The sequence below is a fragment of the Drosophila takahashii genome, unplaced genomic scaffold (assembly GCF_030179915.1).
Source record: "Drosophila takahashii strain IR98-3 E-12201 unplaced genomic scaffold, DtakHiC1v2 scaffold_19, whole genome shotgun sequence".
Classification (NCBI taxonomy): domain Eukaryota; kingdom Metazoa; phylum Arthropoda; class Insecta; order Diptera; family Drosophilidae; genus Drosophila; species Drosophila takahashii.
In genome coordinates, this window is record NW_027221688.1 from 1 (window position 1) to 51,948 (window position 51,948).

Genomic DNA, 51,948 nt, shown 5'->3' on the forward strand with positions numbered 1-51,948 from the left:
GGTGGCAAACGGAATTAAATAATTCGATATTTAGACGTCGTGGCCAAAAACTACTATAGGATGGTCAGTGGTTGTCCACCAATTAATTATTGAACAAACCATATGAATATCATATGCTGTTGTCAATATAATGTATATCAATAATAAAAAAAATAAGGATGGTACAGTAAGTAGTCCATCTACTATTGAACAAAATATATTATAATATATACTTTTGTTATCAATAGAACAACATATATTAAAATCAAAATATTATCCGTATAAATTTGTTTCTTAAATGAAATTAAGACTTGGCTACGCGGTTAATATTATAAACCCATGATAATAAGGTGAAACAGAGGTCAAGTTTCTATTATATATAGAATAACAAATTGTTTCCGACTTTTATCGTTAATCTTTGGTGGCAGGTATATATGATAATTTATATTAAATTATTATATCCCCTGTCGTTTGGGCACAGAGTATCGCTTGCCGGTACAATGTGTTTACAAAAAGCATTATAATAAAATATAATTGCAATATTAGTGATCAAAATAATTTCATATGCGCTCGGTTTTATATCATATATTACCAGAGAGTTATATGGAAAAGATAAATTTTAAATTTATCATCAAAATGCAAATGATTTAACTCAATATTATATTGGTTAAACAAAAAATTGTACATGTGTGGATACAATAATTATGTATGTTGAACAAAAATGATATTTTAGAATGAAATATGTATATATAATATAATAAAAACTTATAGAAAGAACAATATATATTGAAAATTGTGTTATAAAAAAGTTGTACTTTTTCTTTAACATCAATTATAAACTTGTTATATTAGTGGCGAAAACAAGTAAAATTAAAGAACGTATACGAATGCCATATAAAAATGGCCGTATTCGAATTAAAATAGAATTATTTCACAAAGCAAAAAAAAAATATTGAATTAAAATCAATATTTAAGAAAAACCGAACATATAAAATGGAAATAAAATCTATTATATTTATATTACTAATTTCTATTCAAAAAATATGAATGAAATATGAACGAAAACATTATTCTGGTTGATCCTGCCAGTAGTTATATGCTTGTCTCAAAGATTAAGCCATGCATGTCTAAGTACACACGAATTAAAGTGAAACCGCAAAAGGCTCATTATATCAGTTATGGTTCCTTAGATCGTTAACAGTTACTTGGATAACTGTGGTAATTCTAGAGCTAATACATGCAATTAAAACATGAACCTTATGGGACATGTGCTTTTATTAGGCTAAAACCAAGCGATCGCAAGATCGTTATATTGGTTGAACTCTAGATAACATGCAGATCGTATGGTCTTGTACCGACGACAGATCTTTCAAATGTCTGCCCTATCAACTTTTGATGGTAGTATCTAGGACTACCATGGTTGCAACGGGTAACGGGGAATCAGGGTTCGATTCCGGAGAGGGAGCCTGAGAAACGGCTACCACATCTAAGGAAGGCAGCAGGCGCGTAAATTACCCACTCCCAGCTCGGGGAGGTAGTGACGAAAAATAACAATACAGGACTCATATCCGAGGCCCTGTAATTGGAATGAGTACACTTTAAATCCTTTAACAAGGACCAATTGGAGGGCAAGTCTGGTGCCAGCAGCCGCGGTAATTCCAGCTCCAATAGCGTATATTAAAGTTGTTGCGGTTAAAACGTTCGTAGTTGAACTTGTGCTTCATACGGGTAGTACAACTTACAATTGTGGTTAGTACTATACCTTTATGTATGTAAGCGTATTACCGGTGGAGTTCTTATATGTGTTTAAATACTTGTATTTTTTCATATGTTCCTCCTATTTAAAAACCTGCATTAGTGCTCTTAAACGAGTGTTATTGTGGGCCGGTACAATTACTTTGAACAAATTAGAGTGCTTAAAGCAGGCTTCAAATGCCTGAATATTCTGTGCATGGGATAATGAAATAAGACCTCTGTTCTGCTTTCATTGGTTTTCAGATCAAGAGGTAATGATTAATAGAAGCAGTTTGGGGGCATTAGTATTACGACGCGAGAGGTGAAATTCTTGGACCGTCGTAAGACTAACTTAAGCGAAAGCATTTGCCAAAGATGTTTTCATTAATCAAGAACGAAAGTTAGAGGTTCGAAGGCGATCAGATACCGCCCTAGTTCTAACCATAAACGATGCCAGCTAGCAATTGGGTGTAGCTACTTTTATGGCTCTCTCAGTCGCTTCCCGGGAAACCAAAGCTTTTGGGCTCCGGGGGAAGTATGGTTGCAAAGCTGAAACTTAAAGGAATTGACGGAAGGGCACCACCAGGAGTGGAGCCTGCGGCTTAATTTGACTCAACACGGGAAAACTTACCAGGTCCGAACATAAGTGTGTAAGACAGATTGATAGCTCTTTCTCGAATCTATGGGTGGTGGTGCATGGCCGTTCTTAGTTCGTGGAGTGATTTGTCTGGTTAATTCCGATAACGAACGAGACTCAAATATATTAAATAGATATCTTCAGGATTATGGTGTTGAAGCTTATATAGCCTTCATTCATGGTGGCAGTAAAATGTTTATTGTGTTTGAATGTGTTTATATAAGTGGAGCCGTACCTGTTGGTTTGTCCCATTATAAGGACACTAGCTTCTTAAATGGACAAATTGCGTCTAGCAATAATGAGATTGAGCAATAACAGGTCTGTGATGCCCTTAGATGTCCTGGGCTGCACGCGCGCTACAATGAAAGTATCAACGTGTATTTCCTAGACCGAGAGGTCCGGGTAAACCGCTGAACCACTTTCATGCTTGGGATTGTGAACTGAAACTGTTCACATGAACTTGGAATTCCCAGTAAGTGTGAGTCATTAACTCGCATTGATTACGTCCCTGCCCTTTGTACACACCGCCCGTCGCTACTACCGATTGAATTATTTAGTGAGGTCTCCGGACGTGATCACTGTGACGCCTTGTGTGTTACGGTTGTTTCGCAAAAGTTGACCGAACTTGATTATTTAGAGGAAGTAAAAGTCGTAACAAGGTTTCCGTAGGTGAACCTGCGGAAGGATCATTATTGTATAATATCCTTACCGTTAATAAAAAAATTTGTTAATACAAATTTAATACAAATTACCAATATATATATATATATACATAATAATTATAATAAAAATTATAGCAAAAATATGATCTTAAAAGTAAAAGATCAAATAAATATCGAACAAGCAAATCGAAATAATGTAATAATATAATATTATTATTACAAATAAATTAAATAGAAACAAACATAAAATTCGAACAAGCAAATCGAATTATTAATATAATAAAATATATTTTATATATTTATTATAAACTTTTGTGTGTATATGGACCATAATATACACGCGTTGCGAGATGTATTGGCCAACTAATTTGATGATGATCATACATTGGATAATGCAACAACCTAAAATATACAATGTTGTACCTGGTTTCAGGTTAATGTTTTATATAAAATTATCAATATATATTAACAAACAAATGCCATTACAAATAATACTTTGATATATATTGTTTATATAAAACTAAGACATTTCGCAGCATTTATTTTAGGTATATAAATACATTTATTGAAGGAATTGATATATGCCAGTAAAATGGTGTATTTTTAATTTCTTTCAATAAAAACATATTTGACCAAATTTAAAACCAATATTATAAAACTCTAAGCGGTGGATCACTCGGCTCATGGGTCGATGAAGAACGCAGCAAACTGTGCGTCATCGTGTGAACTGCAGGACACATGAACATCGACATTTTGAACGCATATCGCAGTCCATGCTGTTATGTACTTTAATTAATTTTATAGTGCTGCTTGGACTACATATGGTTGAGGGTTGTAAGACTATGCTAATTAAGTTGTTTATACAAATTTTATAATAAAATTTTATAAGCATATGGTATATTATTGGATAAAAATAATTTAATTATTTTATTCATAATATTAACAAATATATGAAAAACATTATCTCACAATAGTAATTAAACTTTTAGAAAAACGAAGAGGAATATTTTCTTTTTCAATCAAATAATACTGAGAAATGTCTAGCATAAAATATTATCTAGAATTGTCTCTTATTAATGATTTGAAATATGAAAAACGTTGACAATATTATTATTCTTCGTTAATTCGTTACAAATAAATGCCATTAATATATATATACGTCAGCTTTAAACGAATTTAATAAAATGTTTTATCATTATATATAAAGAATTAATTGCAAATAAAAGTTATATACAACCTCAACTCATATGGGACTACCCCCTGAATTTAAGCATATTAATTAGGGGAGGAAAAGAAACTAACAAGGATTTTCTTAGTAGCGGCGAGCGAAAAGAAATCAGTTCAGCACTAAGTCACTTTGTCTATATGGCAAATGTGAGATGCAGTGTATGGAGCGTCAATATTCTAGTATGAGAAATTAACGATTTAAGTCCTTCTTAAATGAGGCCATTTACCCATAGAGGGTGCCAGGCCCGTATAACGTTAATGATTACTAGATGATGTTTCCAAAGAGTCGTGTTGCTTGATAGTGCAGCACTAAGTGGGTGGTAAACTCCATCTAAAACTAAATATAACCATGAGACCGATAGTAAACAAGTACCGTGAGGGAAAGTTGAAAAGAACTCTGAATAGAGAGTTAAACAGTACGTGAAACTGCTTAGAGGTTAAGCCCGATGAACCTGAATATCCGTTATGGAAAATTCATCATTAAAATTGTAATATTTAAACAATATTATGATAATAGTGTGCATTTTTTCCATATAAGGACATTGTAATCTATTAGCATACCAAATTTATCATAAAATATAACTTATAGTTTATTCAAATTAAATTGCTTGCATTTTAACACAGAATAAATGTTATTAATTTGATAAAGTGCTGATTTATATGAATACAGTGCGTTAATTTTTCGGAATTATATAATGGCATGATTATCATTGATTTTTGTGTTTATTATATGCACTTGTAGGATTAACAATGCGAAAGATTCAGGATACCTTCGGGACCCGTCTTGAAACACGGACCAAGGAGTCTAACATATGTGCAAGTTATTGGGATATAAACCTAATAGCGTAATTAACTTGACTAATAATGGGATTAGTTTTTTAACTATTTATAGCTAATTAACACAATCCCGGGGCGTTCTATATAGTTATGTATAATGATATTTATATTATTTATGCCTCTAACTGGAACGTACCTTGAGCATATATGCTGTGACCCGAAAGATGGTGAACTATACTTGATCAGGTTGAAGTCAGGGGAAACCCTGATGGAAGACCGAAACAGTTCTGACGTGCAAATCGATTGTCAGAATTGAGTATAGGGGCGAAAGACCAATCGAACCATCTAGTAGCTGGTTCCTTCCGAAGTTTCCCTCAGGATAGCTGGTGCATTTTAATATTATATAAAATAATCTTATCTGGTAAAGCGAATGATTAGAGGCCTTAGGGTCGAAACGATCTTAACCTATTCTCAAACTTTAAATGGGTAAGAACCTTAACTTTCTTGATATGAAGTTTAAGGTTATGATATAATGTGCCCAGTGGGCCACTTTTGGTAAGCAGAACTGGCGCTGTGGGATGAACCAAACGTAATGTTACGGTGCCCAAATTAACAACTCATGCAGATACCATGAAAGGCGTTGGTTGCTTAAAACAGCAGGACGGTGATCATGGAAGTCGAAATCCGCTAAGGAGTGTGTAACAACTCACCTGCCGAAGCAACTAGCCCTTAAAATGGATGGCGCTTAAGTTGTATACCTATACATTACCGCTAAAGTAGATGATTTATATTACTTGTGATATAAATTTTGAAACTTTAGTGAGTAGGAAGGTACAATGGTATGCGTAGAAGTGTTTGGCGTAAGCCTGCATGGAGCTGCCATTGGTACAGATCTTGGTGGTAGTAGCAAATAATCGAATGAGACCTTGGAGGACTGAAGTGGAGAAGGGTTTCGTGTGAACAGTGGTTGATCACGAGTTAGTCGGTCCTAAGTTCAAGGCGAAAGCCGAAAATTTTCAAGTAAAACCAAAAACGCAATATATACAAATCAAGCTAATATAATATACTTGAATAATTTTGAACGAAAGGGAATACGGTTCCAATTCCGTAACCTGTTGAGTATCCGTTTGTTATTAAATATGGGCCTCGTGCTCATCCTGGCAACAGGAACGACCATAAAGAAGCCGTCGAGAGATATCGGAAGAGTTTTCTTTTCTGTTTTATAGCCGTACTACCATGGAAGTCTTTCGCAGAGAGATATGGTAGATGGGCTAGAAGAGCATGACATATACTGTTGTGTCGATATTTTCTCCTCGGACCTTGAAAATTTATGGTGGGGACACGCAAACTTCTCAACAGGCCGTACCAATATCCGCAGCTGGTCTCCAAGGTGAAGAGTCTCTAGTCGATAGAATAATGTAGGTAAGGGAAGTCGGCAAATTAGATCCGTAACTTCGGGATAAGGATTGGCTCTGAAGATTGAGATAGTCGGGCTTGATTGGGAAACAATAACATGGTTTATGTGCTCGTTCTGGGTAAATAGAGTTTCTAGCATTTATGTTAGTTACTTGTTCCCCGGATAGTTAGTTACGTAGCCAATTGTGGAACTTTCTTGCTAAAATTTTTAAGAATACTAATTGGGTCAAACCAATTAGTTCTTATTAATTATAACGATTATCAATTAACAATCAATTCAGAACTGGCACGGACTTGGGGAATCCGACTGTCTAATTAAAACAAAGCATTGTGATGGCCCTAGCGGGTGTTGACACAATGTGATTTCTGCCCAGTGCTCTGAATGTCAAAGTGAAGAAATTCAAGTAAGCGCGGGTCAACGGCGGGAGTAACTATGACTCTCTTAAGGTAGCCAAATGCCTCGTCATCTAATTAGTGACGCGCATGAATGGATTAACGAGATTCCTACTGTCCCTATCTACTATCTAGCGAAACCACAGCCAAGGGAACGGGCTTGGAATAATTAGCGGGGAAAGAAGACCCTTTTGAGCTTGACTCTAATCTGGCAGTGTAAGGAGACATAAGAGGTGTAGAATAAGTGGGAGATATTAGACTTCGGTTTGGTATCGTCAATGAAATACCACTACTCTTATTGTTTCCTTACTTACTTGATTAAATGGAACGTGTATCATTTCCTAGCCATTATACGGATATATTTATTATATCTTATGGTATTGGGTTTTGATGCAAGCTTCTTGATCAAAGTATCACGAGTTTGTTATATAATCGCAAACAAATTCTTTAATAAAACGGTGCATTTATGTATTTTTGATTTGAAAATTTGGTATAACTCCAATTACTCAGGTATGATCCAATTCAAGGACATTGCCAGGTAGGGAGTTTGACTGGGGCGGTACATCTCTCAAATAATAACGGAGGTGTCCCAAGGCCAGCTCAGTGCGGACAGAAACCACACATAGAGCAAAAGGGCAAATGCTGACTTGATCTCGGTGTTCAGTACACACAGGGACAGCAAAAGCTCGGCCTATCGATCCTTTTGGTTTAAAGAGTTTTTAACAAGAGGTGTCAGAAAAGTTACCATAGGGATAACTGGCTTGTGGCGGCCAAGCGTTCATAGCGACGTCGCTTTTTGATCCTTCGATGTCGGCTCTTCCTATCATTGTGAAGCAAAATTCACCAAGCGTTGGATTGTTCACCCATGCAAGGGAACGTGAGCTGGGTTTAGACCGTCGTGAGACAGGTTAGTTTTACCCTACTAATGACAAAACGTTGTTGCGACAGCATTCCTGCGTAGTACGAGAGGAACCGCAGGTACGGACCAATGGCACAATACTTGTTCGAGCGAACAGTGGTATGACGCTACGTCCGTTGGATTATGCCTGAACGCCTCTAAGGTCGTATCCGTGCTGGACTGCAATGATAAATAAGGGGCAATTTGCATTGTATGGCTTCTAAACCATTTAAAGTTTATAATTTACTTTATAAACGACAATGGATGTGATGCCAATGTAATTTGTAACATAGTAAATTGGGAGGATCTTCGATCACCTGATGCCGCGCTAGTTACATATAAAAGCATTATTTAATACAATGACAAAGCCTAGAATCAATTGTAAACGACTTTTGTAACAGGCAAGGTGTTGTAAGTGGTTGAGCAGCTGCCATACTGCGATCCACTGAAGCTTATCCTTTGCTTGATGATTCGATAATAAACATAAATTTAATTGTGTTTATTTTGTTTGGCTTTTTTAAGTCAGAATATATATATATATAAAAATATATATATATAAAATAATAATTATATTTAAATAAATTTTATTTAAATATATTTAACAATGGTAGCCATATGTATCGTCATCCTATTAGTGACGCGTATAAAATATTCTAAGTCCGAACATGCAAATAAGAGACATATGCAAGTATATGTACTTCTTAAGGTAGCCAACTGAATCGTCATCCTATTAGTGACGTGTATACAAATATTCTAAGTCCGAACATACAAGTAAGAGACATATGCAAGTATATGTACCTCTTAAGGTAGCCAACTGAATCGTCATCCTATTAGTGACGTGTATAAAATATTCTAAGTCCGAACATACAAGTAAGAGACATATGCAAGTATATGTACCTCTTAAGGTAGCCAACTGAATCGTCATCCTATTAGTGACGTGTATAAAAATATTCTAAGTCCGAACATACAAGTAAGAGACATATGCAAGTATATGTACCTCTTAAGGTAGCCAACTGAATCGTCATCCTATTAGTGACGTGTATAAAAATATTCTAAGTCCGAACATACAAGTAAGAGACATATGCAAGTATATGTACCTCTTAAGGTAGCCAACTGAATCGTCATCCTATTAGTGACGTGTATAAAAATATTCTAAGTCCGAACATACAAGTAAGAGACATATGCAAGTATATGTACCTCTTAAGGTAGCCAACTGAATCGTCATCCTATTAGTGACGTGTATAAAAATATTCCAAGTCCAAACATGAGTTATATGGATATGAAAATAATATTAAGTTCTAGTATGGATATGAAAAAAATGAGTTATATGGATATGGGAAAAATAACAAGTTCTAGTATGGATATGAAAAAAATGAGTTATGTGGATATGGGAAAAATAATAAGTTCTAGTATGGATATGAAAAAAAAATGAGTTATATGGATATGGAAAAGAATACAGAGTTCTAGTATGGATATGGAAAAATGAGTTATATGAATATGGGAAAAATGATAAGTTCTAGTATGGATATGAAAAAATATTGAGTTATATGGATATTAAAGAAATAATAAGTTCTAGTATGGATATGGAATAAAATGAGTTATATAGATATGGCAAAAAATTTAATGTTCTAGTATGGATATGAAAAAAATTAGTTATATGAATATGGGAAAATTTATAAGTTCTAGTATGGATATGGGAAAAATAATAAGTTCTAGTATGGATATAAAAAATATTGAGTTATATGGATATTAAAGAAATAATAAGTTCTAGTATGGATATGGAAAAAAATTAGTTATATTGATATGCTAAATAATGAGTTATATGCATATGGGAAAAATACTAAGTTGTAGTATGGATATGGGAAGAATACTGAGTTCTAGTATGGATATGGGAAAAATAATCAGTTCTAGTATGGATATGAAAAAATATTGAGTTTTATGGATATTGAAGAGATAATAAGCTCTAGTATGGATATGGAAAAAATTAATTATATTGTAATAGTAAATAATAAGTTATATGGATATAGGAAGAAAATTAGGTTCTAGTATGGATATGAAAAAAATTAGTTCTATGGATATGGGAAAAATAAAAGTTCTGGTATGGATATGGAAAAATATTAAGTTATATGGATATTAAAGAAATAATAAGTTCTAGTATGGATATGGAATAAAATGAGTTATATAGATATGGCAAAAATATAATGTTCTAGTATGGATATGAAAAAAATTAGTTATATGAATATGGGAAAATTTATAAGTGCTAGTATGGATATGGGAAAAAGAATAAGTTCTAGTATGGATATGAAAAAATATTGAGTTATATGAATATTAAAGAAATAATAAGTTCTAGTATGAATATGGAAAAATATTATTTATATTGATATGGTAAATAATGATTTATATGGATATGGGATAAATACTAAATTCTAGTGTGGATATGGAAAAAACGAGTTATATGGATATGGGAAAAATATAAGTTCAAGTATGGATATGGAAAAAATAGTTTAATAGTTATAGGTATGGAAAAAAATTAATTATATAGATATAGAACAAAAAATAAGTATATGGATATGGTGGCATCAGTACGAAATATGCCCAATTTACATACACCGGAGCCGCAGTACGATAAATACCCAATATTTAGACGTCGTGGCCAAAAACATATATTTGGAGGGAGTGCTCTCCGACCGGCGGTTTTGTTCAAAATTTATGGTTATCATATTATTTTGGCAATGCTATATATAAATGATATCTTATACATATAATTCAATTATAGCGATATGGAAATACCATATTATATGTATAAAGAAAAAAACTGTATAATAAAATATACATTGACATACAAATATGGCTAGTTGTATGGATATGCCGTATTCATTATATGGATACGGCATATAGATTATAAAATATGACCAAAAAATATTTTATATTGATATGGCAAATAAAGAAATTACTTGAATATGGAAATAAAAGAAGTTAGATTGATATGGAAGAAAATAATGAGTCATATAGATATGTTGGCATCAGTACGAAATATGCCCAATTTACATACACCGGGCCGCGCAGTACGAAAAATACCCAATATTTAGACGTCGTGGCCAAAAACATATATAGGGAGGCAGTGCTCGCCGACCGGCCGTATTGTTCAAAATTTATGTTTATCATATTATTTTGGCAATGCTATATATAAATGATATCTTATACATATAATTCAATTATAGCGATATGGAAATACCATATTATATGTATAAAGAAAAAAAATGTATAATAAAATATACATTGACATACAAATATGGCTAGTTGTATGGATATGCCGTATTCATTATATGGATACGGCATATAGATTATATAAATATGACCAAAAAATATTTTATATTGATATGGCAAATAAAGAAATTACTTGAATATGGAAATAAAAGAAGTTATATTGATATGGAAGAAAATAATGAGTCATATAGATATGTTGGCATCAGTACGAAATATGCCCAATTTACATACACCGGGGCCGCAGTACGAAAAATACCCAATATTTAGACGTCGTGGCCAAAAACATATATAGGGAGGCAGTGCTCGCCGACCGGCCGTATTGTTCAAAATTTATGTTTATCATATTATTTTGGCAATGCTATATATAAATGATATCTTATACATATAATTCAATTATAGCGATATGGAAATACCATATTATATGTATAAAGAAAAAAAATGTATAATAAAATATACATTGACATACAAATATGGCTAGTTGTATGGATATGCCGTATTCATTATATGGATACGGCATATAGATTATATAAATATGACCAAAAAATATTTTATATTGATATGGCAAATAAAGAAATTACTTGAATATGGAAATAAAAGAAGTTATATTGATATGGAAGAAAATAATGAGTCATATAGATATGTTGGCATCAGTACGAAATATGCCCAATTTACATACACCGGGCCGCAGTACGAAAAATACCCAATATTTAGACGTCGTGGCCAAAAACATATATAGGGAGGCAGTGCTCGCCGACCGGCCGTATTGTTCAAAATTTATGTTTATCATATTATTTTGGCAATGCTATATATAAATGATATCTTATACATATAATTCAATTATAGCGATATGGAAATACCATATTATATGTATAAAGAAAAAAAATGTATAATAAAATATACATTGACATACAAATATGGCTAGTTGTATGGATATGCCGTATTCATTATATGGATACGGCATATAGATTATATGGATATGACCAAAAAATAATTCATAAAGAAATTATATGAATATGGCAGAAATAATTGGTTATATTAATATGATCAAATAATACTTTATATAAAAAAGTGAATATCTTTGGTTGGGTGGCAAAGAGAATTAAATATGCCCGATATATAGACGTCGTGGCCAAAAACTACTATAGGGTGAAGTGCTTGTCTGTTGGTCTATATATATACATATAATATTTTATGCGTACACATTATTATTATAGATAGTTAATATCTATCGTATGGGTGGCAAACGGAATTAAATAATTTCGATATTTAGACGTCGTGGCCAAAAACTACTATAGGATGGTCAGTGGTTGTCCACCAATTAATTATTGAACAAACCATATGAATATCATATGCTGTTGTCAATATAATGTATATCAATAATAATAAAAAATAAGGATGGTACAGTAAGTAGTCCATCTACTATTGAACAAAATATATTATAATATATACTTTTGTTATCAATAGAACAACATATATTAAAATCAAAATATTATCCGTATAAATTTGTTTCTTAAATGAAATTAAGACTTGGCTACGCGGTTAATATTATAAACCCATGATAATAAGGTGAAACAGAGGTCAAGTTTCTATTATATATAGAATAACAAATTGTTTCCGACTTTTATCGTTAATCTTTGGTGGCAGGTATATATGATAATTTATATTAAATTATTATATCCCCTGTCGTTTGGGCACAGAGTATCGCTTGCCGGTACAATGTGTTTACAAAAAGCATTATAATAAAATATAATTGCAATATTAGTGATCAAAATAATTTCATATGCGCTCGGTTTTATATCATATATTACCAGAGAGTTATATGGAAAAGATAAATTTTAAATTTATCATCAAAATGCAAATGATTTAACTCAATATTTATATTGGTTAAACAAAAATTGTACATGTGTGGATACAATAATTATGTATGTTGAACAAAAATGATATTTTAGAATGAAATATGTATATATAATATAATAAAAACTTATAGAAAGAACAATATATATTGAAAATTGTGTTATAAAAAAGTTGTACTTTTTCTTTAACATCAATTATAAACTTGTTATATTAGTGGCGAAACAAGTAAAAATTAAAGAACGTATACGAATGCCATATAAAAATGGCCGTATTCGAATTAAAATAGAATTATTTCACAAAGCAAAAAAAAAATATTGAATTAAAATCAATATTTAAGAAAAACCGAACATATAAAATGGAAATAAAATCTATTATATTTATATTACTAATTTCTATTCAAAAAATATGAATGAAATATGAACGAAAACATTATTCTGGTTGATCCTGCCAGTAGTTATATGCTTGTCTCAAAGATTAAGCCATGCATGTCTAAGTACACACGAATTAAAAGTGAAACCGCAAAAGGCTCATTATATCAGTTATGGTTCCTTAGATCGTTAACAGTTACTTGGATAACTGTGGTAATTCTAGAGCTAATACATGCAATTAAAACATGAACCTTATGGGACATGTGCTTTTATTAGGCTAAAACCAAGCGATCGCAAGATCGTTATATTGGTTGAACTCTAGATAACATGCAGATCGTATGGTCTTGTACCGACGACAGATCTTTCAAATGTCTGCCCTATCAACTTTTGATGGTAGTATCTAGGACTACCATGGTTGCAACGGGTAACGGGGAATCAGGGTTCGATTCCGGAGAGGGAGCCTGAGAAACGGCTACCACATCTAAGGAAGGCAGCAGGCGCGTAAATTACCCACTCCCAGCTCGGGGAGGTAGTGACGAAAAATAACAATACAGGACTCATATCCGAGGCCCTGTAATTGGAATGAGTACACTTTAAATCCTTTAACAAGGACCAATTGGAGGGCAAGTCTGGTGCCAGCAGCCGCGGTAATTCCAGCTCCAATAGCGTATATTAAAGTTGTTGCGGTTAAAACGTTCGTAGTTGAACTTGTGCTTCATACGGGTAGTACAACTTACAATTGTGGTTAGTACTATACCTTTATGTATGTAAGCGTATTACCGGTGGAGTTCTTATATGTGTTTAAATACTTGTATTTTTTCATATGTTCCTCCTATTTAAAAACCTGCATTAGTGCTCTTAAACGAGTGTTATTGTGGGCCGGTACAATTACTTTGAACAAATTAGAGTGCTTAAAGCAGGCTTCAAATGCCTGAATATTCTGTGCATGGGATAATGAAATAAGACCTCTGTTCTGCTTTCATTGGTTTTCAGATCAAGAGGTAATGATTAATAGAAGCAGTTTGGGGGCATTAGTATTACGACGCGAGAGGTGAAATTCTTGGACCGTCGTAAGACTAACTTAAGCGAAAGCATTTGCCAAAGATGTTTTCATTAATCAAGAACGAAAGTTAGAGGTTCGAAGGCGATCAGATACCGCCCTAGTTCTAACCATAAACGATGCCAGCTAGCAATTGGGTGTAGCTACTTTTATGGCTCTCTCAGTCGCTTCCCGGGAAACCAAAGCTTTTGGGCTCCGGGGGAAGTATGGTTGCAAAGCTGAAACTTAAAGGAATTGACGGAAGGGCACCACCAGGAGTGGAGCCTGCGGCTTAATTTGACTCAACACGGGAAAACTTACCAGGTCCGAACATAAGTGTGTAAGACAGATTGATAGCTCTTTCTCGAATCTATGGGTGGTGGTGCATGGCCGTTCTTAGTTCGTGGAGTGATTTGTCTGGTTAATTCCGATAACGAACGAGACTCAAATATATTAAATAGATATCTTCAGGATTATGGTGTTGAAGCTTATATAGCCTTCATTCATGGTGGCAGTAAAATGTTTATTGTGTTTGAATGTGTTTATATAAGTGGAGCCGTACCTGTTGGTTTGTCCCATTATAAGGACACTAGCTTCTTAAATGGACAAATTGCGTCTAGCAATAATGAGATTGAGCAATAACAGGTCTGTGATGCCCTTAGATGTCCTGGGCTGCACGCGCGCTACAATGAAAGTATCAACGTGTATTTCCTAGACCGAGAGGTCCGGGTAAACCGCTGAACCACTTTCATGCTTGGGATTGTGAACTGAAACTGTTCACATGAACTTGGAATTCCCAGTAAGTGTGAGTCATTAACTCGCATTGATTACGTCCCTGCCCTTTGTACACACCGCCCGTCGCTACTACCGATTGAATTATTTAGTGAGGTCTCCGGACGTGATCACTGTGACGCCTTGTGTGTTACGGTTGTTTCGCAAAAGTTGACCGAACTTGATTATTTAGAGGAAGTAAAAGTCGTAACAAGGTTTCCGTAGGTGAACCTGCGGAAGGATCATTATTGTATAATATCCTTACCGTTAATAAAAAAATTTGTTAATACAAATTTAATACAAATTACCAATATATATATATATATACATAATAATTATAATAATAATTATACCAAAAATATGATCTTAAAAGTAAAAGATCAAATAAATTTCGAACAAGCAAATCGAAATATTGTAATAATATAATATTATTACAAATAAATTAAATAGAAACAAACATAAAATTCGAACAAGCAAATCGAATTATTAATATAATAAAATATATTTTATATATTTATTATAAACTTTTGTGTGTATATGGACCATAATATACACGCGTTGCGAGATGTATTGGCCAACTAATTTGATGATGATCATACATTGGATAATGCAACAACCTAAAATATACAATGTTGTACCTGGTTTCAGGTTAATGTTTTATATAAAATTATCAATATATATTAACAAACAAATGCCATTACAAATAATACTTTGATATATATTGTTTATATAAAACTAAGACATTTCGCAGCATTTATTTTAGGTATATAAATACATTTATTGAAGGAATTGATATATGCCAGTAAAATGGTGTATTTTTAATTTCTTTCAATAAAAACATATTTGACCAAATTTAAAACCAATATTATAAAACTCTAAGCGGTGGATCACTCGGCTCATGGGTCGATGAAGAACGCAGCAAACTGTGCGTCATCGTGTGAACTGCAGGACACATGAACATCGACATTTTGAACGCATATCGCAGTCCATGCTGTTATGTACTTTAATTAATTTTATAGTGCTGCTTGGACTACATATGGTTGAGGGTTGTAAGACTATGCTAATTAAGTTGTTTATACAAATTTTATAATAAAATTTTATAAGCATATGGTATATTATTGGATAAAAATAATTTAATTATTTTATTCATAATATTAACAAATATATGAAAAACATTATCTCACAATAGTAATTAAACTTTGAGAAAAACGAAGAGGAATATTTTCTTTTTCAATCAAATAATACTGAGAAATGTCTAGCATAAAATATTATCTAGAATTGTCTCTTATTAATGATTTGAAATATGAAAAACGTTGACAATATTATTATTCTTCGTTAATTCGTTACAAATAAATGCCATTAATATATATATACGTCAGCTTTAAACGAATTTAATAAAATGTTTTATCATTATATATAAAGAATTAATTGCAAATAAAAGTTATATACAACCTCAACTCATATGGGACTACCCCCTGAATTTAAGCATATTAATTAGGGGAGGAAAAGAAACTAACAAGGATTTTCTTAGTAGCGGCGAGCGAAAAGAAATCAGTTCAGCACTAAGTCACTTTGTCTATATGGCAAATGTGAGATGCAGTGTATGGAGCGTCAATATTCTAGTATGAGAAATTAACGATTTAAGTCCTTCTTAAATGAGGCCATTTACCCATAGAGGGTGCCAGGCCCGTATAACGTTAATGATTACTAGATGATGTTTCCAAAGAGTCGTGTTGCTTGATAGTGCAGCACTAAGTGGGTGGTAAACTCCATCTAAAACTAAATATAACCATGAGACCGATAGTAAACAAGTACCGTGAGGGAAAGTTGAAAAGAACTCTGAATAGAGAGTTAAACAGTACGTGAAACTGCTTAGAGGTTAAGCCCGATGAACCTGAATATCCGTTATGGAAAATTCATCATTAAAATTGTAATATTTAAACAATATTATGATAATAGTGTGCATTTTTTCCATATAAGGACATTGTAATCTATTAGCATACCAAATTTATCATAAAATATAACTTATAGTTTATTCAAATTAAATTGCTTGCATTTTAACACAGAATAAATGTTATTAATTTGATAAAGTGCTGATAGATTTATATGAATACAGTGCGTTAATTTTTCGGAATTATATAATGGCATGATTATCATTGATTTTTGTGTTTATTATATGCACTTGTAGGATTAACAATGCGAAAGATTCAGGATACCTTCGGGACCCGTCTTGAAACACGGACCAAGGAGTCTAACATATGTGCAAGTTATTGGGATATAAACCTAATAGCGTAATTAACTTGACTAATAATGGGATTAGTTTTTTAACTATTTATAGCTAATTAACACAATCCCGGGGCGTTCTATATAGTTATGTATAATGATATTTATATTATTTATGCCTCTAACTGGAACGTACCTTGAGCATATATGCTGTGACCCGAAAGATGGTGAACTATACTTGATCAGGTTGAAGTCAGGGGAAACCCTGATGGAAGACCGAAACAGTTCTGACGTGCAAATCGATTGTCAGAATTGAGTATAGGGGCGAAAGACCAATCGAACCATCTAGTAGCTGGTTCCTTCCGAAGTTTCCCTCAGGATAGCTGGTGCATTTTAATATTATATAAAATAATCTTATCTGGTAAAGCGAATGATTAGAGGCCTTAGGGTCGAAACGATCTTAACCTATTCTCAAACTTTAAATGGGTAAGAACCTTAACTTTCTTGATATGAAGTTTAAGGTTATGATATAATGTGCCCAGTGGGCCACTTTTGGTAAGCAGAACTGGCGCTGTGGGATGAACCAAACGTAATGTTACGGTGCCCAAATTAACAACTCATGCAGATACCATGAAAGGCGTTGGTTGCTTAAAACAGCAGGACGGTGATCATGGAAGTCGAAATCCGCTAAGGAGTGTGTAACAACTCACCTGCCGAAGCAACTAGCCCTTAAAATGGATGGCGCTTAAGTTGTATACCTATACATTACCGCTAAAGTAGATGATTTATATTACTTGTGATATAAATTTTGAAACTTTAGTGAGTAGGAAGGTACAATGGTATGCGTAGAAGTGTTTGGCGTAAGCCTGCATGGAGCTGCCATTGGTACAGATCTTGGTGGTAGTAGCAAATAATCGAATGAGACCTTGGAGGACTGAAGTGGAGAAGGGTTTCGTGTGAACAGTGGTTGATCACGAGTTAGTCGGTCCTAAGTTCAAGGCGAAAGCCGAAAATTTTCAAGTAAAACCAAAAACGCAATATATACAAATCAAGCTAATATAATATACTTGAATAATTTTGAACGAAAGGGAATACGGTTCCAATTCCGTAACCTGTTGAGTATCCGTTTGTTATTAAATATGGGCCTCGTGCTCATCCTGGCAACAGGAACGACCATAAAGAAGCCGTCGAGAGATATCGGAAGAGTTTTCTTTTCTGTTTTATAGCCGTACTACCATGGAAGTCTTTCGCAGAGAGATATGGTAGATGGGCTAGAAGAGCATGACATATACTGTTGTGTCGATATTTTCTCCTCGGACCTTGAAAATTTATGGTGGGGACACGCAAACTTCTCAACAGGCCGTACCAATATCCGCAGCTGGTCTCCAAGGTGAAGAGTCTCTAGTCGATAGAATAATGTAGGTAAGGGAAGTCGGCAAATTAGATCCGTAACTTCGGGATAAGGATTGGCTCTGAAGATTGAGATAGTCGGGCTTGATTGGGAAACAATAACATGGTTTATGTGCTCGTTCTGGGTAAATAGAGTTTCTAGCATTTATGTTAGTTACTTGTTCCCCGGATAGTTAGTTACGTAGCCAATTGTGGAACTTTCTTGCTAAAATTTTTAAGAATACTAATTGGGTCAAACCAATTAGTTCTTATTAATTATAACGATTATCAATTAACAATCAATTCAGAACTGGCACGGACTTGGGGAATCCGACTGTCTAATTAAAACAAAGCATTGTGATGGCCCTAGCGGGTGTTGACACAATGTGATTTCTGCCCAGTGCTCTGAATGTCAAAGTGAAGAAATTCAAGTAAGCGCGGGTCAACGGCGGGAGTAACTATGACTCTCTTAAGGTAGCCAAATGCCTCGTCATCTAATTAGTGACGCGCATGAATGGATTAACGAGATTCCTACTGTCCCTATCTACTATCTAGCGAAACCACAGCCAAGGGAACGGGCTTGGAATAATTAGCGGGGAAAGAAGACCCTTTTGAGCTTGACTCTAATCTGGCAGTGTAAGGAGACATAAGAGGTGTAGAATAAGTGGGAGATATTAGACTTCGGTTTGGTATCGTCAATGAAATACCACTACTCTTATTGTTTCCTTACTTACTTGATTAAATGGAACGTGTATCATTTCCTAGCCATTATACGGATATATTTATTATATCTTATGGTATTGGGTTTTGATGCAAGCTTCTTGATCAAAGTATCACGAGTTTGTTATATAATCGCAAACAAATTCTTTAATAAAACGGTGCATTTATGTATTTTTGATTTGAAAATTTGGTATAACTCCAATTACTCAGGTATGATCCAATTCAAGGACATTGCCAGGTAGGGAGTTTGACTGGGGCGGTACATCTCTCAAATAATAACGGAGGTGTCCCAAGGCCAGCTCAGTGCGGACAGAAACCACACATAGAGCAAAAGGGCAAATGCTGACTTGATCTCGGTGTTCAGTACACACAGGGACAGCAAAAGCTCGGCCTATCGATCCTTTTGGTTTAAAGAGTTTTTAACAAGAGGTGTCAGAAAAGTTACCATAGGGATAACTGGCTTGTGGCGGCCAAGCGTTCATAGCGACGTCGCTTTTTGATCCTTCGATGTCGGCTCTTCCTATCATTGTGAAGCAAAATTCACCAAGCGTTGGATTGTTCACCCATGCAAGGGAACGTGAGCTGGGTTTAGACCGTCGTGAGACAGGTTAGTTTTACCCTACTAATGACAAAACGTTGTTGCGACAGCATTCCTGCGTAGTACGAGAGGAACCGCAGGTACGGACCAATGGCACAATACTTGTTCGAGCGAACAGTGGTATGACGCTACGTCCGTTGGATTATGCCTGAACGCCTCTAAGGTCGTATCCGTGCTGGACTGCAATGATAAATAAGGGGCAATTTGCATTGTATGGCTTCTAAACCATTTAAAGTTTATAATTTACTTTATAAACGACAATGGATGTGATGCCAATGTAATTTGTAACATAGTAAATTGGGAGGATCTTCGATCACCTGATGCCGCGCTAGTTACATATAAAAGCATTATTTAATACAATGACAAAGCCTAGAATCAATTGTAAACGACTTTTGTAACAGGCAAGGTGTTGTAAGTGGTTGAGCAGCTGCCATACTGCGATCCACTGAAGCTTATCCTTTGCTTGATGATTCGATAATAAACATAAATTTAATTGTGTTTATTTTGTTTGGCTTTTTTAAGTCAGAATATATATATATATATAAAAATATATATATATAAAATAATAATTATATTTAAATAAATTTTATTTAAATATATTTAACAATGGTAGCCATATGTATCGTCATCCTATTAGTGACGCGTATAAAAATATTCTAAGTCCGAACATGCAAATAAGAGACATATGCAAGTATATGTACTTCTTAAGGTAGCCAACTGAATCGTCATCCTATTAGTGACGTGTATACAAATATTCTAAGTCCGAACATACAAGTAAGAGACATATGCAAGTATATGTACCTCTTAAGGTAGCCAACTGAATCGTCATCCTATTAGTGACGCGTATAAAAATATTCTAAGTCCGAACATACAAGTAAGAGACATATGCAAGTATATGTACCTCTTAAGGTAGCCAACTGAATCGTCATCCTATTAGTGACGCGTATAAAAATATTCTAAGTCCGAACATGCAAATAAGAGACATATGCAAGTATATGTACCTCTTAAGGTAGCCAACTGAATCGTCATCCTATTAGTGACGTGTATAAAAATATTCTAAGTCCGAACATACAAGTAAGAGACATATGCAAGTATATGTACCTCTTAAGGTAGCCAACTGAATCGTCATCCTATTAGTGACGTGTATAAAAATATTCTAAGTCCGAACATGCAAGTAAGAGACATATGCAAGTAATGTTCCTCTTAAAATAGATGACTGAATCGTCATCCTATTAGTGACGTGTATAAAAATATTCCAAGTCCAAACATGAGTTATATGGATATGAAAATAATATTAAGTTCTAGTATGGATATGAAAAAAATGAGTTATATGGATATGGGAAAAATAACAAGTTCTAGTATGGATATGAAAAAAATGAGTTATGTGGATATGGGAAAAATAATAATTTCTAGTATGGATATGAAAAAAAAATGAGTTATATGGATATGGAAAAGAATACAGAGTTCTAGTATGGATATGGAAAAATGAGTTATATGAATATGGGAAAAATGATAAGTTCTAGTATGGATATGAAAAAATATTGAGTTATATGGATATTAAAGAAATAATAAGTTCTAGTATGGATATGGAATAAAATGAGTTATATAGATATGGCAAAAAATTTAATGTTCTAGTATGGATATGAAAAAAATTAGTTATATGAATATGGGAAAATTTATAAGTTCTAGTATGGATATGGGAAAAATAATAAGTTCTAGTATGGATATAAAAAAATATTGAGTTATATGGATATTAAAGAAATAATAAGTTCTAGTATGGATATGGAAAAAAATTAGTTATATTGATATGCTAAATAATGAGTTATATGCATATGGGAAAAATACTAAGTTGTAGTATGGATATGGGAAGAATACTGAGTTCTAGTATGGATATGGGAAAAATAATCAGTTCTAGTATGGATATGAAAAAATATTGAGTTTTATGGATATTGAAGAGATAATAAGCTCTAGTATGGATATGGAAAAAATTAATTATATTGTAATAGTAAATAATAAGTTATATGGATATAGGAAGAAAATTAGGTTCTAGTATGGATATGAAAAAAATTAGTTCTATGGATATGGGAAAAATAAAAAGTTCTGGTATGGATATGGAAAAATATTAAGTTATATGGATATTTAAGAAATAATAAGTTCTAGTATGGATATGGAATAAAATGAGTTATAGAGATATGGCAAAAATATAATGTTCTAGTATGGATATGAAAAAAATTAGTTATATGAATATGGGAAAATTTATAAGTTCTAGTATGGATATGGGAAAAAGAATAAGTTCTAGTATGGATATGAAAAAATATTGAGTTATATGAATATTAAAGAAATAATAAGTTCTAGTATGAATATGGAAAAATATTATTTATATTGATATGGTAAATAATGATTTATATGGATATGGGATAAATACTAAATTCTAGTGTGGATATGGATAATTATATAGATATAGAACAAAAAATAAGTTATATGGATATGGTGGCATCAGTACGAAATATGCCCAATTTACATACACCGGAGCCGCAGTACGATAAATACCCAATATTTAGACGTCGTGGCCAAAAACATATATAGGGAGGCAGTGCTCGCCGACCGGCCGTATTGTTCAAAATTTATGTTTATCATATTATTTTGGCAATGCTATATATAAATGATATCTTATACATATAATTCAATTATAGCGATATGGAAATACCATATTATATGTATAAAGAAAAAAAATGTATAATAAAATATACATTGACATACAAATATGGCTAGTTGTATGGATATGCCGTATTCATTATATGGATACGGCATATAGATTATATAAATATGACCAAAAAAATTTTATATTGATATGGCAAATAAAGAAATTACTTGAATATGGAAATAAAAGAAGTTATATTGATATGGAAGAAAATAATGAGTCATATAGATATGTTGGCATCAGTACGAAAAGTGCCCAATTTACATACACCGGAGCCGCAGTACGAAAAATACCCAATATTTAGACGTCGTGGCCAAAAACATATATAGGGAGGCAGTGCTCGCCGACCGGCCGTATTGTTCAAAATTTATGTTTATCATATTATTTTGGCAATGCTATATATAAATGATATCTTATACATATAATTCAATTATAGCGATATGGAAATACCATATTATATGTATAAAGAAAAAAATGTATAATAAAATATACATTGACATACAAATATGGCTAGTTGTATGGATATGCCGTATTCATTATATGGATACGGCATATAGATTATATAAATATGACCAAAAAATATTTTATATTGATATGGCAAATAAAGAAATTACTTGAATATGGAAATAAAAGAAGTTATATTGATATGGAAGAAAATAATGAGTCATATAGATATGTTGGCATCAGTACGAAATATGCCCAATTTACATACACCGGGGCCGCAGTACGAAAAATACCCAATATTTAGACGTCGTGGCCAAAAACATATATAGGGAGGCAGTGCTCGCCGACCGGCCGTATTGTTCAAAATTTATGTTTATCATATTATTTTGGCAATGCTATATATAAATGATATCTTATACATATAATTCAATTATAGCGATATGGAAATACCATATTATATGTATAAAGAAAAAAAATGTATAATAAAATATACATTGACATACAAATATGGCTAGTTGTATGGATATGCCGTATTCATTATATGGATACGGCATATAGATTATATAAATATGACCAAAAAATATTTTATATTGATATGGCAAATAAAGAAATTACTTGAATATGGAAATAAAAGAAGTTATATTGATATGGAAGAAAATAATGAGTCATATAGATATGTTGGCATCAGTACGAAATATGCCCAATTTACATACACCGGGGCCGCAGTACGAAAAATACCCAATATTTAGACGTCGTGGCCAAAAACATATATAGGGAGGCAGTGCTCGCCGACCGGCCGTATTGTTCAAAATTTATGTTTATCATATTATTTTGGCAATGCTATATATAAATGATATCTTATACATATAATTCAATTATAGCGATATGGAAATACCATATTATATGTATAAAGAAAAAAAATGTATAATAAAATATACATTGACATACAAATATGGCTAGTTGTATGGATATGCCGTATTCATTATATGGATACGGCATATAGATTATATAAATATGACCAAAAAATATTTTATATTGATATGGCAAATAAAGAAATTACTTGAATATGGAAATAAAAGAAGTTATATTGATATGGAAGAAAATAATGAGTCATATAGATATGTTGGCATCAGTACGAAATATGCCCAATTTACATACACCGGGGCCGCAGTACGAAAAATACCCAATATTTAGACGTCGTGGCCAAAAACATATATAGGGAGGCAGTGCTCGCCGACCGGCCGTATTGTTCAAAATTTATGTTTATCATATTATTTTGGCAATGCTATATATAAATGATATCTTATACATATAATTCAATTATAGCGATATGGAAATACCATATTATATGTATAAAGAAAAAAAATGTATAATAAAATATACATTGACATACAAATATGGCTAGTTGTATGGATATGCCGTATTCATTATATGGATACGGCATATAGATTATATAAATAAGACCAAAAAATAATTAATATAGATAAGGCAAATAAACAAAAAACTAGAATATGGAAAAAAAAGAAGTTATATTGATATGGAAGAAAATAATGAGTCATATAGATATGTTGGCATCAGTACGAAATATGCCCAATTTACATACACCGGGGCCGCAGTACGAAAAATACCCAATATTTAGACGTCGTGGCCAAAAACATATATAGGGAGGCAGTGCTCGCCGACCGGCCGTATTGTTCAAAATTTATGTTTATCATATTATTTTGGCAATGCTATATATAAATGATATCTTATACATATAATTCAATTATAGCGATTTGGTAATACCATATTATATGTTTTAAGTATAAATATGTATTATATAATTTAGATTGTCATAGATATATGGGTAGTTGTATGGATATGCCGTATTCATTATATGGATACGGCATATAGATTATATGGATATGACCAAAAAATAATTCATAAAGAAATTATATGAATATGGCAGAAATAATTGGTTATATTAATATGATCAAATAATACTTTATATAAAAAAGTGAATATCTTTGGTTGGGTGGCAAAGAGAATTAAATATGCCCGATATATAGACGTCGTGGCCAAAAACTACTATAGGGTGAAGTGCTTGTCTGTTGGTCTATATATATACATATAATATTTTATGCGTACACATTATTATTATAGATAGTTAATATCTATCGTATGGGTGGCAAACGGAATTAAATAATTTCGATATTTAGACGTCGTGGCCAAAAACTACTATAGGATGGTCAGTGGTTGTCCACCAATTAATTATTGAACAAACCATATGAATATCATATGCTGTTGTCAATATAATGTATATCAATAATAATAAAAAATAAGGATGGTACAGTAAGTAGTCCATCTACTATTGAACAAAATATATTATAATATATACTTTTGTTATCAATAGAACAACATATATTAAAATCAAAATATTATCCGTATAAATTTGTTTCTTAAATGAAATTAAGACTTGGCTACGCGGTTAATATTATAAACCCATGATAATAAGGTGAAACAGAGGTCAAGTTTCTATTATATATAGAATAACAAATTGTTTCCGACTTTTATCGTTAATCTTTGGTGGCAGGTATATATGATAATTTATATTAAATTATTATATCCCCTGTCGTTTGGGCACAGAGTATCGCTTGCCGGTACAATGTGTTTACAAAAAGCATTATAATAAAATATAATTGCAATATTAGTGATCAAAATAATTTCATATGCGCTCGGTTTTATATCATATATTACCAGAGAGTTATATGGAAAAGATAAATTTTAAATTTATCATCAAAATGCAAATGATTTAACTCAATATTTATATTGGTTAAACAAAAATTGTACATGTGTGGATACAATAATTATGTATGTTGAACAAAAATGATATTTTAGAATGAAATATGTATATATAATATAATAAAAACTTATAGAAAGAACAATATATATTGAAAATTGTGTTATAAAAAAGTTGTACTTTTTCTTTAACATCAATTATAAACTTGTTATATTAGTGGCGAAACAAGTAAAAATTAAAGAACGTATACGAATGCCATATAAAAATGGCCGTATTCGAATTAAAATAGAATTATTTCACAAAGCAAAAAAAAAATATTGAATTAAAATCAATATTTAAGAAAAACCGAACATATAAAATGGAAATAAAATCTATTATATTTATATTACTAATTTCTATTCAAAAAATATGAATGAAATATGAACGAAAACATTATTCTGGTTGATCCTGCCAGTAGTTATATGCTTGTCTCAAAGATTAAGCCATGCATGTCTAAGTACACACGAATTAAAAGTGAAACCGCAAAAGGCTCATTATATCAGTTATGGTTCCTTAGATCGTTAACAGTTACTTGGATAACTGTGGTAATTCTAGAGCTAATACATGCAATTAAAACATGAACCTTATGGGACATGTGCTTTTATTAGGCTAAAACCAAGCGATCGCAAGATCGTTATATTGGTTGAACTCTAGATAACATGCAGATCGTATGGTCTTGTACCGACGACAGATCTTTCAAATGTCTGCCCTATCAACTTTTGATGGTAGTATCTAGGACTACCATGGTTGCAACGGGTAACGGGGAATCAGGGTTCGATTCCGGAGAGGGAGCCTGAGAAACGGCTACCACATCTAAGGAAGGCAGCAGGCGCGTAAATTACCCACTCCCAGCTCGGGGAGGTAGTGACGAAAAATAACAATACAGGACTCATATCCGAGGCCCTGTAATTGGAATGAGTACACTTTAAATCCTTTAACAAGGACCAATTGGAGGGCAAGTCTGGTGCCAGCAGCCGCGGTAATTCCAGCTCCAATAGCGTATATTAAAGTTGTTGCGGTTAAAACGTTCGTAGTTGAACTTGTGCTTCATACGGGTAGTACAACTTACAATTGTGGTTAGTACTATACCTTTATGTATGTAAGCGTATTACCGGTGGAGTTCTTATATGTGTTTAAATACTTGTATTTTTTCATATGTTCCTCCTATTTAAAAACCTGCATTAGTGCTCTTAAACGAGTGTTATTGTGGGCCGGTACAATTACTTTGAACAAATTAGAGTGCTTAAAGCAGGCTTCAAATGCCTGAATATTCTGTGCATGGGATAATGAAATAAGACCTCTGTTCTGCTTTCATTGGTTTTCAGATCAAGAGGTAATGATTAATAGAAGCAGTTTGGGGGCATTAGTATTACGACGCGAGAGGTGAAATTCTTGGACCGTCGTAAGACTAACTTAAGCGAAAGCATTTGCCAAAGATGTTTTCATTAATCAAGAACGAAAGTTAGAGGTTCGAAGGCGATCAGATACCGCCCTAGTTCTAACCATAAACGATGCCAGCTAGCAATTGGGTGTAGCTACTTTTATGGCTCTCTCAGTCGCTTCCCGGGAAACCAAAGCTTTTGGGCTCCGGGGGAAGTATGGTTGCAAAGCTGAAACTTAAAGGAATTGACGGAAGGGCACCACCAGGAGTGGAGCCTGCGGCTTAATTTGACTCAACACGGGAAAACTTACCAGGTCCGAACATAAGTGTGTAAGACAGATTGATAGCTCTTTCTCGAATCTATGGGTGGTGGTGCATGGCCGTTCTTAGTTCGTGGAGTGATTTGTCTGGTTAATTCCGATAACGAACGAGACTCAAATATATTAAATAGATATCTTCAGGATTATGGTGTTGAAGCTTATATAGCCTTCATTCATGGTGGCAGTAAAATGTTTATTGTGTTTGAATGTGTTTATATAAGTGGAGCCGTACCTGTTGGTTTGTCCCATTATAAGGACACTAGCTTCTTAAATGGACAAATTGCGTCTAGCAATAATGAGATTGAGCAATAACAGGTCTGTGATGCCCTTAGATGTCCTGGGCTGCACGCGCGCTACAATGAAAGTATCAACGTGTATTTCCTAGACCGAGAGGTCCGGGTAAACCGCTGAACCACTTTCATGCTTGGGATTGTGAACTGAAACTGTTCACATGAACTTGGAATTCCCAGTAAGTGTGAGTCATTAACTCGCATTGATTACGTCCCTGCCCTTTGTACACACCGCCCGTCGCTACTACCGATTGAATTATTTAGTGAGGTCTCCGGACGTGATCACTGTGACGCCTTGTGTGTTACGGTTGTTTCGCAAAAGTTGACCGAACTTGATTATTTAGAGGAAGTAAAAGTCGTAACAAGGTTTCCGTAGGTGAACCTGCGGAAGGATCATTATTGTATAATATCCTTACCGTTAATAAAAAAATTTGTTAATACAAATTTAATACAAATTACCAATATATATATATATATACATAATAATTATAATAATAATTATACCAAAAATATGATCTTAAAAGTAAAAGATCAAATAAATTTCGAACAAGCAAATCGAAATATTGTAATAATATAATATTATTACAAATAAATTAAATAGAAACAAACATAAAATTCGAACAAGCAAATCGAATTATTAATATAATAAAATATATTTTATATATTTATTATAAACTTTTGTGTGTATATGGACCATAATATACACGCGTTGCGAGATGTATTGGCCAACTAATTTGATGATGATCATACATTGGATAATGCAACAACCTAAAATATACAATGTTGTACCTGGTTTCAGGTTAATGTTTTATATAAAATTATCAATATATATTAACAAACAAATGCCATTACAAATAATACTTTGATATATATTGTTTATATAAAACTAAGACATTTCGCAGCATTTATTTTAGGTATATAAATACATTTATTGAAGGAATTGATATATGCCAGTAAAATGGTGTATTTTTAATTTCTTTCAATAAAAACATATTTGACCAAATTTAAAACCAATATTATAAAACTCTAAGCGGTGGATCACTCGGCTCATGGGTCGATGAAGAACGCAGCAAACTGTGCGTCATCGTGTGAACTGCAGGACACATGAACATCGACATTTTGAACGCATATCGCAGTCCATGCTGTTATGTACTTTAATTAATTTTATAGTGCTGCTTGGACTACATATGGTTGAGGGTTGTAAGACTATGCTAATTAAGTTGTTTATACAAATTTTATAATAAAATTTTATAAGCATATGGTATATTATTGGATAAAAATAATTTAATTATTTTATTCATAATATTAACAAATATATGAAAAACATTATCTCACAATAGTAATTAAACTTTGAGAAAAACGAAGAGGAATATTTTCTTTTTCAATCAAATAATACTGAGAAATGTCTAGCATAAAATATTATCTAGAATTGTCTCTTATTAATGATTTGAAATATGAAAAACGTTGACAATATTATTATTCTTCGTTAATTCGTTACAAATAAATGCCATTAATATATATATACGTCAGCTTTAAACGAATTTAATAAAATGTTTTATCATTATATATAAAGAATTAATTGCAAATAAAAGTTATATACAACCTCAACTCATATGGGACTACCCCCTGAATTTAAGCATATTAATTAGGGGAGGAAAAGAAACTAACAAGGATTTTCTTAGTAGCGGCGAGCGAAAAGAAATCAGTTCAGCACTAAGTCACTTTGTCTATATGGCAAATGTGAGATGCAGTGTATGGAGCGTCAATATTCTAGTATGAGAAATTAACGATTTAAGTCCTTCTTAAATGAGGCCATTTACCCATAGAGGGTGCCAGGCCCGTATAACGTTAATGATTACTAGATGATGTTTCCAAAGAGTCGTGTTGCTTGATAGTGCAGCACTAAGTGGGTGGTAAACTCCATCTAAAACTAAATATAACCATGAGACCGATAGTAAACAAGTACCGTGAGGGAAAGTTGAAAAGAACTCTGAATAGAGAGTTAAACAGTACGTGAAACTGCTTAGAGGTTAAGCCCGATGAACCTGAATATCCGTTATGGAAAATTCATCATTAAAATTGTAATATTTAAACAATATTATGATAATAGTGTGCATTTTTTCCATATAAGGACATTGTAATCTATTAGCATACCAAATTTATCATAAAATATAACTTATAGTTTATTCAAATTAAATTGCTTGCATTTTAACACAGAATAAATGTTATTAATTTGATAAAGTGCTGATAGATTTATATGAATACAGTGCGTTAATTTTTCGGAATTATATAATGGCATGATTATCATTGATTTTTGTGTTTATTATATGCACTTGTAGGATTAACAATGCGAAAGATTCAGGATACCTTCGGGACCCGTCTTGAAACACGGACCAAGGAGTCTAACATATGTGCAAGTTATTGGGATATAAACCTAATAGCGTAATTAACTTGACTAATAATGGGATTAGTTTTTTAACTATTTATAGCTAATTAACACAATCCCGGGGCGTTCTATATAGTTATGTATAATGATATTTATATTATTTATGCCTCTAACTGGAACGTACCTTGAGCATATATGCTGTGACCCGAAAGATGGTGAACTATACTTGATCAGGTTGAAGTCAGGGGAAACCCTGATGGAAGACCGAAACAGTTCTGACGTGCAAATCGATTGTCAGAATTGAGTATAGGGGCGAAAGACCAATCGAACCATCTAGTAGCTGGTTCCTTCCGAAGTTTCCCTCAGGATAGCTGGTGCATTTTAATATTATATAAAATAATCTTATCTGGTAAAGCGAATGATTAGAGGCCTTAGGGTCGAAACGATCTTAACCTATTCTCAAACTTTAAATGGGTAAGAACCTTAACTTTCTTGATATGAAGTTTAAGGTTATGATATAATGTGCCCAGTGGGCCACTTTTGGTAAGCAGAACTGGCGCTGTGGGATGAACCAAACGTAATGTTACGGTGCCCAAATTAACAACTCATGCAGATACCATGAAAGGCGTTGGTTGCTTAAAACAGCAGGACGGTGATCATGGAAGTCGAAATCCGCTAAGGAGTGTGTAACAACTCACCTGCCGAAGCAACTAGCCCTTAAAATGGATGGCGCTTAAGTTGTATACCTATACATTACCGCTAAAGTAGATGATTTATATTACTTGTGATATAAATTTTGAAACTTTAGTGAGTAGGAAGGTACAATGGTATGCGTAGAAGTGTTTGGCGTAAGCCTGCATGGAGCTGCCATTGGTACAGATCTTGGTGGTAGTAGCAAATAATCGAATGAGACCTTGGAGGACTGAAGTGGAGAAGGGTTTCGTGTGAACAGTGGTTGATCACGAGTTAGTCGGTCCTAAGTTCAAGGCGAAAGCCGAAAATTTTCAAGTAAAACCAAAAACGCAATATATACAAATCAAGCTAATATAATATACTTGAATAATTTTGAACGAAAGGGAATACGGTTCCAATTCCGTAACCTGTTGAGTATCCGTTTGTTATTAAATATGGGCCTCGTGCTCATCCTGGCAACAGGAACGACCATAAAGAAGCCGTCGAGAGATATCGGAAGAGTTTTCTTTTCTGTTTTATAGCCGTACTACCATGGAAGTCTTTCGCAGAGAGATATGGTAGATGGGCTAGAAGAGCATGACATATACTGTTGTGTCGATATTTTCTCCTCGGACCTTGAAAATTTATGGTGGGGACACGCAAACTTCTCAACAGGCCGTACCAATATCCGCAGCTGGTCTCCAAGGTGAAGAGTCTCTAGTCGATAGAATAATGTAGGTAAGGGAAGTCGGCAAATTAGATCCGTAACTTCGGGATAAGGATTGGCTCTGAAGATTGAGATAGTCGGGCTTGATTGGGAAACAATAACATGGTTTATGTGCTCGTTCTGGGTAAATAGAGTTTCTAGCATTTATGTTAGTTACTTGTTCCCCGGATAGTTAGTTACGTAGCCAATTGTGGAACTTTCTTGCTAAAATTTTTAAGAATACTAATTGGGTCAAACCAATTAGTTCTTATTAATTATAACGATTATCAATTAACAATCAATTCAGAACTGGCACGGACTTGGGGAATCCGACTGTCTAATTAAAACAAAGCATTGTGATGGCCCTAGCGGGTGTTGACACAATGTGATTTCTGCCCAGTGCTCTGAATGTCAAAGTGAAGAAATTCAAGTAAGCGCGGGTCAACGGCGGGAGTAACTATGACTCTCTTAAGGTAGCCAAATGCCTCGTCATCTAATTAGTGACGCGCATGAATGGATTAACGAGATTCCTACTGTCCCTATCTACTATCTAGCGAAACCACAGCCAAGGGAACGGGCTTGGAATAATTAGCGGGGAAAGAAGACCCTTTTGAGCTTGACTCTAATCTGGCAGTGTAAGGAGACATAAGAGGTGTAGAATAAGTGGGAGATATTAGACTTCGGTTTGGTATCGTCAATGAAATACCACTACTCTTATTGTTTCCTTACTTACTTGATTAAATGGAACGTGTATCATTTCCTAGCCATTATACGGATATATTTATTATATCTTATGGTATTGGGTTTTGATGCAAGCTTCTTGATCAAAGTATCACGAGTTTGTTATATAATCGCAAACAAATTCTTTAATAAAACGGTGCATTTATGTATTTTTGATTTGAAAATTTGGTATAACTCCAATTACTCAGGTATGATCCAATTCAAGGACATTGCCAGGTAGGGAGTTTGACTGGGGCGGTACATCTCTCAAATAATAACGGAGGTGTCCCAAGGCCAGCTCAGTGCGGACAGAAACCACACATAGAGCAAAAGGGCAAATGCTGACTTGATCTCGGTGTTCAGTACACACAGGGACAGCAAAAGCTCGGCCTATCGATCCTTTTGGTTTAAAGAGTTTTTAACAAGAGGTGTCAGAAAAGTTACCATAGGGATAACTGGCTTGTGGCGGCCAAGCGTTCATAGCGACGTCGCTTTTTGATCCTTCGATGTCGGCTCTTCCTATCATTGTGAAGCAAAATTCACCAAGCGTTGGATTGTTCACCCATGCAAGGGAACGTGAGCTGGGTTTAGACCGTCGTGAGACAGGTTAGTTTTACCCTACTAATGACAAAACGTTGTTGCGACAGCATTCCTGCGTAGTACGAGAGGAACCGCAGGTACGGACCAATGGCACAATACTTGTTCGAGCGAACAGTGGTATGACGCTACGTCCGTTGGATTATGCCTGAACGCCTCTAAGGTCGTATCCGTGCTGGACTGCAATGATAAATAAGGGGCAATTTGCATTGTATGGCTTCTAAACCATTTAAAGTTTATAATTTACTTTATAAACGACAATGGATGTGATGCCAATGTAATTTGTAACATAGTAAATTGGGAGGATCTTCGATCACCTGATGCCGCGCTAGTTACATATAAAAGCATTATTTAATACAATGACAAAGCCTAGAATCAATTGTAAACGACTTTTGTAACAGGCAAGGTGTTGTAAGTGGTTGAGCAGCTGCCATACTGCGATCCACTGAAGCTTATCCTTTGCTTGATGATTCGATAATAAACATAAATTTAATTGTGTTTATTTTGTTTGGCTTTTTTAAGTCAGAATATATATATATATATATAAAATATATATATATAAAATAATAATTATATTTAAATAAATTTTATTTAAATATATTTAACAATGGTAGCCATATGTATCGTCATCCTATTAGTGACGCGTATAAAAATATTCTAAGTCCGAACATGCAAATAAGAGACATATGCAAGTATATGTACTTCTTAAGGTAGCCAACTGAATCGTCATCCTATTAGTGACGTGTATACAAATATTCTAAGTCCGAACATACAAGTAAGAGACATATGCAAGTATATGTACCTCTTAAGGTAGCCAACTGAATCGTCATCCTATTAGTGACGTGTATAAAAATATTCTAAGTCCGAACATACAAGTAAGAGACATATGCAAGTATATGTACCTCTTAAGGTAGCCAACTGAATCGTCATCCTATTAGTGACGCGTATAAAAATATTCTAAGTCCGAACATGCAAATAAGAGACATATGCAAGTATATGTACCTCTTAAGGTAGCCAACTGAATCGTCATCCTATTAGTGACGTGTATAAAAATATTCTAAGTCCGAACATACAAGTAAGAGACATATGCAAGTATATGTACCTCTTAAGGTAGCCAACTGAATCGTCATCCTATTAGTGACGTGTATAAAAATATTCTAAGTCCGAACATACAAGTAAGAGACATATGCAAGTATATGTACCTCTTAAGGTAGCCAACTGAATCGTCATCCTATTAGTGACGTGTATAAAAATATTCTAAGTCCGAACATACAAGTACGAGACATATGCAAGTATATGTACCTCTTAAGGTAGCCAACTGAATCGTCATCCTATTAGTGACGTGTATAAAAATATTCTAAGTCCGAACATAAAAGTAAGAGAAATATGCAAGTATATGTACCTCTTAAGGTAGAAAACTGAATCGTCATCCTATTAGTGACGCGTATAAAAATATTCTAAGTTCGAATATGGAAGTAAGAGAGATATGCAAGTTAATGTTCCTATTAAAAAAGATGATATGAATCGTCATCCTATTAGTGACGTGTATAAAAATATTCTAAGTATAAAAATGAGTTATATGGATATGAAAACATACTAAGTTCTAGTATGGATATGGAAACAAATGAGTTATATGGATATGGGAAAAATAAGTTCAAGTATGGATATGGAAAAAAATTAGTTATATGGATATGGGAAAATAATAAGTTCTAGTATGGATATGAAAAAAAAATGAGTTATATGGATATGGAAAAGAATACAGAGTTCTAGTATGGATATGGAAAAATGAGTTATATGGATATGGGAAAAATATAAGTTCTAGTATGGATATGAAAAAATATTGAGTTATATGGATATTAAAGAAATAATAAGTTCTAGTATGGATATGGAATAAAATGAGTTATATAGATATGGCAAAAAATTTAATGTTCTAGGATGGATATGAAAAAAATTAGTTATATGAATATGGGAATATTTATAAGTTCTAGGATGGATATGGGAAAAAAATAAGTTCTAGTATGGATATAAAAAAATATTGAGTTATATGGATATTAAAGAAATAATAAGTTCTAGTATGGATATGGAAAAAAATTAGTTATATTGATATGGTAAATAATGAGTTATATGGATATGGAAAAATACTAAGTTGTAGTATGGATATGGGAAGAATACTGAGTTCTAGTATGGATATGGGAAAAATAATCAGTTCTAGTATGGATATGAAAAAATATTGAGTTTTATGGATATTGAAGAGATAATAAGCTCTAGTATGGATATGGAAAAAATTAATTATATTGTAATAGTAAATAATAAGTTATATGGATATAGGAAGAAAATTAGGTTCTAGTATGGATATGAAAAAATTTAGTTCTATGTATATGGGAAAAAAAAAGTTCTGGTATGGATATGGAAAAATATTAAGTTATATGGATATTTAAGAAATAATAAGTTCTAGTATGGATATGGAATAAAATGAGTTATAGAATATGGCAAAAATATAATGTTTTAGTATGGATATGAAAAAAATTAGTTATATGAATATGGGAAAATTTATAAGTTCTAGTATGGATTGGGAAAAAGAAAAGTTCTAGTATGGATATGAAAAAATATTGAGTTATATGAATATTAAAGAAATAATAAGTTCTAGTATGAATATGGAAAAATATTATTTATATTGATATGGTAAATAATGATTTATATGGATATGGGATAAATACTAAATTCTAGTATGGATATGGATAATTATATAGATATAGAAGAAAAATAAGTCATATAGATATGTTGGCATCAGTACGAAATATGCCCAATTTACATACACCGGGGCCGCAGTACGAAAAATACCCAATATTTAGACGTCGTGGCCAAAAACATATATAGGGAGGCAGTGCTCGCCGACCGGCCGTATTGTTCAAAATTTATGTTTATCATATTATTTTGGCAATGCTATATATAAATGATATCTTATACATATAATTCAATTATAGCGATATGGAAATACCATATTATATGTATAAAGAAAAAAAATGTATAATAAAATATACATTGACATACAAATATGGCTAGTTGTATGGATATGCCGTATTCATTATATGGATACGGCATATAGATTATATAAATATGACCAAAAAATATTTTATATTGATATGGCAAATAAAGAAATTACTTGAATATGGAAATAAAAGAAGTTATATTGATATGGAAGAAAATAATGAGTCATATAGATATGTTGGCATCAGTACGAAATATGCCCAATTTACATACACCGGGGCCGCAGTACGAAAAATACCCAATATTTAGACGTCGTGGCCAAAAACATATATAGGGAGGCAGTGCTCGCCGACCGGCCGTATTGTTCAAAATTTATGTTTATCATATTATTTTGGCAATGCTATATATAAATGATATCTTATACATATAATTCAATTATAGCGATATGGAAATACCATATTATATGTATAAAGAAAAAAAATGTATAATAAAATATACATTGACATACAAATATGGCTAGTTGTATGGATATGCCGTATTCATTATATGGATACGGCATATAGATTAGATAAATATGACCAAAAAATATTTTATATTGATATGGCAAATAAAGAAATTACTTGAATATGGAAATAAAAGAAGTTATATTGATATGGAAGAAAATAATGAGTCATATAGATATGTTGGCATCAGTACGAAATATGCCCAATTTACATACACCGGGGCCGCAGTACGAAAAATACCCAATATTTAGACGTCGTGGCCAAAAACATATATAGGGAGGCAGTGCTCGCCGACCGGCCGTATTGTTCAAAATTTATGTTTATCATATTATTTTGGCAATGCTATATATAAATGATATCTTATACATATAATTCAATTATAGCGATATGGAAATACCATATTATCTGTATAAAGAAAAAAAATGTATAATAAAATATACATTGACATACAAATATGGCTAGTTGTATGGATATGCCGTATTCATTATATGGATACGGCATATAGATTATATGGATATGACCAAAAAATAATTCATAAAGAAATTATATGAATATGGCAGAAATAATTGGTTATATTAATATGATCAAATAATACTTTATATAAAAAAGTGAATATCTTTGGTTGGGTGGCAAAGAGAATTAAATATGCCCGATATATAGACGTCGTGGCCAAAAACTACTATAGGGTGAAGTGCTTGTCTGTTGGTCTATATATATACATATAATATTTTATGCGTACACATTATTATTATAGATAGTTAATATCTATCGTATGGGTGGCAAACGGAATTAAATAATTTCGATATTTAGACGTCGTGGCCAAAAACTACTATAGGATGGTCAGTGGTTGTCCACCAATTAATTATTGAACAAACCATATGAATATCATATGCTGTTGTCAATATAATGTATATCAATAATAATAAAAAATAAGGATGGTACAGTAAGTAGTCCATCTACTATTGAACAAAATATATTATAATATATACTTTTGTTATCAATAGAACAACATATATTAAAATCAAAATATTATCCGTATAAATTTGTTTCTTAAATGAAATTAAGACTTGGCTACGCGGTTAATATTATAAACCCATGATAATAAGGTGAAACAGAGGTCAAGTTTCTATTATATATAGAATAACAAATTGTTTCCGACTTTTATCGTTAATCTTTGGTGGCAGGTATATATGATAATTTATATTAAATTATTATATCCCCTGTCGTTTGGGCACAGAGTATCGCTTGCCGGTACAATGTGTTTACAAAAAGCATTATAATAAAATATAATTGCAATATTAGTGATCAAAATAATTTCATATGCGCTCGGTTTTATATCATATATTACCAGAGAGTTATATGGAAAAGATAAATTTTAAATTTATCATCAAAATGCAAATGATTTAACTCAATATTTATATTGGTTAAACAAAAATTGTACATGTGTGGATACAATAATTATGTATGTTGAACAAAAATGATATTTTAGAATGAAATATGTATATATAATATAATAAAAACTTATAGAAAGAACAATATATATTGAAAATTGTGTTATAAAAAAGTTGTACTTTTTCTTTAACATCAATTATAAACTTGTTATATTAGTGGCGAAACAAGTAAAAATTAAAGAACGTATACGAATGCCATATAAAAATGGCCGTATTCGAATTAAAATAGAATTATTTCACAAAGCAAAAAAAAAATATTGAATTAAAATCAATATTTAAGAAAAACCGAACATATAAAATGGAAATAAAATCTATTATATTTATATTACTAATTTCTATTCAAAAAATATGAATGAAATATGAACGAAAACATTATTCTGGTTGATCCTGCCAGTAGTTATATGCTTGTCTCAAAGATTAAGCCATGCATGTCTAAGTACACACGAATTAAAAGTGAAACCGCAAAAGGCTCATTATATCAGTTATGGTTCCTTAGATCGTTAACAGTTACTTGGATAACTGTGGTAATTCTAGAGCTAATACATGCAATTAAAACATGAACCTTATGGGACATGTGCTTTTATTAGGCTAAAACCAAGCGATCGCAAGATCGTTATATTGGTTGAACTCTAGATAACATGCAGATCGTATGGTCTTGTACCGACGACAGATCTTTCAAATGTCTGCCCTATCAACTTTTGATGGTAGTATCTAGGACTACCATGGTTGCAACGGGTAACGGGGAATCAGGGTTCGATTCCGGAGAGGGAGCCTGAGAAACGGCTACCACATCTAAGGAAGGCAGCAGGCGCGTAAATTACCCACTCCCAGCTCGGGGAGGTAGTGACGAAAAATAACAATACAGGACTCATATCCGAGGCCCTGTAATTGGAATGAGTACACTTTAAATCCTTTAACAAGGACCAATTGGAGGGCAAGTCTGGTGCCAGCAGCCGCGGTAATTCCAGCTCCAATAGCGTATATTAAAGTTGTTGCGGTTAAAACGTTCGTAGTTGAACTTGTGCTTCATACGGGTAGTACAACTTACAATTGTGGTTAGTACTATACCTTTATGTATGTAAGCGTATTACCGGTGGAGTTCTTATATGTGTTTAAATACTTGTATTTTTTCATATGTTCCTCCTATTTAAAAACCTGCATTAGTGCTCTTAAACGAGTGTTATTGTGGGCCGGTACAATTACTTTGAACAAATTAGAGTGCTTAAAGCAGGCTTCAAATGCCTGAATATTCTGTGCATGGGATAATGAAATAAGACCTCTGTTCTGCTTTCATTGGTTTTCAGATCAAGAGGTAATGATTAATAGAAGCAGTTTGGGGGCATTAGTATTACGACGCGAGAGGTGAAATTCTTGGACCGTCGTAAGACTAACTTAAGCGAAAGCATTTGCCAAAGATGTTTTCATTAATCAAGAACGAAAGTTAGAGGTTCGAAGGCGATCAGATACCGCCCTAGTTCTAACCATAAACGATGCCAGCTAGCAATTGGGTGTAGCTACTTTTATGGCTCTCTCAGTCGCTTCCCGGGAAACCAAAGCTTTTGGGCTCCGGGGGAAGTATGGTTGCAAAGCTGAAACTTAAAGGAATTGACGGAAGGGCACCACCAGGAGTGGAGCCTGCGGCTTAATTTGACTCAACACGGGAAAACTTACCAGGTCCGAACATAAGTGTGTAAGACAGATTGATAGCTCTTTCTCGAATCTATGGGTGGTGGTGCATGGCCGTTCTTAGTTCGTGGAGTGATTTGTCTGGTTAATTCCGATAACGAACGAGACTCAAATATATTAAATAGATATCTTCAGGATTATGGTGTTGAAGCTTATATAGCCTTCATTCATGGTGGCAGTAAAATGTTTATTGTGTTTGAATGTGTTTATATAAGTGGAGCCGTACCTGTTGGTTTGTCCCATTATAAGGACACTAGCTTCTTAAATGGACAAATTGCGTCTAGCAATAATGAGATTGAGCAATAACAGGTCTGTGATGCCCTTAGATGTCCTGGGCTGCACGCGCGCTACAATGAAAGTATCAACGTGTATTTCCTAGACCGAGAGGTCCGGGTAAACCGCTGAACCACTTTCATGCTTGGGATTGTGAACTGAAACTGTTCACATGAACTTGGAATTCCCAGTAAGTGTGAGTCATTAACTCGCATTGATTACGTCCCTGCCCTTTGTACACACCGCCCGTCGCTACTACCGATTGAATTATTTAGTGAGGTCTCCGGACGTGATCACTGTGACGCCTTGTGTGTTACGGTTGTTTCGCAAAAGTTGACCGAACTTGATTATTTAGAGGAAGTAAAAGTCGTAACAAGGTTTCCGTAGGTGAACCTGCGGAAGGATCATTATTGTATAATATCCTTACCGTTAATAAAAAAATTTGTTAATACAAATTTAATACAAATTACCAATATATATATATATATACATAATAATTATAATAATAATTATACCAAAAATATGATCTTAAAAGTAAAAGATCAAATAAATTTCGAACAAGCAAATCGAAATATTGTAATAATATAATATTATTACAAATAAATTAAATAGAAACAAACATAAAATTCGAACAAGCAAATCGAATTATTAATATAATAAAATATATTTTATATATTTATTATAAACTTTTGTGTGTATATGGACCATAATATACACGCGTTGCGAGATGTATTGGCCAACTAATTTGATGATGATCATACATTGGATAATGCAACAACCTAAAATATACAATGTTGTACCTGGTTTCAGGTTAATGTTTTATATAAAATTATCAATATATATTAACAAACAAATGCCATTACAAATAATACTTTGATATATATTGTTTATATAAAACTAAGACATTTCGCAGCATTTATTTTAGGTATATAAATACATTTATTGAAGGAATTGATATATGCCAGTAAAATGGTGTATTTTTAATTTCTTTCAATAAAAACATATTTGACCAAATTTAAAACCAATATTATAAAACTCTAAGCGGTGGATCACTCGGCTCATGGGTCGATGAAGAACGCAGCAAACTGTGCGTCATCGTGTGAACTGCAGGACACATGAACATCGACATTTTGAACGCATATCGCAGTCCATGCTGTTATGTACTTTAATTAATTTTATAGTGCTGCTTGGACTACATATGGTTGAGGGTTGTAAGACTATGCTAATTAAGTTGTTTATACAAATTTTATAATAAAATTTTATAAGCATATGGTATATTATTGGATAAAAATAATTTAATTATTTTATTCATAATATTAACAAATATATGAAAAACATTATCTCACAATAGTAATTAAACTTTGAGAAAAACGAAGAGGAATATTTTCTTTTTCAATCAAATAATACTGAGAAATGTCTAGCATAAAATATTATCTAGAATTGTCTCTTATTAATGATTTGAAATATGAAAAACGTTGACAATATTATTATTCTTCGTTAATTCGTTACAAATAAATGCCATTAATATATATATACGTCAGCTTTAAACGAATTTAATAAAATGTTTTATCATTATATATAAAGAATTAATTGCAAATAAAAGTTATATACAACCTCAACTCATATGGGACTACCCCCTGAATTTAAGCATATTAATTAGGGGAGGAAAAGAAACTAACAAGGATTTTCTTAGTAGCGGCGAGCGAAAAGAAATCAGTTCAGCACTAAGTCACTTTGTCTATATGGCAAATGTGAGATGCAGTGTATGGAGCGTCAATATTCTAGTATGAGAAATTAACGATTTAAGTCCTTCTTAAATGAGGCCATTTACCCATAGAGGGTGCCAGGCCCGTATAACGTTAATGATTACTAGATGATGTTTCCAAAGAGTCGTGTTGCTTGATAGTGCAGCACTAAGTGGGTGGTAAACTCCATCTAAAACTAAATATAACCATGAGACCGATAGTAAACAAGTACCGTGAGGGAAAGTTGAAAAGAACTCTGAATAGAGAGTTAAACAGTACGTGAAACTGCTTAGAGGTTAAGCCCGATGAACCTGAATATCCGTTATGGAAAATTCATCATTAAAATTGTAATATTTAAACAATATTATGATAATAGTGTGCATTTTTTCCATATAAGGACATTGTAATCTATTAGCATACCAAATTTATCATAAAATATAACTTATAGTTTATTCAAATTAAATTGCTTGCATTTTAACACAGAATAAATGTTATTAATTTGATAAAGTGCTGATAGATTTATATGAATACAGTGCGTTAATTTTTCGGAATTATATAATGGCATGATTATCATTGATTTTTGTGTTTATTATATGCACTTGTAGGATTAACAATGCGAAAGATTCAGGATACCTTCGGGACCCGTCTTGAAACACGGACCAAGGAGTCTAACATATGTGCAAGTTATTGGGATATAAACCTAATAGCGTAATTAACTTGACTAATAATGGGATTAGTTTTTTAACTATTTATAGCTAATTAACACAATCCCGGGGCGTTCTATATAGTTATGTATAATGATATTTATATTATTTATGCCTCTAACTGGAACGTACCTTGAGCATATATGCTGTGACCCGAAAGATGGTGAACTATACTTGATCAGGTTGAAGTCAGGGGAAACCCTGATGGAAGACCGAAACAGTTCTGACGTGCAAATCGATTGTCAGAATTGAGTATAGGGGCGAAAGACCAATCGAACCATCTAGTAGCTGGTTCCTTCCGAAGTTTCCCTCAGGATAGCTGGTGCATTTTAATATTATATAAAATAATCTTATCTGGTAAAGCGAATGATTAGAGGCCTTAGGGTCGAAACGATCTTAACCTATTCTCAAACTTTAAATGGGTAAGAACCTTAACTTTCTTGATATGAAGTTTAAGGTTATGATATAATGTGCCCAGTGGGCCACTTTTGGTAAGCAGAACTGGCGCTGTGGGATGAACCAAACGTAATGTTACGGTGCCCAAATTAACAACTCATGCAGATACCATGAAAGGCGTTGGTTGCTTAAAACAGCAGGACGGTGATCATGGAAGTCGAAATCCGCTAAGGAGTGTGTAACAACTCACCTGCCGAAGCAACTAGCCCTTAAAATGGATGGCGCTTAAGTTGTATACCTATACATTACCGCTAAAGTAGATGATTTATATTACTTGTGATATAAATTTTGAAACTTTAGTGAGTAGGAAGGTACAATGGTATGCGTAGAAGTGTTTGGCGTAAGCCTGCATGGAGCTGCCATTGGTACAGATCTTGGTGGTAGTAGCAAATAATCGAATGAGACCTTGGAGGACTGAAGTGGAGAAGGGTTTCGTGTGAACAGTGGTTGATCACGAGTTAGTCGGTCCTAAGTTCAAGGCGAAAGCCGAAAATTTTCAAGTAAAACCAAAAACGCAATATATACAAATCAAGCTAATATAATATACTTGAATAATTTTGAACGAAAGGGAATACGGTTCCAATTCCGTAACCTGTTGAGTATCCGTTTGTTATTAAATATGGGCCTCGTGCTCATCCTGGCAACAGGAACGACCATAAAGAAGCCGTCGAGAGATATCGGAAGAGTTTTCTTTTCTGTTTTATAGCCGTACTACCATGGAAGTCTTTCGCAGAGAGATATGGTAGATGGGCTAGAAGAGCATGACATATACTGTTGTGTCGATATTTTCTCCTCGGACCTTGAAAATTTATGGTGGGGACACGCAAACTTCTCAACAGGCCGTACCAATATCCGCAGCTGGTCTCCAAGGTGAAGAGTCTCTAGTCGATAGAATAATGTAGGTAAGGGAAGTCGGCAAATTAGATCCGTAACTTCGGGATAAGGATTGGCTCTGAAGATTGAGATAGTCGGGCTTGATTGGGAAACAATAACATGGTTTATGTGCTCGTTCTGGGTAAATAGAGTTTCTAGCATTTATGTTAGTTACTTGTTCCCCGGATAGTTAGTTACGTAGCCAATTGTGGAACTTTCTTGCTAAAATTTTTAAGAATACTAATTGGGTCAAACCAATTAGTTCTTATTAATTATAACGATTATCAATTAACAATCAATTCAGAACTGGCACGGACTTGGGGAATCCGACTGTCTAATTAAAACAAAGCATTGTGATGGCCCTAGCGGGTGTTGACACAATGTGATTTCTGCCCAGTGCTCTGAATGTCAAAGTGAAGAAATTCAAGTAAGCGCGGGTCAACGGCGGGAGTAACTATGACTCTCTTAAGGTAGCCAAATGCCTCGTCATCTAATTAGTGACGCGCATGAATGGATTAACGAGATTCCTACTGTCCCTATCTACTATCTAGCGAAACCACAGCCAAGGGAACGGGCTTGGAATAATTAGCGGGGAAAGAAGACCCTTTTGAGCTTGACTCTAATCTGGCAGTGTAAGGAGACATAAGAGGTGTAGAATAAGTGGGAGATATTAGACTTCGGTTTGGTATCGTCAATGAAATACCACTACTCTTATTGTTTCCTTACTTACTTGATTAAATGGAACGTGTATCATTTCCTAGCCATTATACGGATATATTTATTATATCTTATGGTATTGGGTTTTGATGCAAGCTTCTTGATCAAAGTATCACGAGTTTGTTATATAATCGCAAACAAATTCTTTAATAAAACGGTGCATTTATGTATTTTTGATTTGAAAATTTGGTATAACTCCAATTACTCAGGTATGATCCAATTCAAGGACATTGCCAGGTAGGGAGTTTGACTGGGGCGGTACATCTCTCAAATAATAACGGAGGTGTCCCAAGGCCAGCTCAGTGCGGACAGAAACCACACATAGAGCAAAAGGGCAAATGCTGACTTGATCTCGGTGTTCAGTACACACAGGGACAGCAAAAGCTCGGCCTATCGATCCTTTTGGTTTAAAGAGTTTTTAACAAGAGGTGTCAGAAAAGTTACCATAGGGATAACTGGCTTGTGGCGGCCAAGCGTTCATAGCGACGTCGCTTTTTGATCCTTCGATGTCGGCTCTTCCTATCATTGTGAAGCAAAATTCACCAAGCGTTGGATTGTTCACCCATGCAAGGGAACGTGAGCTGGGTTTAGACCGTCGTGAGACAGGTTAGTTTTACCCTACTAATGACAAAACGTTGTTGCGACAGCATTCCTGCGTAGTACGAGAGGAACCGCAGGTACGGACCAATGGCACAATACTTGTTCGAGCGAACAGTGGTATGACGCTACGTCCGTTGGATTATGCCTGAACGCCTCTAAGGTCGTATCCGTGCTGGACTGCAATGATAAATAAGGGGCAATTTGCATTGTATGGCTTCTAAACCATTTAAAGTTTATAATTTACTTTATAAACGACAATGGATGTGATGCCAATGTAATTTGTAACATAGTAAATTGGGAGGATCTTCGATCACCTGATGCCGCGCTAGTTACATATAAAAGCATTATTTAATACAATGACAAAGCCTAGAATCAATTGTAAACGACTTTTGTAACAGGCAAGGTGTTGTAAGTGGTTGAGCAGCTGCCATACTGCGATCCACTGAAGCTTATCCTTTGCTTGATGATTCGATAATAAACATAAATTTAATTGTGTTTATTTTGTTTGGCTTTTTTAAGTCAGAATATATATATATATAAAATATATATATATAAAATAATAATTATATTTAAATAAATTTTATTTAAATATATTTAACAATGGTAGCCATATGTATCGTCATCCTATTAGTGACGCGTATAAAAATATTCTAAGTCCGAACATGCAAATAAGAGACATATGCAAGTATATGTACTTCTTAAGGTAGCCAACTGAATCGTCATCCTATTAGTGACGTGTATACAAATATTCTAAGTCCGAACATACAAGTAAGAGACATATGCAAGTATATGTACCTCTTAAGGTAGCCAACTGAATCGTCATCCTATTAGTGACGTGTATAAAAATATTCTAAGTCCGAACATACAAGTAAGAGACATATGCAAGTATATGTACCTCTTAAGGTAGCCAACTGAATCGTCATCCTATTAGTGACGTGTATAAAAATATTCTAAGTCCGAACATACAAGTAAGAGACATATGCAAGTATATGTACCTCTTAAGGTAGCCAACTGAATCGTCATCCTATTAGTGACGCGTATAAAAATATTCTAAGTCCGAACATGCAAATAAGAGACATATGCAAGTATATGTACCTCTTAAGGTAGCCAACTGAATCGTCATCCTATTAGTGACGTGTATAAAAATATTCTAAGTCCGAACATACAAGTAAGAGACATATGCAAGTATATGTACCTCTTAAGGTAGCCAACTGAATCGTCATCCTATTAGTGACGTGTATAAAAATATTCTAAGTCCGAACATGCAAGTAAGAGACATATGCAAGTCAATGTTCCTCTTAAAATAGATGATTGAATCGTCATCCTATTAGTGACGTGTATAAAAATATTCCAAGTCCAAACATGAGTTATATGGATATGAAAATAATATTAAGTTCTAGTATGGATATGAAAAAAATGAGTTATATGGATATGGGAAAAATAACAAGTTCTAGTATGGATATGAAAAAAATGAGTTATGTGGATATGGGAAAAATAATAATTTCTAGTATGGATATGAAAAAAAAATGAGTTATATGGATATGGAAAAGAATACAGAGTTCTAGTATGGATATGGAAAATGAGTTATATGAATATGGGAAAAATGATAAGTTCTAGTATGGATATGAAAAAATATTGAGTTATATGGATATTAAAGAAATAATAAGTTCTAGTATGGATATGGAATAAAATGAGTTATATAGATATGGCAAAAAATTTAATGTTCTAGTATGGATATGAAAAAAATTAGTTATATGAATATGGGAAAATTTATAAGTTCTAGTATGGATATGGGAAAAATAATAAGTTCTAGTATGGATATAAAAAAATATTGAGTTATATGGATATTAAAGAAATAATAAGTTCTAGTATGGATATGGAAAAAAATTAGTTATATTGATATGCTAAATAATGAGTTATATGCATATGGGAAAAATACTAAGTTGTAGTATGGATATGGGAAGAATACTGAGTTCTAGTATGGATATGGGAAAAATAATCAGTTCTAGTATGGATATGAAAAAATATTGAGTTTTATGGATATTGAAGAGATAATAAGCTCTAGTATGGATATGGAAAAAATTAATTATATTGTAATAGTAAATAATAAGTTATATGGATATAGGAAGAAAATTAGGTTCTAGTATGGATATGAAAAAAATTAGTTCTATGGATATGGGAAAAATAAAAAGTTCTGGTATGGATATGGGAAAAATATTAAGTTATATGGATATTTAAGAAATAATAAGTTCTAGTATGGATATGGAATAAAATGAGTTGTAGAGATATGGCAAAAATATAATGTTCTAGTATGGATATGAAAAAAATTAGTTATATGAATATGGGAAAATTTATAAGTTCTAGTATGGATATGGGAAAAAGAATAAGTTCTAGTATGGATATGAAAAAATATTGAGTTATATGAATATTAAAGAAATAATAAGTTCTAGTATGAATATGGAAAAATATTATTTATATTGATATGGTAAATAATGATTTATATGGATATGGGATAAATACTAAATTCTAGTGTGGATATGGATAATTATATAGATATAGAACAAAAAATAAGTTATATGGATATGGTGGCATCAGTACGAAATATGCCCAATTTACATACACCGGAGCCGCAGTACGATAAATACCCAATATTTAGACGTCGTGGCCAAAAACATATATAGGGAGGCAGTGCTCGCCGACCGGCCGTATTGTTCAAAATTTATGTTTATCATATTATTTTGGCAATGCTATATATAAATGATATCTTATACATATAATTCAATTATAGCGATATGGAAATACCATATTATATGTATAAAGAAAAAAAATGTATAATAAAATATACATTGACATACAAATATGGCTAGTTGTATGGATATGCCGTATTCATTATATGGATACGGCATATAGATTATATAAATATGACCAAAAAATATTTTATATTGATATGGCAAATAAAGAAATTACTTGAATATGGAAATAAAAGAAGTTATATTGATATGGAAGAAAATACTGAGCCATATAGATATGTTGGCATCAGTACGAAATATGCCCAATTACCAACACCGGGGCCGCAGTACGAAAAATACCCAATATTTAGACGTCGTGGCCAAAAACATATATAGGGAGGCAGTGCTCGCCGACCGGCCGTATTGTTCAAAATTTATGTTTATCATATTATTTTGGCAATGCTATATATAAATGATATCTTATACATATAATTCAATTATAGCGATATGGAAATACCATATTATATGTATAAAGAAAAAAAATGTATAATAAAATATACATTGACATACAAATATGGCTAGTTGTATGGATATGCCGTATTCATTATATGGATACGGCATATAGATTATATAAATATGACCAAAAATATTTTATATTGATATGGCAAATAAAGAAATTACTTGAATATGGAAATAAAAGAAGTTATATTGATATGGAAGAAAATAATGAGTCATATAGATATGTTGGCATCAGTACGAAATATGCCCAATTTACATACACCGGGGCCGCAGTACGAAAAATACCCAATATTTAGACGTCGTGGCCAAAAACATATATAGGGAGGCAGTGCTCGCCGACCGGCCGTATTGTTCAAAATTTATGTTTATCATATTATTTTGGCAATGCTATATATAAATGATATCTTATACATATAATTCAATTATAGCGATATGGAAATACCATATTATATGTATAAAGAAAAAAAATGTATAATAAAATATACATTGACATACAAATATGGCTAGTTGTATGGATATGCCGTATTCATTATATGGATACGGCATATAGATTATATAAATATGACCAAAAAATATTTTATATTGATATGGCAAATAAAGAAATTACTTGAATATGGAAATAAAAGAAGTTATATTGATATGGAAGAAAATAATGAGTCATATAGATATGTTGGCATCAGTACGAAATATGCCCAATTTACATACACCGGGGCCGCAGTACGAAAAATACCCAATATTTAGACGTCGTGGCCAAAAACATATATAGGGAGGCAGTGCTCGCCGACCGGCCGTATTGTTCAAAATTTATGTTTATCATATTATTTTGGCAATGCTATATATAAATGATATCTTATACATATAATTCAATTATAGCGATATGGAAATACCATATTATATGTATAAAGAAAAAAAATGTATAATAAAATATACATTGACATACAAATATGGCTAGTTGTATGGATATGCCGTATTCATTATATGGATACGGCATATAGATTATATAAATATGACCAAAAAATATTTTATATTGATATGGCAAATAAAGAAATTACTTGAATATGGAAATAAAAGAAGTTATATTGATATGGAAGAAAATAATGAGTCATATAGATATGTTGGCATCAGTACGAAATATGCCCAATTTACATACACCGGGGCCGCAGTACGAAAAATACCCAATATTTAGACGTCGTGGCCAAAAACATATATAGGGAGGCAGTGCTCGCCGACCGGCCGTATTGTTCAAAATTTATGTTTATCATATTATTTTGGCAATGCTATATATAAATGATATCTTATACATATAATTCAATTATAGCGATATGGAAATACCATATTATATGTATAAAGAAAAAAAATGTATAATAAAATATACATTGACATACAAATATGGCTAGTTGTATGGATATGCCGTATTCATTATATGGATAAGGCATATAGATTATATAAATATTACCAAAAAATATTGTATATTGATATGTCAAATAAAGAAATTACTTGAATATGGAAATAAAAGAAGTTATATTGATATGGAAGAAAATAATGAGTCATATAGATATGTTGGCATCAGTACGAAATATGCCCAATTTACATACACCGGGGCCGCAGTACGAAAAATACCCAATATTTAGACGTCGTGGCCAAAAACATATATAGGGAGGCAGTGCTCGCCGACCGGCCGTATTGTTCAAAATTTATGTTTATCATATTATTTTGGCAATGCTATATATAAATGATATCTTATACATATAATTCAATTATAGCGATATGGAAATACCATATTATATGTATAAAGAAAAAAAATGTATAATAAAATATACATTGACATACAAATATGGCTAGTTGTATGGATATGCCGTATTCATTATATGGATACGGCATATAGATTATATGGATATGACCAAAAAATAATTCATAAAGAAATTATATGAATATGGCAGAAATAATTGGTTATATTAATATGATCAAATAATACTTTATATAAAAAAGTGAATATCTTTGGTTGGGTGGCAAAGAGAATTAAATATGCCCGATATATAGACGTCGTGGCCAAAAACTACTATAGGGTGAAGTGCTTGTCTGTTGGTCTATATATATACATATAATATTTTATGCGTACACATTATTATTATAGATAGTTAATATCTATCGTATGGGTGGCAAACGGAATTAAATAATTTCGATATTTAGACGTCGTGGCCAAAAACTACTATAGGATGGTCAGTGGTTGTCCACCAATTAATTATTGAACAAACCATATGAATATCATATGCTGTTGTCAATATAATGTATATCAATAATAATAAAAAATAAGGATGGTACAGTAAGTAGTCCATCTACTATTGAACAAAATATATTATAATATATACTTTTGTTATCAATAGAACAACATATATTAAAATCAAAATATTATCCGTATAAATTTGTTTCTTAAATGAAATTAAGACTTGGCTACGCGGTTAATATTATAAACCCATGATAATAAGGTGAAACAGAGGTCAAGTTTCTATTATATATAGAATAACAAATTGTTTCCGACTTTTATCGTTAATCTTTGGTGGCAGGTATATATGATAATTTATATTAAATTATTATATCCCCTGTCGTTTGGGCACAGAGTATCGCTTGCCGGTACAATGTGTTTACAAAAAGCATTATAATAAAATATAATTGCAATATTAGTGATCAAAATAATTTCATATGCGCTCGGTTTTATATCATATATTACCAGAGAGTTATATGGAAAAGATAAATTTTAAATTTATCATCAAAATGCAAATGATTTAACTCAATATTTATATTGGTTAAACAAAAATTGTACATGTGTGGATACAATAATTATGTATGTTGAACAAAAATGATATTTTAGAATGAAATATGTATATATAATATAATAAAAACTTATAGAAAGAACAATATATATTGAAAATTGTGTTATAAAAAAGTTGTACTTTTTCTTTAACATCAATTATAAACTTGTTATATTAGTGGCGAAACAAGTAAAAATTAAAGAACGTATACGAATGCCATATAAAAATGGCCGTATTCGAATTAAAATAGAATTATTTCACAAAGCAAAAAAAAAATATTGAATTAAAATCAATATTTAAGAAAAACCGAACATATAAAATGGAAATAAAATCTATTATATTTATATTACTAATTTCTATTCAAAAAATATGAATGAAATATGAACGAAAACATTATTCTGGTTGATCCTGCCAGTAGTTATATGCTTGTCTCAAAGATTAAGCCATGCATGTCTAAGTACACACGAATTAAAAGTGAAACCGCAAAAGGCTCATTATATCAGTTATGGTTCCTTAGATCGTTAACAGTTACTTGGATAACTGTGGTAATTCTAGAGCTAATACATGCAATTAAAACATGAACCTTATGGGACATGTGCTTTTATTAGGCTAAAACCAAGCGATCGCAAGATCGTTATATTGGTTGAACTCTAGATAACATGCAGATCGTATGGTCTTGTACCGACGACAGATCTTTCAAATGTCTGCCCTATCAACTTTTGATGGTAGTATCTAGGACTACCATGGTTGCAACGGGTAACGGGGAATCAGGGTTCGATTCCGGAGAGGGAGCCTGGAAACGGCTACCACATCTAAGGAAGGCAGCAGGCGCGTAAATTACCACTCCCAGCTCGGGGAGGTAGTGACGAAAAATAACAATACAGGACTCATATCCGAGGCCCTGTAA

General features: G+C 32.9%; 12 non-coding genes across 12 annotated transcripts; all 12 read left to right on the top strand.

Annotated features, from left to right (window-relative positions):
- The first annotated feature begins 1,048 nt into the window (after positions 1–1,048).
- On the top strand, positions 1,049–3,042 carry LOC138914423 (small subunit ribosomal RNA). Its single transcript, XR_011420275.1, has one exon. It is a non-coding gene; the product is annotated as a small subunit ribosomal RNA (ribosomal RNA).
- A 626-nt stretch (positions 3,043–3,668) lies between these two features.
- On the top strand, positions 3,669–3,847 carry LOC138914420 (5.8S ribosomal RNA). Its single transcript, XR_011420272.1, has one exon. It is a non-coding gene; the product is annotated as a 5.8S ribosomal RNA (ribosomal RNA).
- Positions 3,848–4,245: 398 nt separating this feature from the next.
- Positions 4,246–8,198, top strand: LOC138914424 (large subunit ribosomal RNA). Its single transcript, XR_011420276.1, has one exon. It is a non-coding gene; the product is annotated as a large subunit ribosomal RNA (ribosomal RNA).
- A 5,077-nt stretch (positions 8,199–13,275) lies between these two features.
- LOC138914432 (small subunit ribosomal RNA) lies at positions 13,276–15,270 on the top strand. Its single transcript, XR_011420283.1, has one exon. It is a non-coding gene; the product is annotated as a small subunit ribosomal RNA (ribosomal RNA).
- Positions 15,271–15,893: 623 nt separating this feature from the next.
- LOC138914429 (5.8S ribosomal RNA) lies at positions 15,894–16,072 on the top strand. Its single transcript, XR_011420280.1, has one exon. It is a non-coding gene; the product is annotated as a 5.8S ribosomal RNA (ribosomal RNA).
- A 398-nt stretch (positions 16,073–16,470) lies between these two features.
- LOC138914425 (large subunit ribosomal RNA) lies at positions 16,471–20,427 on the top strand. The gene has a single exon (XR_011420277.1). It is a non-coding gene; the product is annotated as a large subunit ribosomal RNA (ribosomal RNA).
- A 5,883-nt stretch (positions 20,428–26,310) lies between these two features.
- Positions 26,311–28,305, top strand: LOC138914421 (small subunit ribosomal RNA). The gene has a single exon (XR_011420273.1). It is a non-coding gene; the product is annotated as a small subunit ribosomal RNA (ribosomal RNA).
- A 623-nt stretch (positions 28,306–28,928) lies between these two features.
- On the top strand, positions 28,929–29,107 carry LOC138914430 (5.8S ribosomal RNA). Its single transcript, XR_011420281.1, has one exon. It is a non-coding gene; the product is annotated as a 5.8S ribosomal RNA (ribosomal RNA).
- Positions 29,108–29,505: 398 nt separating this feature from the next.
- LOC138914427 (large subunit ribosomal RNA) lies at positions 29,506–33,462 on the top strand. Its single transcript, XR_011420278.1, has one exon. It is a non-coding gene; the product is annotated as a large subunit ribosomal RNA (ribosomal RNA).
- Positions 33,463–38,303: 4,841 nt separating this feature from the next.
- Positions 38,304–40,298, top strand: LOC138914422 (small subunit ribosomal RNA). The gene has a single exon (XR_011420274.1). It is a non-coding gene; the product is annotated as a small subunit ribosomal RNA (ribosomal RNA).
- Positions 40,299–40,921: 623 nt separating this feature from the next.
- On the top strand, positions 40,922–41,100 carry LOC138914431 (5.8S ribosomal RNA). The gene has a single exon (XR_011420282.1). It is a non-coding gene; the product is annotated as a 5.8S ribosomal RNA (ribosomal RNA).
- Positions 41,101–41,498: 398 nt separating this feature from the next.
- On the top strand, positions 41,499–45,455 carry LOC138914428 (large subunit ribosomal RNA). Its single transcript, XR_011420279.1, has one exon. It is a non-coding gene; the product is annotated as a large subunit ribosomal RNA (ribosomal RNA).
- The last annotated feature ends 6,493 nt before the right edge of the window (positions 45,456–51,948 follow it).